This window comes from Elaeis guineensis, chromosome 1, assembly GCF_000442705.2.
Source record: "Elaeis guineensis isolate ETL-2024a chromosome 1, EG11, whole genome shotgun sequence".
NCBI classification, from domain to species: domain Eukaryota; kingdom Viridiplantae; phylum Streptophyta; class Magnoliopsida; order Arecales; family Arecaceae; genus Elaeis; species Elaeis guineensis.
Window position 1 is genome coordinate 82,242,216 of NC_025993.2, and position 72,089 is coordinate 82,314,304.

The following is a 72,089-nucleotide window of genomic DNA, read 5'->3' on the forward strand; positions in this document are numbered from 1 at the left end:
TCCGAGGATGAAGCCAGACCCTCCACCGCCGTTGCAGCCACCACGGTCCACCCCCCAGAGGTGCCGAGTCCCCCCGTTGATCTAGAGGTCCAAGACCTCTAACTTTGTATTCTTCCTTTATTATCATTTTTCTTCTTTCTTTTGTCTTCAAGAAACGTTCAGTCAATAAAATTGGTCTCCTCCTTTTGGGAGACTTTTCTTCTCTTCTTTTTCTTTCTTTCTTTCTTCTTCTTTGTAATGAGCTGCATTTTAACGCGTTGACCTTCCGATGGCAGCGCCCCGCCGAAGCGCTTCCCTTGCCTCAGGGGATTCTGGTGAAATCTACAATCCAGCAGCTGAAAAAGGAAGTCCTCCATTTAACAAAAAGGTCGAAGAAGATGGAAGGCGAGCTTCGCAGGTTGAGGGAGAGTTATTCCGAAGCCACCGCGGAGGCCACCTACTTTCAGAATCTCCACGTGAAGGAGATCATGGAGTACAGCCGGAGGAAGACGAACTTTGAGAAGGAGCTTGAGGAACACAAGAAGCGTGCCAGCGATCAAATTTGGGCTCAAGCCGCTAAAATCAGTTCCCTAAGGGTGGAGCTGTCGGCTGCCCGGGAGAGGATTGGCCAGCTGGAGGGAAGTTCATCCCGACCTTTGACTCGGGCCGACAGCGATCGGGAGTGGTCGAAGAAGGTCTCCGACCTCCAGTAGCAGCTCCAGGATGCCGAGGCGAGCTACGATGCGTACCGAGCTGGCTGGCGCAAGCAGGTGGATGAATACAAGGGGAGACTCAGGGTGGCGACCGACGAAGTTGCCCGTCTTCAAGGGCAGCTGGCTGGCAGGGCTCAGCTCGCTTCCTCTCGGGATTCCAGCGAACTTCAATCCCTGAGAAGAACTGCAGAAAAGCTTTCTATCACCCTTGGGGGGAGGACGGCCGAGCTGCAGCAATTGAAGATCCAGCTGGCATGCGAGCAGCAGGCCGTCAAGGACGCGGAGGCGAAATCCGAGGTCCTGAGAAAGAGGCATCGAGAGGCGGAGAATGAAAGCCAGTGACTCCGTCGGGTGTCCAAGGACATGCTGCTGAAAAAGAGAGAGCTAGAAGAAGAAGTTGAAAATTTGAGGCAATCCTTGATGAGGAGTGAAGCAGATAATTCGAGGTCGGAAGGAGCAGAGCTTCCCTAGGGCTCTTTTTGGCCTTCTGTCTTTCCATGCATACATTTTCTCTTTTGTTGTTTTGTTTGGTTCTTGTGGTTTTGCTTTTCTTCCTTTAGCCTTCTGGGCTTCGTGGTGTATATTTCGCAAATGAAATAAAAAGGAGATTTTGTGTTATCTCGTCCACGTATTGTATTAAATTATCATCCGTCGAACTTCTTTTGTCTTTTGACTTATCCGACGTCGATGTCGTTTGGAAGTGCCCAGTCGTCGCCCCGCTGATTTGCTTTTCTTATCATCCATGGCCGTAGGCTCGAGCTCGGTGGTCCAAACTCCGCATTACCTCGAAGGGGTCGTTATTTTCTTGACCTGCGTCGAGAGCCTTCTTAGAGGTTGGGGATGTTTGGTAGGAACTCCCATCTTTGTTGAGATGAAGTTTCCTATGTTTTTGGTGTAGTTTATTTTTCATCTATTGCCGATGTAGTTCGTCGCTTTTTCTTTTTAATTTTCCTTCTCTTTTCTGAGCGAGGATCCTCCCCTTGCTTTTTGCGGGGTCGCACAGAGATGTGGAGGTGCCATTGAGGGGACTTTTCCCTTTATCCGATCATGTTGGGTGATCAGATTTTTATCATCGTCAGGATGAGGTCCTCCTTCTGTCCTTGACGTAGTCGATCTCAGCTCAGATTAGGATGAGGTTCTCCTTCTGTTCCCAACAGGGCTGTGGGGGCACATAAAGGTCGTTGCAAGGGCCTCTCCCCCCATCCGATCTAGAAGAATCGGGTCTTCGACTTTGCTCATGTCAGGATGAGGTTTCCTCCTGTTCCTCACATGGCTGTGGGGGCACATTAGGGCGTTGTAGGGCCTCTCCCCCCATCCGATCTAAAAGAATCGGATCTTCGACTTTGCTCACGTTAGGACGAGGTCCTCCTCCTGTCCCTAACATGGCTGTGGGGGCGCATAAGGGCGTTGTAGGGCCTCTCCCTCCATCCGGTCTAAAAGAATCGGACCTTTGACTTTGCTCATGTTAGGGCTAGGTTCTCCTCCTGTCCCTAACATGGCTGTGGAGGCGTGTAAGGGTGTTGTAGGGCCTCTCCCCCCATCCGATCTAAAAGAATCGGGTCTTTGACTTTGCTCATGTTAGGACGAGATTCTCCTCCTATTCCTAACATGACCATGGGGGCACTCAAGGGCCGTTATATGGGCCTCTCCCTCGATCCAATCTTAAAATAATCAGACTTTCACTTTGCTCACGTTAGGATGAGGTTCTCCTCCTGTTCCTAACATGACCATGGGGGCACTCAAGGGCCGTTATATGGGCCTCTCCCCCGATCCGATCTTAAAATAATCGAACTTTCATTTTGCTCATGTTAAGACGGGGTTCTCCTCCTGTTCCTAACATGACTTTGTTTTAATTGTTTGAAGGGGTTATCCCCAATCGTATCAAGTCCATGCCAAAAGGGAAAGACATGCAAAGTTGAAAGGAATTTTGATTCAAAGCAAAGTCGTGAGTAGTACATTTACAAGTTTCTCGAGTTCCATGGTTGTGGAAGGTCTGCTCCTCCTTGAGGCCCTCCGATGATGGAGTCGATGGTCCCGATTGGAGGCCGATCTCCGGGCTACTCCTCCCTCCTTGGTGGTTCAGGTTGCGATAGGACCCTTGGCCGATCTTCTCTATCCTCAGACCGACGTCGAATGAACCTATTGAGTCGACCTCGCCGGATGAGCTCCTCGATCTCGTCTCGGAGTTGGATGCATTCCTCCGTGTCATGGCCGTGGTCGCGATGGTAGAGACAGAACTTGTTGGGGTTGCACTTCCCGGGGTGTGTGCACATCCTCTCTGGCCTAGGGAGCTGCTCTCTGACCTCCATCAGTACCTGGGTCTTCGAGGCATTGAGGGGGGCATAGTTGCAGAATCTTTCCGGTGGGGAACCCCACCGAGCTTTGCGGTCCGGACTTCTCTGCCTACGTACCCGGAGAGGAGTATGGACACGCTTGTGCCCGGAAGGAGTTCGAGAACATGGCCGAGCTTCTCTCGACCCTTTTTTGACTGCGGGCTTACTCGAGTCTCCCACCTGTCGCTCTCTCGCAGTCTCCTTATCTTTCATTTTGAAAGCTTCTTCTGCTCGAGCGTACCCTTCAGCTCGAGCCAACAGATCAGCAAAATCCCTGGGGTACTTCTTCTCCAGGGAGAACAAAAGGTCATTCTTCTGAAGGCCGCCCTTCAGAGCGGCCATTGCTACCGATTGGTCCAAATTCCAGACCTCCAGCGCTGCGACATTGAAACGGTTGATGTAGGCCCAAATGGACTCCCCCTCCCTCTGCTTGATATTGATGAGGGACTCTGAACCCTTCCAAAGGCGCTGGCTGCTGACAAAATGGGCCACAAATTGGTGGCTCATCTGATCGAAGGAAAAGATGGTACCCGACTTCAGCATCGAGTACCAGTTTCTCGTCGCTCCCTTCAAGGTGGATGGGAAGGCTCAGCATAGAATGACGTCGGGTGCGCCATGAAGCAGCATCATCATTCGAAAGGCCTCCAGATGATCAACCGGGTCCGAAGTCCCGTCGTAGCTTTCAAACTGGAGGAGTTTGAAGTTTGGCAGGATCGGTTCCTGCATGATCATTTGAGAAAAGGGAGGGTCAGTGCAAATATCCTCACCATAAGTGGGGGAAGCGTGGCGGAGTTCTTCGATCCGCCGGTTCATCTCCTGGAGCCTCCGGTCTAGAAAATCTTTTCGACTTCGGGTCTCGAGGGTCCTCTGACAGAATGGGGGTAGAGATCTTCCAGGGGTGGAGTCGTGATCCGACTGAGGGCTCTCCACCCTCGAGTTCATCTTCCCAGGAAAGATGGGGTGGCTGGCCCAAGTGGCCCGCCCTACCGTCGAATTCTGATGTTCTGGTGACACTCTTTCCAAGCGCACTGATGCCTGCAGCTGCTGCTGCATGGCCTGCACAGCTTCAGTGAGGCCTCTGACCTGCTGCGCCAGCAGATCAAATTGCTCCGCACCGACCATCATTGCCGGAGGAGGAGGCTGGAAAATTGGAGGTGAGGTTGGAGCCTGAGATCTGACCACGGAGGCCATGGATCGTCGCGTGGATGCCTTGTGGGGAGGCATCGGGCAAAGACCAAGTGGAGGAAGGAGGAGAGGGCACCGAAAAAGATGCCCGGGGGCAGTCCCGTTGAGTGCTCCTTTAAGAACAAGGATACTGCGAAGACACAGCCCTTCCTCTAGCGTCAATCCTGTTGGTGCAAAAATCCGCCTGCGCCGGAGAAGCTGGAGTTGTGGGGGTCGTGGTCGCCGTCGGGACCTGCAAAAGAAGTCTAAACTAGAGGTGGGGTTGCTCCGACAAGACCCTCCGACGCTCAAGTCAGTTCTCTGCCTCAACAAGAATGGAGTGCTCGAACGAAAATTTTAGCAGAATTTTTGGGATAGAAAATAGAGCTTAGAGAATAATGTACCTGGGGTCCCCCTTTTATAGGCAGAGGGAGCAACAGACTGATAGCGATGTTTATAACCGTCTGGCAGTGGGCTGCCCAAGAGTTTGTTGCGAAGAGTAGTGGAGTGGATCCATGGCTATCACCGGGGCGTGCCACGTGGAGTCTGCCATGGGGAGTGGAGCGGCGTCCGTTGTCGCGGCTTGCCAGAGAATGGAAGAATCGCGCGGTATCCGTCGCAGGAAGTGGAGCAGGATCGTGGCCATTATTGTGGCCTGTCAGGGAGTGATGGAGCCGCGTGGAATCCATCGCAGGAAGTGGAGCAGTGCTGTAGTCATTATTGCGGCCTGCCAGGGGGTCCAGGCCTATCGACCGGAGTTCGGCTGGGGTGTCTGGCGGAGAGAGGTGGCTAGCCACCCGTCTGAGAGGAGCTCGGAGTCCAGCTCTCGCAGGAGTTCGGATGGAGTCTTCCTTCAGTCAAAGTCGGGGGTGGAGCCCGGCTCCCGTAGGAGTCTGGGTGAGGCCTTTCCGCAGTCGAGGTCGGGGATGAGATCCGGCTCCCGTAGGAGTCCAGGCTGAGTCTACCTGCAATCAAAGTCAGGGATGAAGTCCGGCTCCCTTAGGAGTCCGGACGAAGTTTACCTGTAAGCGAGGTCGAGGACGGAGCCCAGCTCCCGTAGGAGTCTGGGCGAAGCCTTTCCGCAGTCGAGGTCAGGGATGAGATCCGGCTCCCGTAGGAGTCCGGGCTGAGTCTACCTGCAATCAAAGTCAGGGATGAAGTCCGGCTCCCTTAGGAGTCCGGACGAAGTTTACCTGTAAGCGAAGGCATGGGTGGAGCCCGGCTCCCGTAGGAGTCTGGGTGAAGCCTTTCCGCAGTCGAGGTCGGGGATGAAATCCGGCTCCTGTAGGAGTCCGGGCTGAGTCTACCTGCAATCAAAGTCAGGGATGAAGTCCGGCTCCCTTAGGAGTCCGGATGAAGTTTACCAGCAATCGGGGTCGAGGATGGAGCCCAGCTCCCGTAGGAGTCCGGGCGAAGCCTTTCCGCAGTCGAGGTCAGGGATGAGATCCGACTCTCGTAGGAGTCCGGGCTGAGTCTACCTGCAATCAAAGTCAGGGATGAAGTCCGGCTCCCTTAGGAGTACGGACGAAGTTTACCTGTAAGCGAAGGCGTGGGTGGAGCCCGGCTCCCGTAGGAGCCCGGGTGAAGCCTTTTTGCAGTCGAGGTCGGGGACGAGATTCGGCTCCCGTAGGAGTCCAAGCTGAGTCTACCTGCAATTAAAGTCAGGGGCGAAGTCCGGCTCCCTTAGGAGTCCGGACGAAGTTTACCTGTAAGCGAAGTCGTGGGTGGAGCCCGACTCCCGTAGGAGTCCGGGTGAAGCCTTTTCGCAGTCGAGGTCGGGGACAAGATCCGGCTCCCGTAGGAGTCCGGACAAAGTTTATCAGCAATCGGGGTCAAGGACGGAGCCCGACTCCCGTAGGAGTCCGGGCGAAGCCTTTCCGCAGTCGAAGTCGGGGATGAGATCCGGCTCCCGTAGGAGTCCGGGCTAAAATCTGATAGTTGTAGGAATCTACCGTTGGAGAAGTTCAGCCATTGGCGGAGTCCGGGGTAGTTCGGATTGGAGTTGAACCTGGCTGGAAGAAGTTTGGAAGGGATTCGGGGAGCAGCTGATAGTCATAGAAAGTCGGCTGGCGGCGGAGCTTAGTGAGCGCTTAGGGCGGTTTAATAGATAACCGAGGGAACTCATGTTGAAGGAGCTCGGGTGGTGTAGTGGGAGCTCATCCGTCGGGAAAATTCAGTCAGTGTTGTGGGAATCCGGCTGTTGGAGAAGTTCGGGGAGATACCATCTGCGGTCGAAAGCCGGAGGAGTCTTGGGAGGGTCAATCCTGTTAAGAACTTCGGCTAAGGGTATTTTATACCCAACATCTCTTACTGGAATCGACTTTGTTAGATATAGTTCGATCTATAATAGGGTTTACAAGTTTGCCAGTCTCCTTTTTGGATTATGCTCTTAAGACTATTTGTTATGTTCTGAACTGGATTTTAAACTAATCTATCGCAAAGGCTCCATATGAGATATAGATTTGGCATAAGCCGATACTTTCTTATCTTAGGGTTTGGGAGTATTTAGTTTATATCAAGTATTTACAGACCAATTAGCTTAGATTTCGATCCTATATATTTTATTCTGTGGGATAACTCCAAAGAATCTAAGAGATATAACTTCTACCATGCTCAAGAACAAGAGTTGTTCAGCATTTCTTTCAGAAAAGAAGTACCTTGGTGAAGGTACTGATACCTTTAATATGAAACTTATGAAGTTCGACAAGTAGAAGTATCGACATAATCTAGTGAACGAATTTGATCAGATCAAACTCAAAACCCATTGTAGAGGCACCATTAAGAAGATCCGATAGAGTACCATGTTCGTCGGATAGATACTTCAGTATCTAGTTCTGGGATGTGCTCTTGTTGAACTCGATGAGAATAATAAGGATTTGATCACCTACATGGATGCCATGCAGAGGTTCGACTCTGATTAATGACTTGGAGCTATAGAGTCTGAAATGAAGTCCATAAAGATCAACGATGTAGGGACACTTGTTGATTCACTCGAAGGGGTAAAATCTATAGAGTGTAAGTGGATCTTCAATAGGATTAAAGTACTACAAATAAGAAGGTGGAGATCTACAAAGCTCGTCTGGTTACCTAAGGATATTGTTAACATTATGGTATTGACCATAACGAGATATTTTCTCTTATGGAAATGCTAAATATTTCAGAGTTAAAACATGTATTTTGATAAGTGATTAAAACGCATAGCTTCGTTGAGAATGAAGAAGAACCCTGCAAATACAAATGAGTTAATAGTTCTATGAGTGTATTTCTTATTTTGTATATGAATGAAATTTTTTTAATCGACAATGTCATTCCTTACATTACATTGAATAAAAGTTTTGCTATTATCATTGTTCTCCATAAAGGACTTTGAAAAAATATTTTTCATCCCAGAGATGAAGATCTATAGAGATAGATCTAAGAGGCTGCTTAAGTTTTTTCAGTCCAACATACGTAGGATGTTTATGAGTAGAATTTATTCTATCATTACACCATATATGAGATTGGATATGGTATACTCACTAGGGTAGTGAGTGGATACTTGTAAGATCTGGGTGAGAATCACTGGAAGGTCATCCTTAAGTATTTGAGAAATACTAAGGATCGGTGACTCGGTTATGGAGAATCTGACTTAAAACTTATGGAGTATGACTTCAATTTTTAGTTGGATATAATAATAGCAAGAACGTATCGGAATACATCCTTAACTTAAATAATAGAGCAATCTGCTAGAAAGATTTCAAACAAAAAAATATAGCCAAATTCAAATTACGAGGCAGAATGCATTGCAGCATTCGATGATTGCAAGGAAGTTATGTGATTGTACAGGTTCATTGACAAGCTAGGAGTGGCACCCTCCAATGATGGTCTTGTTGTATTGTACAGTACCGGAGCCATAGCTCATGTCAAGAAGCCGAAGTCTCATTAGCTTACCAAGCATTTTGCATCACTACCACCTTATTTGAAAAATCTGTTAAGGTGACGTCAATCTTTAGAAGATCGATGGAAAAAAAAATTGATCAATCCATTTACTAAAATCTCGATATCTAAGAGTTCTGAGATGATAAATCGAAGATGGATATATGATACTATACTGATTGGCTTTAGTTCAAGTGGAGTTGTTAGGAATTATGTCCTAAAGCCAATCGTTTGACGATTGTGCTAATTATAAATGTATATGAATTGATAAATAATAAAAGTTATTTGATATTTTTTATCACAAAGATACATCTTCAAACGAACTCTTATGTTGTGATGAAGTCTTTAGGACTATTTTGATCGATAAAGGAGGATTTATCGCATAGTCCTTAAACTGATTCGCGACAAAATGATATGCTATTACTAGGATGATAGCGATATCAAGTGTAGGTCATTGTGTGCCATATATGTTGGTTGTCCTTATAACCAAATAGTATGGAGATACTGGTATGGCATGCAGGTGAGATATAGGGGTACATTATCACTGAACATGACTAACTGTGGAGCACTTTGCTGTTAAAGGTAGCTCACAAAGGATATGTATATAAGTGTCCCTCAGATCTGAGATCACCACGGTGACTTACAAGTAACTCACTGTACTTTAATGCCAGACTAACTGAGTTTCTAATTTAGTGACGGAAGATTTTTGAGTACAGTCAAGTACTTGTCAATTCGGTGCGTGAGTCAAGATGGTATTGACCCCTCTGAATTAGTAGGAGATATGTATCAATGTATTTCAATTTAGCAAAACTTAAGCCTGGATAATCCATGTAATGGATTTAAAAAAGATTGAAATACAATATAGATGACTTATCTAGGATTGATAGTTAAATCTTAGGTTGTCCTCAAGCATTAGGGTCAAAGGGATAAATTACATGGTAACCATACGCCAATAGATTCTTGAATGTTGCTTCATCTTCATTCGACCTAACCAAATGTCGGGTCATTATTGCTAGATGGTTACATCGATTGGTTCAAGAAGATATTTCTATACTATCGACTTAGGTTCGAACCTATTAGATCACACTTAAAAAAAATTTCTGACTGATCATGTGACTGATCAATGATTGAGAATCGTTTAAGAGCTTAATCATCAATTTGATTGATGGTTAACCTTATCTAAAAGTTGTAATAAATTAATTCATCAAGTGTTAGTGAATTAATAGAAGATTAATTACCAATTAGATTGTTGATTAGTTCTATTTGATTGAGCAAAAAGAATTAAATAAAATCTAATTGAATTGGATTCAATTAGGTTTGACCCGATTAGATTATGAGATGACCTAATCGCAAAGAAAGAATTGTTCTTGATTTGATTAGAACTTTGATTCAATTAATTTTTAATTTGATTAAGATTTGATTAAAAATTTATGAATCTAATTAGATTAGATTTTATATATTTTATTTGGGCTAAATCAGATGTGATTTGGTTTGGATCCAAATAAGAAAATTAAGAGTCCTTATTAGAATAGGACTCTTCTCCTTTGCTCCAATACAGTTTGCACATCATATATCTCCATGCATAAAATTATTTTATGTGAGATTTTTTCACACCAAAGAGTTCTTTCCCTTCTTTATCTCATGTCCAAATCTGATTTGGTTTTGATAAAAGAAAGGTTCTAAAATTAGATTTCAAAATATTTCTTATCAGGAGAATCTGTTCTCATCCAGATCAATCTCTCCACTCTAATAAATTTTTTTCTCCTTATATGTGTGATATTTTAAAGAGATTTTTTGTGAGAGATCAGTTAGAGAATTGATTTACTGTGAAAAAATATAAGAAGGGATATCCCATATTTTTTTGGTATATTTTGGGATATAGAATTATGAAGGGAGGTAGAATCCTGTAAGAGTCCAGGATCACTAGGACTCTTCACTCCACCTCCTTACATGCCTATAAAAGGAGTTTTTGTGGTTTCTTTTATGTGTATAAGATATCAGAAGAGAGTCTTCATGTGAAGAAAATTTGGGTATGGTTCATGGTGTAAAAAATAGAAAGGAGGGTCCTCTCTCTTATGGTGTGCGCAAAAATCTGAATTCTAGATTTTTGGTTCTAAGGGTTTGGGAAGAGAGAATAAATTAGAAAAAAATATTTTCTTCTTCATCTTTCTTCTATCTCTTCATTTCCTCTAGAAGTTCATCTTCAATCTCTGAAAAGATTTCAAAGATTTGAAGAAAAGATTCAGATCAGTCAAGAAGAAGATCTTTGTGTGAGCTAGCACTCCCGAGAAGGCCAATCAGATCAAGGCTTCAAGTAGATTTTTCGTAGAGGTTGGACGTATGTGTGGCTGCAAGCAACCAGTGAGGATCTCTTTCACCATATCTGTTAGTAGCAGTGATCATCGACCCGCACTCAGATATCGAGTTCTGAACTCAGATTAGAAGTAGATGTGATCTACTGCTCACATGCATATATGTTGATTTTATCTTCAGTATTTTTTAGATTTTATATGCAACATAATATATTATAGATCCTAGAGTAGATTGATTTGATGATTAGATCATAAGCATGTTAGATTAATTTGATTAATCTAGTTATCTTCTACTATAATTTTTTTGAAAAAAATTTGAAATACATGCATGAAATCGCCTACATTCAGCAATACTTACATCAATAAGAAAAGATGGAAGAGGGAGAAAAGGTTTTGGGTGGATAGGGGAGCGATTAGATAGAAGTTCTCCTTCTTTAAGAGGTAAGAGATTTGGATTTAACAGAAGCAAAGATATTTAGCATTGAGAGGATGCCACAGAATGGAGGAGATTTAAATAGACGAAGAGAGACGTCACAGACTGAATGGATTGGTCCCATCCAAGTTTAATCTAACCTCCTTTATATATAAAGAAGTGGAATAGTAGATTATATTTACTATGTTAAGAAGAGTCAGATGAAGAGTGTAGGACATTTTTTTAGTTTTTCTCCCCTCATCAACATGTCGGGAGGTCGCTGCCTGATATCTACTGGCATTCCAATTCTTTAGAGTAGCATATGAGAAAATACAATTCTCATTAGTGGGTACAGAGGCATCATGTGGGGTAGTGGTTTAAGAGGGTTATTGCTATGGATGCAGCAGCCTTCCATCTCCATTTTGTTGACCCCCTAAAAGAAATTGGAAGAGAGTCGATCGAGCAAGGAGATTGAGGGTTGCTATTGAGAATGCAGTAGCCTTTCCACTTCTGAGAATGAGGATTGCCATTGTGGATGCAGCGGGCTTTCATTCTCATTTAGGGATTAGGAATAGAGAGGAAAAATAGCTCTAGTGAAAGAAGAAAAAATAAGGACATTAGGAATTAGATGGAGAGAAAAAATAGTGTCAATAAATTTGGCAGTAAGTTGCCAAATCGAGAGAAATCAAAGGGTTAATGGGTTAGTGGGTTAATGGATCTAGGTAGATGGCTTCCGATTTTGGGTTAGCAGGTTAATAAGTAAAATAAATGGGTTTGGGTTAGTGGATTATTGAGTGTGGGCTGTGGGTTGTGGTTATGGGTTGAAGGGTTAGAGTTCGGATCAGCTCATGAGTGGTAGGGTTGGGTTTAGGTTTGGGTTAGGATCAAGGGTTAGGGTTAGGTTAGTGGTAGGGTTGGATTTGGGTTAGGATTAGGGTTAGGTTAGCTGTTAGCATTAAGGTTAGGTTTGGATTAGTGTTGTAGAGAATGGTATGATGAAGGGATGAGAAAAAAGAAAAAATAATTGAGGAAGAGGTAGGTTGATGGATTGAATTAGGAAGAGGTAGGTCGAGAAGATGAAGAAAAGGGAGGAAAAAAAGAAATATGAGAATAAGTAGATCGAAAAGTGAAAAAAAAAAGAGAAAAAAAAAAACTTACCTTGAAGGGCATTGGGAGACCGCATCACATAAGGCATCGACTGTGAAGGAGATTGGCAAGAGGTGGCAACCAATGTGGTCAAATGCTATAGGAGAATAAGGGATCTGAAGATAGGCATTGAGCTTGGAAGAAAGAGAGGGAGATGGGATCCAAGGAGAGGTGGTGGAATTGGGGTTAGTAGGAGAGGGAGGAGAGAGGGGGAATCAAATTGGGGTGGGGTGGAGAACAGGATAATTAAGGGATTGGCGAGGGGTGGCATGGAGCAAGAGCGAACAAAATGGAAAGATGGATCAATAAAGGAAAAGATCAAAGGGATTGGGAAAAAAGAAGTGGGTGGTAGTAGGAGAGGGGTAAGAGAGAGTGGGTGAGAGAATAAATGATTAGGGCTTTTTGAAATAGCGTAGATCCGTATAGAAAGAATTATAAAGACATAGATATTTATATAGAAAAAATCATTTGCTTTGCATATGGATGTCCTTATATTTTTTTTATGAGATCAACTGCAAAAAAAGATTATGAAGACAACCACATGAAATGAATACTTTAATTATTATATGGATGATCTGAAGGGAAGCGTGGTGGGTGATGTGCATGTATTTTCAAAAATTTTATAGCAGAATATAATAAAGATGAATAATAAGGAGATCCTCTCCTTTTCTTTCTGGATCCATACATATAATCTCTATAATAGAGATCAAGAGAAAAATCATTTCTTCTCAATTTTTCACGTATAAGAGAGAACCTTTCTCTCTTCCTTTCATGCCTTTGAGAAGAATTTTTTTTCTCTAATTTTTTATGATGAAAATCAGATCTTATCTGATTTCTCATATTAAAAATCATGTAAAATCTTGAGATCTAGAAAAATTCAAAAGAGGGATCCAAGAGAAGAACCATTCTTCTCTTTTCTTCTTCTTTTTTCTTCTTGATCTAGAACTCTAAGAAGCCCCAAACATCCAACTAAATTTTTTTAGTATTTTTTCTTTAAATTTTTATATTAAAAATTAAATCTAATCTAATTTTTTTCTTAAAGAAATATAGAAAAAAAATCTGAAAGAAGAATCCCTTTTTCTTCAAGGTTGCGCATAAGAAAGAAGATCCTTTTTCTTCTTTGATCTAGAACTCTAGGAAGCCTCAAACCCCAACAAGATTTTTTTTGATATTTTTTCTTTAAATCTTCATATTAAAAATCAGATCTAATCTAATTTTTATCTTAAAAAAATAAAAAAAAATCTAAAAGAAGAACTCCTTCTTCTTCAAGACTGCACACAAGAAAGAAGACTCATCTTCTTCCTTGATCTTTATCTCTTTGGGAAGAATTTTTCTTCTCCAATTTTTTACTATAAAACTAGCAAAGAACCCTCTCTTTGATACTCAAAAATCAGTAATAAAAGATTTCAAAAAACTTTCGAGAAGGGAGGAGAAGAGGAGAGACAAGATACATAAGATATGGGGCGTCTAACTCTTGGACGCTTCCTTCTTTTACCTTTTTTTTTTTTGGGCGACATGAAAGAAGGGAGGATGGCTCCTTTTCTTCACGGAACATGAGAAGGGGGCGCACATCCTTTGGGGCGTGGAGAATTCTCACAATGAAGGTGTGGCATGGAGGATTTATATCACATGGAGTTTAGGTTTTAAGTTGGTTAAGCCTTATTCTAAATTGGACTCAAGATCTTTTTCAACTTCTAACTAATTCTTGGACTCAATTCTAATTAACTTAAGAATTAGTTATAACAAACTAACTAATTAGATCCTAGCCCAATTAGGCCCCAATCCAATTGAAAATTAGTTAGATTAAAATCCCATTGATTCAGAAATTGATTCTTAATGGATATCAGGAAAGTTTTTTAATAATAAGATTTGATCCAATCAAGCCTATTATCAAATGATATTTGATTAAATCAAAGCCTATTATCTAATAGGATTAGATCCAATCCAAGCTTATATAAAATAATTTTATATTCATGCATCCCTAAGATCAATTGGAATAAGCCCTGTTATTCAATAGGGATACATCTAATTAATCCAAATCCAATCTAATTGAATCCAATTCAATTAGATGTAATCCAATCTCCATTGCTCAATCAAATTGATCCAATTAACAATCATATTGTTAATTAATTATTTATCTAATTTACTAATCATTAGTAAATATTTATTACTATTTTTGCATAGGATTAATCATCAATCAAATTGATAATTAAACTCTTCAACGACTCATAATCGTAGATAAGCCATTTGATCAGATATGTACTTCTATGGTATGATCTCATAGGTTCAAACCTAAGTCAGTAGCACAAGAACAATTCTTATACTAATCGATATAACCATCTAGCAATGGAATCCGACATCCGGATAGGCCGAGTGTATGCCTAGCAATACTCTAGAACCTATGTGGATATAGTTACTATATAATTCATCCCTTTGACACTTGATGCTCAAGGGTGACTTTGGGTTAAACTGTCAACCCAAGAAGAATGGTCCATATTGTATCTCAACTTCAAAAATTCTGTGACTTCTCACTAGGACTATTTTGACCAAAGTTTCGCTGAATTGAAATACAATGATGCATCATCTTTAATTTTATTTGAAGCAGTCAATTCCATCTTGACTTGCACTCAGACTTCACAAGTACTTGACTGTATCCAGAAACCTTCCATCATCGAATTAAAAATTTGGATAGTCCGACACCAAAGCACAGTGAGTTGCTTGCAAGTCACCGAGACAGTCTCAGATCTGAGGGACACATATACCTATATCCCATCAGAGCAACCTTTGACAGCAGAGTGCTCCGAAAGGGGTCACGCTCAGTGAAATATATTCTTACATATCACCCGTATGCCATACCCGTGTCATCACATGTTTTGATTAAGAAGACAATCAACTAATATGGCATACAATGACCTATACTCGATACAATTATCGTCCTTGCAAAAATTGTATCATTTGATCGCGAGTAAGATTTAAGAACCACATGATAAATCCTCTTTTATCATTTTGAAAGTAGTTTGAAGAACTTTATCATAACATATGAGTTCTAGTTTAGAAGATATATTCCTTATGATGAATCTACCAGATAATATTTATCATTTTATAATTCATATACTTATATGGGGCACAATCATCTATAACCTCGATGATTGATTTTAGGACATATTTTTCAATATGATTTCATATTTTTCTACTATGAGGGCAGCCACATATGGTTGAATTTATTCTTTATGTGAGCGTCCTTATAATTTTTTTATATATTAGTTACAGGATTAATTCTATTTTCACAGATTTTAAATTTTAAAAACTATTTTTTTACCTAATTTTTTAAAAAATTATTTGACAAAAAAAAATTTTCTTCTTTTTTCTATCAATATTTTTTGTAACTTTATATTACAAATTATTTAATATGTGATTTAATATTTTTTTCTTTTTTGAAGAAAATACGTTAGCTACATTGGTGACTCTTGTATGAAGCTTCGGATAAAGATATAAATTAATATTATCATTTATAGATTAATCAAAATTTTTTATTATATATATTTATATTATGATTGTGAATATCAATATCTTTCAAATTGTTTGATAATATTCTATGTACTTATTTCACCAGTAGAGATTTTGGTATTGCACTATTTTTATTTTGCTTCGGCAGCAGAGATTTTGGTATTGCATAGATCCTCTCCTATCATTCTCTTCTTTATGCGAGAAATGATGGTGTGCAAGACAACTTTGATACTGTACATCTTTCCAATTAACCCAATATATATATATATATATATATATATATATATATATATATATATATATATATATATATATATATAATATTAAAAATATTTTAGCTGTTCAAGACAAATCCGCCGTGAAGTGCGGGTCCATCACTAGAATCCCAAAGGAAGCTCACCAACCTTTTCTCATTTTCAGATGAAACAAGATTCTCAAACTTCTTTTTGGTCAACTTACTTGCCATTCACGTGGGAGTTGGAAACCAGCTATTTGCTGTCAGTTTTGGATCCCTCTTAGCCTTCCATTCCACAAATACGGCCTCTAAAGTAAAAGTACAAAATATTTGTAGAACTGTGCCAAACTCTTGAATTATTAAAACAAGCATGCAATGAAATTTGATAAACAATTCTCGACTAGTTTTTATACAAATATTGTGTGGAGGTATTTATTATAACTCTATGATAGAGCATCAAATTCTACATCTGTATGTTCTAATTTTCTAAACAACTTGATTTGTTTAGATATAAAGTTATTTCATGGGAAATCATTCTTGTTAACACCCCTAAAAGCATCCCTAACTCAGCGTCAAAACTCATTCGTGTTGACACCCAACAAAGCTATATATTTCTCGGTTCTTGGAGTCCAAGCTTGTTCCATAAGATGCAGATGGGTAATCACGTATTTTCTTAGCCCATGCAATACAAATGGGTTATTTAATACATCAAGGAACGTTTTGAGAAGTAAAACCAACGATAACATCTAATCGTTACAGGTGAATTACGAGATTTACGTTTGGTAGCCGATGTGAATAAATATGTCGGTGGAGGCAACTACTTTTTACTAATTATGGACCTAAGCTGCATCGCCATGAAAAAAATGAGCTTTAAATGCAACTCGTACAGCACCATCTCGATGCTATATCACATTATAATACTAATTATAAAATAAGATGGCTTTAATTATCTATATATATATATTTTAAATTATAATATTTTTGAACATTCGGTGGATAAAATAATTTTAGCTGTCCGATCCGATCAAAATTAAAAATAAAAAAAAAATATCAAAATAAATTCACACCGGATATAAATAATGGTATGTTTTATTTTAAATCTAATTTAATATTATTTTAATTTTTTTTATAAAATTATATTTTTTATAATATTTATATGATAAATTTTTTATTTGATTTGATATGATTTTTTTTGTTTGATTCAAATTGATTTATATTTTTATTTGGTCCGGTCCAATTCAATTTGAAACGAATATGACATAGGCATGGATGTTAGCGGATCTGACCTATATGGGCTGCTATCCCTACTGTTGGCCATATGTATTTTTTTTTTAATTTTTTTTTTAATTAAACGCCACCCACACCATAAGCGTGTGCCACCCGGCCCACCCAGGGTACGAAGACTGTTAACGCAAAGCGCGTCCGGATTGACTCCCGGCAGTCACGTGACGTTGGCTGGCTGGCATGTGCGCGTGGCGGCCTCAATTCCACGACGCGATTCGCCGATTCGTCCAGTTTTCCAAGTTCCCTTATTTGGTATCCCCCTCTCTTCCTCCCGACGAGAAGAAGAAGAAGCTGAGGCTCCCGTTCTTCTCGGCCCCCAATACAAACCTACAGCGATCGATATTCTGGTAATGCAGATCTCTGATTTAAAAGATGGTTTTCCTATCCATTACCTTGTCTCAGAACATTGAATCGCCGTCTTGGTTTCGCGTCTCTTTTTGCATTCTTTTCTTTTTGTTGGTCATTGTTGATGTTGCATCGATATTTGTCCTTGTTCAAGGCGAAGGCTTTGGATCATTTAGATCTTCGATGATTTGTTTCTCCTTGTTGTTGTTGTTTTTGTTGCTGATATTGGATAGATTCTTCTTCTTTTGAAACGTGAAGGAAGGCATTGGATCGAGTACCATTTCCCCTTTTTTTTTCTTTTCTTCGATTCGACATGTAACGGATCTAGTTGTGTAATTCTAGGCTTTTGTTCCTAATGGGCTTCAACTCTTCTTCTCCGTCTTGGATCTTGGTTTTACCTAACAAAGTCTTAGATCTTTGATTCGTAATCTTCTATTTCTGTGGCGGATCGTTGGTCGCGATAGTTGATTCTAGATCCCTGTACCTTAGATCTAGGATTTTTTATTTTTTTTAAAAAAAATTACACCATTTGATGGTTGACATTAAATCATGTCTACGGTTATGTGTTATAACAGCTGAGAAAAATGGGGCTTACCTTCACGAAGCTCTTCAGCCGCCTCTTTGCGAAGAAAGAGATGAGGATCTTGATGGTGGGGCTTGATGCTGCCGGTAAGACGACCATTCTCTACAAGCTCAAGCTTGGAGAGATCGTCACCACCATCCCCACTATTGGTGAGAATTCTATCCCTTTTCCTAATTTTTCTACATTTGACATCGCTTAATGGTTATTTTCACGTTGATAACCTTTGTTAGGCTTTGTTATTGTGGAAAATGTTAGAAAGAAATATACTTTTTTTTTTATTAGTTTGAGTTATGCTGGATGGTCCATTCTGATCTTTCCAGTGTTGGTTATCGACTAAATTATAGTTTCCTTTTAAGCGCACACACTGTCTCCTCCTTTATGTTTTATTTTTTGATTGTGGTGACGTTTGTTTTGAGGGAAGTCTGGGATTTCTAGCTTTCTAATGTTTGAGCTTTTGTTAAGCACCATATTGGTCTGTTCTCTGATTTCTTGAAAAAAAATTTAATGATGGTATTGTTTTATTAAGTGAAAACATACATATTGTTATGTTTGGTTTGGGGAACATAAGAAGACCGGACTAAACGTCAATGATTTTTGAGACTGTTATATCTCATATGTGCTATTCGAGAATTGGCCATTGGTAGTTATTTTAACTACAAGATATTTGCCTACAGAAGGGACATTGTGGAGGGTCGAATAATGATGAGCCACTTTCATGATGAACTTCGAGTTCAAACTTTGGAAGCATGTAAAGGCTGACTTCTAATAATTCTATATGCCATGTTCATTTGTGTAATTTAATTTTGAAACTACTGCATGATTTAGATGACCTTGAGAGCTTTTCCTTGTGGTGCTCAGAAATGGGAGAAGCAAGGTTGTCCCATGAGATTGGCATGCATCAAATTTTGAACTTTGCATTGTGTGCAAGTATTTTCAAGGGTTGGTTCAGACAATATGATAATTCAATATTTGTCTTAGAAACTCGTTGGCAATAGTAAATTGTTTTCCTAGGTTTAGGTCATCGAATGTGTAAATTCGTCTATTATAGTACCATTGCTTTTTCAAATGTTGGTGAATTATTAGCCTGGAGATGATCTCTAGTGCAGCCAAGATATTGGCCCTTTATCCTCATTTCTTTCATAATAATGGTGGAAGCACCACCAATTAGAATTACTTACATAAAGCACTTGGGAAAAAACACAATTCAGGTTTGAACCAGAAGCTTTGCACATATGGAGGAGGGTGCAATCACTGGGCTATGGCCCACTTTACTAAAGGTTGGCCCTTTTATCTTGGAGAAAATCTTTGATTGGGTCTTAAAGAAGGGCTCTGAAAAGCTAATATGTAGACCTACTTTTGGCCACTTCTTAAAATCTAATGGATTAAAACGCTATTTTTGTGATTTAAGATTTCTGGAGGATAATCCAACTAGCCAGGACAAGTAGATATTGCTATCACTCTGTCTTAAATAGTAGGAATAGCTTATTAGATTGCAGAGTTGGCCAATTTTTATATCTTTCTGTTTAATAAGAATTATAAAAGGACTCAACTTCGACGATGCCCTTCTTAGTCATAAAGGTCGAGCCATAGAGGATCTTATGCAACCCAAATTGTAGCAAATTTCTACAGCTTGGGTACATAGCACATTTTTGTGGGCTAAAAAGAGCTGTTCGTAATTTTTTTGCCATTACAAAGAAATTGGGTTATGCTGAGATTTGTGTAGCCAATGTAAAAATTTGCCAGGTATCCTGGTTGTAATAAGGTGATGTTTGGTTGACTCTATGAAAGTTAAGAACATCAAAGAGGCCATAATTGTCCATTCTCTTTTTGAACTTCTCTTCCCATCTGCCCCCACCATCCCACCCCTTTTTCTTCTCTCCATTATTTTCCTTGCTGTGGCAGTTTTCAAATAATAGATTGGAGCTTTATTTTATAAACTTGACTTTTGGATTTCAAAGCTCTTTTTCCTACCCTACTATAAGTAGTAGTTTGCACTGATCAGGAACCAGATCTTAAATTGCCATACTTTTTCCCCCTATAGAGGCCTTCTAGAGTTCCCATTCTTCGACTTTGGCATCTTAGGTCTCTAAATGCCATTAAGCTCCTCTGACATTAAAATTTTGAAGGGTTTAAGTATTAAAATAATTGTTGGTGCAGCAGTTTCTTGGTTGCCACATTGATATGGCACCTGCTATGTGCCACCCTCAGCACGGCACTTTTCTAGTATGCCAAGCACTGGCATGACACTGGACAGCTACATTTGATTCTTTTTTTTTTTTTTTTTTTTTTTGCATTTTAATTTGCTAGCTGAGAAAACACATTTTGAGCTTCTCAATGTGACATCCAAAGATTTGATGTCTACTTGGATTATTCTCAAAATTGATTTGGTATAGCTCTCCATGAGGAAAACATGAAAATGATTGGAGAATGTATCATGTTGCTGCAGCTTCAGAAGGTGAAGATTGAGTTTCAGAATGTAGTTGTATACAAATTCTTTGGGGTTGGAGGGGTTTGGTTGGGGGGGAGTGGTGGATAACTCCATATTTGTTGCTGTAAGCTGGGAACACTCCTAGTTATTGTCACTCTTACTGGCTCTTGATATATAATTCAGTCAGTCAACTGCATATGCTTATAGAATACATGTAACAATTACTAGGAATTATTATTTTGGCTTTTAATGCAGGATTTAATGTGGAGACTGTGGAATACAAGAATATAAGCTTCACTGTGTGGGATGTTGGTGGTCAGGACAAGGTACTGCAGTATGTACAGCTGCATTTTTATGATTTTTGTAGCATGGTTAGCATTAAATACTTAAACAGGTGGCCAAATACTATGATTTTTCCTAAGAAATTCTGTTTTCACTGTAATTGTTTTATGTATACTGTTACATGGAGGAGCATCCTGGCTTGAATAATTTCATGAGATTTTCCATGTAACATCCACCAGTAATTCATTTGCATTCCGGGAAGTACGAAGAAGCTAGCATCATTTGATAATATAATTGCTTTATTATAAATGTTAACCAGTCATTTCTTTGGCTATCTTGTTGTTTTGATGATGGCTGGAAGAATATCAGATATTCTATTCCCATCTGACTGATGTTATGGTGATGTGGATATAATGGAAAACAGATCAGACCTTTGTGGAGGCATTACTTCCAGAACACACAGGGCCTTATTTTTGTTGTTGACAGCAATGACAGAGATCGTGTTGTTGAGGCAAGAGATGAGCTTCACAGGATGCTAAATGAGGTAACTTCTTTCCTTGTGAAGACACTTTCTAATACCTTCCATGTCAATGCCCAAAGATCCAACATGTTTATATACAAAGATAAATGTAGATGCACACATACACGATATGTTGTGTGCTTTAAAATTTAGTATCAGCACCAAAAGAAAGTTTAGTATCACAGTTTAATTTTGTTTGTATATTTGATTTAAGGAATATATATAATGTGACCATGAATGATATTTCAGCTTATAAAATATTTCTAACAAAATGTTTCTAACAGAAGCTGATCACTGTTTGTAGTAATTGCTTCAAGCAATAAAGTTAAAAGCTCATGCTTCATTGAATTTTTTCTGGCTGACTAGAGGTTCTTGTGACTGCACTAGATTAAATTGGTCATATATGGATGCCACAGTATTTTTGTCATTAGCTAAAATAAAATGGAAGATGATACAACTTGATGTGATTGTGATATAACTTGATGCAATAAATGTATCTTCAAATTTATCCTATTATTGAGATCTGACAGATGTATGTGTTATGTGTTTAGTTAATTAAATGAAGCTTTTGAGTAAATTGTTTCATGAGTAATCAGTGGTTGTTAGACTTTCTTTTTTTTTTTTTCTTTTTTTTTGTAACTTAACTTAAATGGTTAAAGACATTATTCTTGTCACCAATTTTTAGCAAGATAATGTAGGAAACTTTTGTTTTAGTGGGACTGATATACTTAAATGCAACTTCCAAGCACATTTTTCTTTCAAGGCCTTGAATTATGAGCATTTTACTTTTATTAATATGTATTGACCACTTATGCATGATGGTTATTTGGTAATGGCATGGCAAACTGAATCATAAACTGATCCATAGTATGCGTGGAAAATGCCCAAATATAATTATTTATAAAGGCTTGAAAGTTGGTGTGCCTAGATTAAGTTGCATGCATAGAATTGGAAGTTTAAATTTTACTAGGTGTCTGGGGAATGTTTTGCAAGGCTTAGCTATAGAACAGATAAGTTCTGTAAAAAGACCCACAAATCAGAGTATTCATATTTTTAACTTAAAGAAGTGTGTCAGGCGATCTGTGCCCCCTTTTTTGCCTTTAATTTACAAATAAGATGTTATAGGTGCACTTCTTGTCCAAGACTGACCAGATTTTCTTTGTGACTGACTTTGGTTATTGTGGTATGCAGGATGAATTACGAGATGCTGTCTTGCTTGTGTTTGCAAACAAGCAAGATCTACCAAATGCAATGAATGCTGCTGAAATAACTGATAAGCTTGGTCTGCATTCCCTGCGTCAACGACACTGGTAAAGAACTTTTCTGTATTTTGGAACATTTTTGTAAATATTGATTTTTTTCCTTTTTGGGAGTAGTATTCCAAATTAAAAAGACTGTGCTTGATCATTTTGTTGCGGTGCTAGCAGAGTATGTTGATGATATTGAACGGTACAGTTCATTCAGTATAAATGGATGTCTAGCTGTATGCACTTAGCTTATTGTGTCTGCATCTTTTGATTTTTGAATAAGATCAAGGAAGAAAGGGAAAAAAAAGCCCTTGTGTAATATGATTTAAATTTTTTAATTCAATGTACAATCACAGGGTTGAAATCTCTTCCTCTCCCTTTCTCCAACTGCCATCGTCTTATTTATCATCTTTTTTTTTTTTTTTCCTACATTAGTATCCATTTTGAGTCACCTGTCATTCACACTCTTGACTCCCTTTATTTATTAGATGAGCTCCATTCTGACCCTCATGGTAATCTATAGATTTATTTTACTTCTCTTTCGAAGATGAATTTTGGCATCTCTCTCTCTCCCTCTCTCTCTTTCTCAGGAGCATGCACTTGTTTGTGCATGCATGCATGTGTGTGCACACCTGTATCTATGCTGGCATGTGCGTTATTTGTGTGCATTTTGCAAGTTATTATATTAGGGATGAGCTAGATAACGAGATTGATGAGAACCATTCATCTCAGGTACATTCAGAGTACCTGTGCTACATCAGGTGAAGGTTTGTATGAGGGGCTTGACTGGCTGTCCAACAACATCGCCAACAAGGTACCATCTCCATTTCTTATTTTTCAATTTCCCTTTACTGTTTTGGATTAAGCTTTAGAATTTAAATTCTATTCTAGCATTTGTACCTGCATCTGTTTATTTATGCATCCATAAAGTTTTGGGAGCTTTTAATCTGTTTTTATTTAATTGATATTTGTTATTCATCATTTTATACTTTTAGTACTTCCAAATAGAATCATGCACTGCAATATGCTTTTGCATTAACGCAATACCTTTCTCATCATTTACAGGCTTGAAAATTTCAAGGTGGTTGCAGAACATTCTTCCATAGACAACATGATGGATTCTTTTGGGATATTTAGATCTTCAGAACTTCTAGATTGTTATTCACCTGGTTTTCTTTTTTCCCTCAGTTTTCACATTTGAAAGCTTTAGATTTAGCCATTGGAGTGATGGAAATTTGTATTGACTGCTGAATCACTTATGTTATGGTTTCTGCCCCAATTATTGATAGAATGCTTCACTGTCTAAATTGTGCTTTCTAGATGATTCTATATTATCTGTCTTGTCAACGATTTAGGCCTCTGCCATTTATTTTCCAAATTTTCATATTCTGATTTTGGTTTTGCTTGTAATTGGATTTTGATGAGCATGATGAACTTTATCCTTGTTCAGTTATGCATCCCCTGATTGTTTGCTTGTCGATCTGCAGTTTTATTGTTCCAACTTATTAACGATTGGTCGATGTTCAGCTGAGCTGATTTACAAACTAGTTTGTAGATCTAACCATCTTGGACGTAAAATATGCGCAACAGGTGCTCATACGGTAAATAAGCTCAAAAGGAAAATAACGGCCCAAAGCGTTTTCTTGTCAATGACGAAGCGAACAAAGCTACAGTGCTTAGATAAACCTAATATAATATTATATATATAATACTGATATAGTGTATTAATATTATATGATAGATCAAATTTTTTTGTGGAATTAAGTGTATTTTTATCTTCAAATTTTAATCCATGATCATTGTATAGGGATGGTCTTAGATTTTTGATCTCAAAAAATGATATCCCATCGTTGAGTTGGACGGTGATCTGAAGAGTGAAGGTTGGTTTGAGATCAATGTTATATAGAATCATTATAGAGCAACTAAATGTAGTGATCTTATCATCTTTGTTCGTATCATTTTTAATCTTGGGTTGATCGTCTTATATCAGATGTCCCCTAGAAGAGTTCAGATTTGGATGTGCTTTTAGGGGCTATTTAGTTACTTGCCATTGGCAGGCTATGGTTGCAGTTGACTATAATGGAATTGTTCAATTATAAGTGCTCAGAATATGTATTTGGATCCTTACAATTGCAACTACAAGATACAATTCAATGGCTAAAAACCTTCTAGAATTGACCGTAGTTCCAACTACAAAATATCTTGAAATTAAGAAAGCCTTTTAGGGATTCCTGCATTACCCTGATTGCTCCATTCTCCTGCTCCTCCACGGTGATGTGGTAACTAAAATAATTATATTTTTGTTATAATATTATTTCTAAATTTTACGTTATAATGTATAATGTTATAATATTGTTACAAAAGTGATATAATGTTGTATTATTATAGTACTAATATCATATTATTTCATAATAGTTATATTATATTGTGCTATTATTATATTATAATAGTAATATAATTATAATATGCAGTATTATATTAAAATATTATTATATTGATAATATTGTAATATGTTACTTTTATACTAGAGTACAATTACTATATTATGTTAAAAATATATTATGTTAAAAATTTATATTAATATTCAATTATTATTTTATATATTATAATAATATTATTATAATATTATATTATCTTATTATTATAATATAAAGTATTATATTATTAGATAATTGATGCTACTATGATATTATAGTCTATATAATATTCTAATTATAATAGTTATGATAAGGTATAATGAATAATGTATAATAATCACAAGTAATTGTAATGCTATTATAAATAATATGTTCGATTATTATGATATCAATTATTTTATATTCATCTAATTACTACACTATTTATTCTCATATCATTTATTGATCTAAGAATTGATTTTGATGAATACAAAATATTGAAGTATTTATTTTGGTACTAATTTATTGTTGAATTTTATATTAAGAATATTTCAGAAAGCTAAAATCACTCTTAGGAAGTATTTCATGAATACTAAGTTATTGAGTTAAAGAAAGTAGATAGAAGAAGTTACATCAAGAAAAATCAAGTAAAAGAGGTTAAGAGCTGACTCCAAGTGTCAAAAAATTGACTCTGGCATGCCAATGTCAAGTAATACAATTTACAAGTCAATCCTCATTTTTATTGAGTTGACTCTCTCAGGCTGATAGAGAGTTGGATTTTTTAGTATTGATTTCGAGTCAATCGTACTTGGCTTCAAGTCAATTCTCTTAAAAAGATAGCTATATTTTTCAGATCAAATCTCGAGTTGACTCCTAGTTCTGTCGAGCTGACTCATAGTTACATCGAGTCGACCTCTACTTGATCTCAAGTTGACTCGACTGCGGTTGATAGCTCCAATAACTAGCTCTGTAAAAATTTTAGAAATGCACAAAGTGAGTCTAATGACTAGTTTTTTGTCTCATTGGTTAAAAATGATTTTTTGGACATTTTAAAAGATTTTAAAGGCTACTAAATAAAGAGAAAAGTCAATAAAAAGAGAAAACAAAGAGAAAATACAAATGCAATAAGTGAGCCTTCAAGAAAAGTTACAAGCCTCTAATAACCAAATTTTTAAAGCATTCAAATGGTTTTCAATGAAAGAAGAGGATATTGATTGTCAAATATCCTCGACACAATCTTCAAGAGTTTCATCAACTTTTCCTTTTACTTTTTGAGAAGCTTTTTATTGTGATATATATTGTATTTAATTTTTTTATTGTAAACAAATTTTAATTGGGATTGAAACTTGGAGATATGCCTATCTAAGCTTTGAATTGGAGTAAGATTATTGTATGAGCCTAGGATTGGCTTGAGGGTGTGGTTTTAATTGATTTCTATTGAAAAATCAATAGGATTTTGATTGTGAGCTTGGAAAGATAATTAAGCTATAATCTTGGAAGGATTATAGTAGAATTCTCAAGGATGACTTAGGAAGTGGATGTAGATGCTGAATTTGACATCGAACTATTATAAAATTCTTCTGTTTGCTCGTACGTTGTTGTCTCATTTTCATACTATTGCCTTTAGCATAGCTCTCACTCACATTGCCTTATTTAGTTTAAATATTATGTACACAAGTTTTAAATTTTTGAAAAACTTAATTTATCCTTCCTTTTGAATTATCTATTTGGATAATAAGTGGTATTAGAGTTTGGTACTCAGTCTCTTTTGATCTAATGATCAAGAGAAAGATCATATAATAGTCTAAATTATTGTGTTACTTGTTGAAGGGTAATCAACTAATAGACCTCATTTGTTTAATAGCACAAATTGTATATATTGGGAAAGTACGTATGTGCATTTCATTCTAACATTTAATTATGATCTTTGGAGTGTCATAATCGATAGTCCACATACACCCATAATTATGGTGGATGACATTGTCACTTCCAAATTCGAAAAAAATTGGGATGATCTAGATAAGAAAATGACTAAGCTAAATACAAAAGTTATAAATGTTCTTTATTATTCTCTTAATGCTAATAAATTTAATAAGATTTCTATTTATATTTCTACTAAAAAAAGATGGGATAGATTTAGAGATAACCTATGAGGGTACCAGTCAAGTTAAAAAATCTAAGATAAATATACTTGTTCATGAATATGAACTATTTAAAATAGAATAAAATGAATCAATTACAAAAATATTTATCAGATTTACTGACATTATTAATGGTCTTAAAAGCTTATGAAACTTTTATACTAACAGTGAATTTGTTCGAAAAATCCTTGGATCACTTCTTTGAGCTTGCAAGGCCAAAGTAACAACCTTTCAAGAAGCCAAAGATCTAAATATTCTATCATTAAAAGAACTTGGTTCACTTATGACTCATAAGTTAACTATGAAGCAAAATAATGAAGAGAATGCTTAGAAAAAGAAGATCGTTGCCCTCAAATCCATAGACAAAGATGGAGAAGATAGTGATGAGTCGAAAGAAAGAGAAGAGGATGAGGATATGATACTCATCACCCAAAAATTCAGAAGGATGATGAGGAAAAAGAAACAAAACTTTAGAAGAAATTTTTTTTCAAAGGATGAATCGAGCAAGGAAGAGAAAGAAAGAGAGCAGCCCATGTGCTATAAGTATAAGAAGCCGAGATATTTCAAAATTGACGATCCTCTCCTCAAGAAGTTTTCAAAAAAGATCAAGTAGAAGGCTTTGGTGGCCACTTAGAGCGATAGTAAAGATTTAAGCTCTAATGAGAAAGCATAAGAACTGGCAAACCAATGTCTTATGGTACAAAATGAGGAGGTAACATCTAAAATTAATCTTGACTTTACATTTGATGAGTTGTGTTGCCGCTGAGGAGTCGATCTGACCCAAGCTAATGAGTTGGAGTCGATATGCAAAGAGAGAAATGTGATCGCAGGTTGGCTAGTCAAGATCTTTGGATCAGATTTCGGCTTCGGATCCGCAGTTAATCCCTCACAATGAATCTTGCGAAACCACTAAAGATAGAAAAGTCCTCACACTGGGGAGGGAGGTTCTCAATGATGGACCTTTCGATGCCTAAGTCTCCCATAGAAGCAAATAAAAAAAGATCTGAGTTCTTAAATGGGATTTGATGGTGAAGTCGAGTATGAAGCGGACTGGACTGAGATAGTGAGATGGAAAGTGGGAGTTCAGTGGATGTTCTGTGAGAGGTGATGTTCTCTATGGAGATCAGAGTTATCAGAGCTTTGTGGAGGAGATAAATCCAGTTCGCTTGAGTCAGTCTTTGGGAGAGGGCACGTAAAGTAAGTCTTCACTTACCTGGAGGGTCTTGGAAGATTGAGATTTTACACGTAAAGATGGGTACCTCTCCCGTGTGAACATGTGCCATTTTTCCCTCTAGAGTTGTGGAGACGTGATCTAATTATTAGAGGATAATGGCTTCATCCTTCTAGGATTTGTTGAGATTGCAAATCTCATTGAGTGGAGGAGCAGAGCTGGGAAGCAGTTGGCTGTTTGTTGCCTAGCAAGCGGAAGACTCCAGAACTCCTTCAATACGGTCATAAAAGTCCAGGTGGCAATGGCTTAGTGATCGCTTTAGCACTCCTCAATGAGGATATATGTCGGGTTGCAAGCACCACAATGGATCAATCATCTTTGGATGTATAAGTTGCCCCCTACTTCTGAGGTTGAGACATCTTTTAGCTCAGATGAAGGAAGTAGAAGGTATTGCTGCATCTACTGTGGCACTAGCGTTGAAGTTTTGAGTGGGCTTTTTCAATTTTTTTAGGTTGCTATAGGCAGGGTTCTTCAAAGTGAGCCATGTTGGGATTTATCTCGAGTTGCATGCCAGATGAATTAAGGAGTCCCGATGTTACATGCCATCATGGCTGTCCTCCGAGAGGTGCGATTCGAGATGGTGATTGGACGTGCGCATTCATGAAGGACATCCACCCACCTCCTTTTCTTGAGGGGGCATCAAGGTGTATAGATTTTTTGGTGCAGTGATTGGATATTTCAGTGGTGCTGATCCAGATGATATTTCAATGTCTAACAGGATGTTAACACATGGACATCGGATGGGCTGTGCACTTGAATCGCCATCATCATTGGGCTATACTATAAAGGGCACGAGAAGATGGGCTTTGCCCATCTAGTTCCCTATTTGCAGAGTTGGAGGGAAAGGGGTGCTGCGGTTGTTGTTTGCCTTTTGCTTAGGGTTGTCGGTGGGTTGGTTCTTTCTTTTCTCAATTTTTCTTTTTGCTTCTCATTTACTTCCATGGCTTCACCCATAGGAAAACCAATGGAATAGGGATTCATTGATTTGGAATCACCTGCACAAGCTTCTAAGGGTTTTGCCATGGAGGTGCTCAGGGCCCCTCAAACTCCGAACATGGTCAAGTCCATTCTAGAGGGAAGATCTCAAGCGAATCTGAAGGGAGTACAAAATCTCGAAAGATATTGTCGTTGAAGTGCCCAAATTTTTGGTAGGGTTACTTCTTCTAAGGAAGACATGGTAGCCTTGTATGAGGAGGCCCTGAGGGTTGGCCTTAGGCTTCCAATTCTTGAGATTTTATCGAGCTACTGAGGTGATATCGGCTCTGCTCTGCCCAACTCATCCTCAATGCCGGATGGACAATAATTGAGTCCTTCTACTTTCTCCTACATTGGGAGATATCTCTTCTGTTGGATTTGTATCTTAGAAGTCAATTGTTGGTTGACACATTATGTAATTTCAGGGTCTAAACTTATACTTGTAATTCTTTTATTATCAATAAAGAGATTTTTAATTACAATCATGTTTATGTATCCATGATTTATCTTAGAAATTAACAAAGATGATTTTTATATATTCTTAAAGTGTTAAGAATTTGAAACATACATTAATTAATGGTTAATTTCTAAATATTTCTGACCAAAAGATTATCATGGAGGACAGTGATCAATCTATTTGAGATCCGTGCACAGTTCACTTTCCTTGTGAGCAGATGAGTCTTGGGTCTGCGGTGTAGAGACACTGGGGTGAAGGTGCAGGTAGTTGTTAAAGAATAACTTGTATTGAGCGTGACCAACACGAGAAGTACATAGATGTCTACTCACTTATCAATAATTTTCTCGATGCTGCAGTGGTGTGAGTGGTCCTTTGACCTGCGGTGTCATTGGCTATTCGAAGTGAGGCTACTAGGTTTGACTACACATTCTCTTGGTCCCTAGCCATTCGGGTTTTTGCTGTGTATGTTGGCTTCAGTAGGTTCAGGTTCGCTGTTTGGAGTAAGATGCACCTAGATAGAATCTATCAACCTTGGTAGAAAAGGAGAAGTCCTATGCGATTTGCAAGACTGAGTTCAGAAAATCTTTGGTCAAAGAAAGTGTGAATACTAGAAATAAATTTTCACAGGATTCACAAATGAACTCGAGTCAAGCCAATCTAGCATATGACTGATGATGGAGTTTGACGAGTTCTCCATGACCTCCGTCAAGTCGGAACTCATGATAGAAGAATCGAATCATACGATAACTGCACCTAAAAGTTCATACTTTCATTCTACTAGATTGCCACTATATACTGCTAGGTTTCACTAATGAATTGTGAGACTCATCGGACGTCGTCTTGATGATCGATGGCTCTCGAAGGGTAGAATTGAAAATATTCGAATCCATCGAAAAGAGTTTTGATGATATTATGATGGAGATCATAATATATCTCACTACCAGATAGAATGAAATCTATGGGGTCACACATTAAGAGATTTAATCTCGAATTTACCAATTGGGCTTATGAAGTTTTAATTGGATTAGCATTTATTGAAATCCTATTAGATTTATGAGAACCATGCTAGCACACGGTTAAACTTATTTTTTCTCAGAACTTTGATTTGATCAAGTTAATAGTTTTGAACCTAACCTAAATTTATTTGAGTTTTATTGGGCTCTTAATTGTGAGCCCAAGAAGATTTGATTAAGTCAATTAGTTGGCATAATTATCTTAATATTATCTCTGTTTTATCTCCTAATTATCTTTAAATATGCATGTGGAATAGATGGAAAGAGGGAGGTGTAATCTTTTCTTTTTGGCAAGACCAGAGGGTGCCAACCTCCTGAATTTGGCAAGTGGGGCTCGTCCCCTTCTCATGTGTGGCACAGAGGAGAGAGAGGTGGGGCCACACCCATTCTTATTTGGATAGAAATCCTATTGTGGGGCGCCAAGAGTTGACGGACTGATCATATATCATTTATATATGATTTTAATTAGAATAAATTAGAATAAAAGGGTAAAATATTCTTATGAGATAAGGATCTATTTTTTTAAGATAAATAGATTTCTATTTTGTGTTAGGGTAGTGCTTATATAAAGGGTATGTCTTTAGGATTTCTAGCTAATAGAGTTTTTGGTGAAACAAACTCTTCTCTCTCCTTTCTCCATGCCTTCTCTCCTCCCTCTCTTTTCTTCCACGTCCAAGAGTTGGGCGTCCCCTCTTCCACATGCTAAGAGGTAGTGCTTTGTGACTTCAAGAGTGAAGATCGAGGAGAAGAAGAAGACTGCTGATCAAAGAGTTGATCCCGCAGTCAGATCAAGATATTGATCAAAGTATTCCAGACTAAGATTCTTCTTGAGAAGAAGAGTCTTCTACGAAGAGAGATCAGTTCGAGATTGATTTCGGTGGATACCCGTAAAGATCGGACACATGTACGGCTCGAGCATCTACGAATCCGTAATCATCAGAAACGATGAATATCTACCCATGCAAGATAATAAAATCTGATCTCATATTTATTTCTAAACTCCATATTGTATATATGTGTTTTCTTTTGGGTTTGGGTAAGATTAGATTTGATCTTTTGCATGTGGGGTTAAAGGGTTTAATCCATTTTGTTTTTCACTGCGTATTTCAAAATTTTAAAATCTACACATGCTGTCTATCCAATTTCTAACAATGATATCAGAGCCACATATTTTTAAAAATACATATGATCTGATTTTTAGATTAGATCTAAATATTTTAATGATTTACAATTAATTTTGTACTGATATAAGGTTGTCCTTGTATAGGATTTACCTCATATATTGTAAAGATTGTCCTTGTGCAAAATTAATCGATTTTGAAAATTATTTTTAAAATAATTAAATCCAATCTTTTAGATCTAAAAATTAACATATATCATATATTTAATTTTAAATTTAGATATGAAATTAGAATGATTAAAATTTCACATCAAACTGATATAAGGTTATCCTGATATAGGGTTTACCCCCTATATTGTAAAGGTTGTCCTAGTTTGATGTGATAGATTTTTGAAAAGATATTTTTAAAATATTTTAATTATTATTTCAGATCTGATTTTATATGTATTTGATATATGTAAATTTAGTTATAAATATAAAATTTAATGTATATGTGATGCACATTTAATTTAGATATGAAACTACATATATTTGATATATGAAATTAGGTTTAGATCAGAAATAGTTTCAAGATCATAAGCCACTAATTGCATGCAATGAAATATAGTCTAAAAATTATTTTTAAATCTGAAATTATGTTGTTGCATGTAGGTATGGGTTGAACAAATTAGATCAGTGATCAAACTACAATTAGGATCTAATTGATTAGATCAAGCTAGAACTTATTTTTGATTTTGAGCAGTTGATTGAATTTAATCGATGGAGGATTAGGATTAGAGCAAAAGGGCTCAAAGTCGAGTTTAGTTGTAGTTGATCATATTGTTTCATATTTTCATATGAGTTGATTGACTCAAGATCGAATTTAGCTCAATGGTTCGGACCTATTTCAATAGGTTAACCTGATCGATTCTAATTGACCAATTTGATATCTAAGGCAAATATTTAGATGGTGGTTATTTAATTGATTCTACTGTCTGACCTGATCAATTTTGATTGGTATCTAAGAAAAGTAACGGTAGGACCTCCACGCATCTTAACTTACCTAGCCATATTTGAAAATTCAGTTTTGTATTAGGTTACTTGTGGACTCGAGTTCACCTATGCCGACTTGGTTGGTTAGATATATTGATGTGCTGACCTAATTTAATCAGTTAGATGTCAGATCTGCTGATTTAGAAGAGATCTAAACCTAAATCTCTTTATTAAATATTAAGTCTAGAGGTCTTCTATCATTGTAGAGATGCGGGTGCCTTTCTGGCGTTGATCGTTTTCAGTTGGTTACAGTGGTTTGATTGCATTGAAAAAGTACAATAACTCTATTGACACTTGATGTCTCGGGGTAGAGATGGAGTTGGGTCCAATAATTCTTAGGTGAGGGTCCTAATGACTGCTTTGTGCCCGTTGGTGAATGATGGATTTAACTTAACTAAGAAATATGCTAATAACTGTTAGGTGAGGCCACAAGGCTTAGAGACCAAGCCCATTGCATCTTGCTTTGTGAAGCAATGGATAAAATATTGTCCACTCATTAGTTTATACTCACCAATAACTATTAAGTGAGGTGTGTATAAATTAATGGGATTGCAGTACCCACTTAAAATCGATCGCGTATAGATTTTTATTTCTCCACCTGAAAAGTATGAGAGATTCGAGAAAATAGTGAGAATCTTTATTTATTTTTAAAGTTTCTAGAATAAATAATTTTATAAGTATAAAATCTAACTAGAAACTATTCTTTCTATAGATAACCATATCGAGTTCAAACCCCTTAGTTTGAATCCTCGATACAAATAGATTGACCGGCACTAATTATAAAGACTAGCTCCGAAATCTGAGAATTATTCTCAATTCTGAAAAACTCAAATATGTCCTAGACCAAGAAGCTCCTGTGTTACCTGCTTGCCCATCCACTGATCAACGAGTTGTACTTGAGAAATGGATGGACGAAGATAATAGGCAAAGTGCTACATCTTAATATCCATGTTCAATGATCTTCAGCAATAGCATGAAGACATGAGGACTGTCAGAGAGATGCTGGTTCACCTGCAAGAGTTGTATGGTGAACAGAGTCGCACAACTCGCTTTGAGGTTTCTCAGAGATTTTTCAGAGTGAAGATGCATGATGAGCAGTCTGTCAATGATCATTGCCTGACAATGATCAAGGACATAGAGGAGCTTCAGAAGCTTAGAATGAATGTGGATAAGAAATTACAGGTGGATCTGATCCTCAAGTCTGTTCCTGATTCATATGAATAGTTCATCATGAACTACCATATGAATAAGATCGATGCTACTTATCTGAGTTATTGAATATGCTGAAAAATACAGAGGACACCTTGAAGAGTTCAAGGGGCCTAGTTCTGCTGTAGAGTGGACTTCTTCTAAAAAGAAGTCTTCTTTTAAGAAGAAGAAAATGCTCGTGAAGAAGCAGAAGAACGAAGTCAAGCCCAAGAAATAGGTTCCTAAGAAGGCCGGCGATAAAAGAAAATATTTCTATTGCAATGTCAAAGGCCACTGGAGGAGGATGTAGGAACCAGATCTAGGGTTTCAGGGTTAGATCTTGAAACTTTTTCAAGATCATACAGCGGAAGACTAAAATAAATCAAAATTTATTTTCTAAAATCAGAGAATTCCTAGATCTAAGATCCTATTACATGATTATTACATAGCATTAAATCAAAAATTAAAATATATAAATATAGCATGAACTACATGTTGATCATATCAACATATTTCTATACCACATCTAATGTATGTATTAAACAATAGATCAGATCTATTACCTTGCAAGTTAGATGCTTTAACCTCGCTGATCTGGGCTTAAAGATGATGTTGTAAGCCGCACATGCATCCGGCCTCTAGGAGTCATCCACACGAGCCCACGAATCTCGATCAGAAGTCCTGCTTCAGGAAATCAGCACAGTATGCTAGTACTGCGCTGATCATTCTTTGATGGTTGATCAGGTGCCTCCTTCTTCTTGATTTGGACTCTTTCAAAGATGAAAAATAAAAGGAGTTTCAGATCTGAGACGCTCTCAGAAAACTCAAGATGGAGGGAGGAAAGATATGAAAACAAAAAACTTTAGAAGAAGACCCTCTTCTTCTTCACATTTTTCTCTCTAGACATCCTAACTTGCATCTTTTATATCTCCACGACCCAAAGATCTTTCTCTCTGATTTTTGGATGGCACAAAGGTCTCTCAAATCTCTATCTTCATCAAAAATTTTATGAAGAAACTTATTTTATATAGAGAGATATGATAGAGTCCTTGTCTAGGTCAAATACCTAGTCAAGGTGTATCCAAACATGGCAAGTTAAGGGGCGCCCAACTCTTGAGCACCTCCTCCATATTTTCATGCATGGATTACCAGCAAAGGGTGCACAATGTATACCCTAAAAACTACAAAAATTTCAAAAAAAATTTGGATAAATTCGGTGCAAAATTGAAAGAGTTTTGGATTTCTAAAACTCTATCTCATAGAATTCGAAATCCAAACTTATTCCTTTTTGATTTGATCCAAACCACCTTCCATGTAAGAAAGAAGAGAGGAAACCTTTTGTAAACATGGGAGAGACCTGGGAGAGGGCTTTTGTCGCACAAAATAAGTGGAGATTGGCGTTGAATAAGAGAGAGGGCGTGGGGAAGGCTTATGTGGCGCAAGGTGGAATCCTAGTCTTACTAGGATTCTATCTTATGACTTATTTTAATTTGGTTTCTCAAACCAAATCAAACCAAAATTAGATCAACTCAATTAAAATATGTCTTAATCTAATTAAGAACCTAATTTAATAGATTGAATTAGATTTAAATCTGATTTAATTTTCTAATCAAATTAGAAATTAGATTGATCCAAGTCCTAGTTGAACTAGGACTAGTTTTTTTCTTGCACTTGGCTTATCCAATAAACCAATTGGACTTGATCCAATCAAGCCCAAATCAAATCTAATTAAATCATATTTAATTAGACTTAATCTCAGCCCATTGGCTTAATCAAATTAAGCCAATTAGCAATCGAATTGCTAATCGATCCTCCTGCAACACTTGCACTAGGTTAAATGTCAATCGTATTGATCAGTTAATCCTAGAACGATTCTTAATCGTTGATCAACCATCCGATCGGATCATGAACTCTAATGTGTATGATCTCATAGATCTGAACCTAAGCCGGTAGTACAGGAATAAATTTCTGTACCAATCGAAGTGACCATCTAGCAATGGTACCCGACGACCGGATAGGTCGAATGTGTAGAACAACATCCTTAGAACCCATACGGATATAGTTTTCATATAATTCATCTCCTTGACCAAAATGATCATAGGACACCCCAGAGTTCAACTGTCAACTCTGATTAGGTTGTCCACATTGTATTTCAAAATATCAAATCCATCTGATGGATTATCCTAGCCAAAGTTTTGCTAAATTGAAATACAGCGACTCATTCTTCTCTAACTCTTGGAGTGGTCAATCCCATCTCGATCACACTCTGACTTCGCAAGTACTTGACTGTGCCCAGAAGCCTTCCGTCTCTGAATTAAAAATTTAGTTAGTTCAGTACCAAAGCACAGTGAGTTGCTTGCAAGTCACTAAGGCGATCTCAAGTCTAAGGGACACTTATACCTATATCCCATCAGAGACATTCTCGACAGCAGAATACTCTGGAGTTGGTCACGTTCAATGATGATGTACCCTTACATCTCACCTGTATGCCATACCAGTGTCTTCACACTCCTTGGTTAAGAGGACAACCAACCCATATGGCCTACAGCGACCTATGCTCGATAGAAGCTGTCGTCCTTATTAACAGCTTATCATTTAGTCATGAACAGTTTTAAGGACTAATCGATAAATCTTCTCTTTATCGAACTTAAATAGTCCTAAGGACTTCATCATAACAATGGAGTTCATTAGAAGATGAAAGCTTATGATGAAGATGCCAAATATATTTTATTTATTAACAAATCAATTACAATACTTGGTTGCTCAATCGTCAACAGCTTGACGATTAGCTTTTTGGGACACATTTTCCAACAGAGGAACTGTCCGACCTAATTGACGACTGTCAAGAGCAGAAAGAAGGATGGGCCTTCTAAAGGTACATCTGAAATACTCGTTATTGAAACTAATCTTATGGTTTCTTCTTTTTTTAGTTGGGTTCTTGATTTTGGTTCAAGTACTCATTTATGTACTTCAATGTAGGGTCTTGAAGAAGTTAAGGGGTTGAGGGAAGGTGAGATCACTTTTTGGGTTGGCAATGAAGTAAAGGCTGATATTGTGGCCGTCGGAACCTACCCTCTGCGACTACCATTAGGACTTAGTTTGCTTTTGAAAGATTGTTATTATGTACCTGTAGTCAGTAGAATTTGATTTCTATCTCAGTGCTAGCATAGGATAACTATAATTTTTATTTCAATAAAGATATGTGTTTAATTTATTTCAAAAATAAAATTATTGCACGTGCTTTCTTGATTGACGGTCTTTACCATTTGCATATGGATGCAAGTGTAAATATTAACGAATAAATAGTGAATACCATAGGGTCTAAGAGACCTAGAGATAGGATTAGCCAAAAGTATCTATGGCACCTTAGGTTAGGTCATATTGGAGAGGACAGACTCAACAAATTGGAGAAAGATGGTCTTCTCGGACCATTGACTTTCAAGTCTTATCCAGTTTATGAATCATGTCTTCAAGAAAAAATGGCCAAGCTATCCTTTGTAGGATAAAGAAAAAGGGCCACTGAGATATTAGTCCTGGTACACAATGACGTGTGTGGTCCATTTGATGTACAAGCTAGGGATGGCTATATCTACTTCATAACCTTTACTGATGATTATTTACGGTATGAATTTGTATATCTGATGCATCGAAAGTCTGAAGCTTTTGAAAAGTTTATAGAGTTCAGATATGAAGTAGAAGAATAGATCGAAAAATCTATAAAGGTTCTTCGATCAGATCGAGGAGGAAAATACCTTAGTGAGGAGTTTCGGATCTATCTCAAAGATAATGGCATAGTCTCACAGTGGACACCTCCAGGGACACCTCAGCTCAATGGGATATCCGAAAGGAGGAATCAGACTCTATTAGATATGGTCCAATCTATGATGAGCTTCACAGATCTTTCTGACTTTCTTTGGGGACATGCATTACTTTTTATGATTCATCTCTTGAATTGAATTTCCTCTAAATCTATTCCTACCACACCATATGAGTTGTAGCATGGTAAGAAGCTAACTCTTGAGTACCTCAAGATTTGAAGATGTCCGACCCATGTCAAGCGACAGCAGGTAGATAAGTTAGAGGCTAGGTCCTTTAGAGCTCGTTTTATAGGATATTCTAAGAAAATCATGGGATACTACTTCTATCTTCCTCAAGATCACAATGTGATTGTGAGCTGTCATGCCGTTTTCTTGAAAAAAGAGTTTATCCAAGATGGAGGCAGTGAGAGAAAGATTGAGCTTGAAGAGAAAGTCTCTGAAGAGTATTGAGTCCAAGAACTTGAACCTAATAATGAGCTAGTAGATGTGATACCTCCTTCACATCGTAGATTAAGTAGGATCTTCCATCTTCCTAAAAGATACTTAGGTATTCTTACAGAGAATTTAGAGGAAGCATTCTTTGTGGGAGAGGGACAATAAAAATGATCTCAAAACCTATGATGAGGCAATATTAGATGTAGACTCTAAGAAATGGATGGAAGCGATGAAGTCAGAAATTAACTCCATGCATTCCAACCAGATTTGGTCCTGAGTAGATCCATTTGAAGGTATTGTACCTATTGGGTGTAAATAAATTTACAAAATGAAAATTGAGTTGGATGGTAAGGTAGAGACCTATAAGGCAAGGCTAATCGCAAAAGGTTATAGTCAATGCGAAGGCATTGATTATCATAAAACTTTTTCATCTGTAGTCATGCTGAAATCCATCCATACTCTGCTTGCCATAGCAGCATTTTATGATTATAAAATTTGATAAATGGATATGAAAACTGTCTTTCTAAATGGATATCTTGAAAAAGATATCTATATAAAGTAGCCCCTAGGTTTCACATCCAATAATAGTGATCATAAGGTCTGCAAGTTGTAAAGATTCGTATATGGACTCAAGCAAGCATCTCGGAGTTGGAACACTCGCTTCAATGATGTGATCAAAATATTTGATTTCATAAAAAATGAAGAGGAGCCATGTGTGTATAAAAAGATCAGTGTGAGTGCTGTCACATTCTTCATATTGTATGTGGATGACATCCTTCTGATTGAGAATGATATTCCCATGCCGATGTCAGTCAAAATATGGTTGTCGAAAGACTTTCCCATGAAAGATCTAGGAGAAGCTTCCTACATTTTTGGTATAAAGGTCTATAGGGATAGATGTAAGAGAATGATAGGACTCTCACAGCACATGTACATAGAGGAGGTGCTAAAGAGGTTCAACATGAAAAACTCCAAGAGGGGTCTTTTACCCTTTAGACATGGCATTCATCTTTCCAAGAAGATGTGTTCTGACACACCTGAGGAGATTCAATGCATGAGCAAGATCCCTTATGCTTAAATAATAGGAAGCCTCATATATGTCATGTTATGTATACGCCCTGATATAGCATTTGTCGTGAGTGCACAAGTAGATATCAGCAAATCCAGGTGAAGAACACTGGATTGCTGTTAAAAACATCCTTAAGTACTTGAGAAGGACTAAGGATTTGATGTTGGTCTTTGGTAGAGGATCGGAGCTATAAGTTAAGGGATACATCAATTCAGATTTTATGGCTAATATCGATGATAAGAAAGTCTACATCGGGGTATATCTTCTTATGTAATGGTGGTGCGATTAGCTGAAAGAGTTTCAAGCAATCGATCATTGCAGATTCGATCATAGAAGCCGAGTAAATTGTCACCTTTGAAGCTGCTAAGGAAGCCTTTTGGTTTAAGAAGTTCGTTGCAAAGCTGGATGTGATGTCATCGGATGTGATGTCATTGCACTACACTGCGACAACAATGACATTATAGCCCTCACTAAGGAGCTCAGGTCTCATCAAAAGTCTAAGTACATAGAGTGATGGTTTCACATCATATGCAAATATCTCGAGAAGAAATTCATCGAGGTGCAGAGAGTCGACTCCACACTGAACGTAGTGGACCTGCTGATCAAGCCTCTCAACCACTAAAAGACCGAAGCTCACCTTGAGAAGATGGGTCTTTGGTATATAGTCAATTGACTTTAGGCCAAGTGGGTATTTGTTGGATTTGTGCTCTAGAAGTCAATTATTGGCTGACACATTATATAATTTCAGAGCCTAAACTTGTACTTATAATTCTTTTATTATCAATAAAAGATTTTTTCATTCTAATCATGTTTATGTGTCCATGATTTATCCTTGAAATTAATAAAGATGATTTTTGTATATTCTTAAAGTGTTAAGAATTTGAGACATACATTAATTAGTGGTTAATTTTTAAATACTTCCGATCAAAGAATTATCATGGAGGACAGTGATCAATCCATTTGAGATCGGTGCACAGTTCACCTCTCTTGTGGGCAGATGAATCTCGGATCTGTGGTGTAAAGACACTGGATGAATGTGCGGGTGGTTGTTAGAGAATAACTTGTACTAAGCGTGACCAACACGAGAAGCACATGGATATCTACTCACTCGTCAGTGATCTTCTTGATGCTGCAATGGTGTAAGTGGTCCTTTAACCTACGGTGTCATTGACTATTCGCAGCGAGGCTACTGGGTTTGACTGTATATTTTTTTGATCCCCAACCATTCAAATCCTTGCTGTGTATGTTGGCTTCAGTAGGTTTAAGTTTGCTGTTTAGAATAGGAGCACCTAGATGAAATCTATCGACCTTGATAGAAAAGGAGAAGTCCTATACGATTTACAAGACTGAGTTCAGAAAGTCTTTAGCCAAATCAAGTGTGAATACTGAAAAAAAAATTTTACGAGATTTACAAATGAACTCGAGTCGAGCCAATCTAGCATATGATTGATGATAGGGTCTGACAAATTCTCCATGACCTCCATCAAGTCGGGACTCACGATAGAAGGATTGAATCATATGATAACTGCACCTAGGGATTTGTACTTTCATTCTACTGGATTGTCACTATATGCTGCTAGATGTCATTGGTGGATTGTGAGATTCATCAAGCGTCATCTTGATGATCGATGGCCCTCGAAGGATAGAATTGAAATGTCCTAATCCATCGAAAAGAGTTTCGATGATATTGTGATAGAGATCATAATATATCTTACTACCAGATAGAATGAAACCTATGGGATCACATATTAAGGGATTTAATCTCGAATTTTTTAATTAGACTTATGAAGTTCCAATTGGATTAGCGTTTATTGAAATCCTATTAGGTTTATGAGAACCATGCTAGCACACGGTTAAACCTAATTCTTCTTGAGACTTCGATTTGATCAAGTCTATAACCTTGAACCTAACGTAAATCTATTTAAATTTTATTGGGCTCTTAATTGTGAGTCCAAGAGGATTTGATTAAGTCAATTAGTTGGCATAATTATCCTAACATTATCTCTTGTTTATCTCCTAATTATCTCTAAGTGTGCATGTGGAATAGATGGAAAGAGGGAGGCACAATCTTTTCTTTTTGGCAAGACCAGGGGGCGCCAACTCCCTAGATTTGGTGAGTGGGGCTCGCCCCCTTCTCATGTGTGGCATGGAGGAGAGAGAGGTGGGACCACACCCATTCTTATTTGGATAGAAACCCTATTGTGGGGTGCCAACTCTTGGCGCCCCAACTACCTAACATGTATTTCTAGAGCGCCTCTTGTACATACTTAAAAGGGCTGATCATATACCATTAAATTAGATCAAAAAGATAGAGGATTCTTATGAGATAAGGTTCTATCTTTTTAAAATAAATGGGTTCCTATTTTGTGTCAGGATAGTACCTATATAAAGGGTATTTCTTTAGGGTTCCTAGCTAATAGAGTTTTTGGTGAAACAAACTCTTCTCTCTCCCTTCTTCACACCTCCTCTCCTCCCTCTTTTCTCTTCGACACCCAAGAGTTGGGCGTTCTCTCTTCCATATGACAAGAGGTAGTGCTTTGTGACTTCAAGAGTAAAGATCAAGGAGAAGAAGAAGAAGGCTGCTGATTAAGGAGTTGATCCCACAGTCAGATCAAGGTGTTGATCAAAATGTTTAAGGCTAAGATTCTTTTTGAGAAGAAGAGTCTTCTACAAGGAGAGATCAGTTCAAGATTGATCGCGATGGATACTTGTAGAGGTCGGATATATGCGTGGCTCAAGCATCTACGAACTCATGATCATCAGAAGTGGTGAATATCTATCGGTACAAGGTAATGAAATCTGATCTCATATTTGTTTCTAAACTTTAAATTGTATATATGTATTTTCTCCTGGGTTTGGATAGGATTAGATTTGATCTCTTGCATATGGGGTTAAAGGGTTTAACCCATTTTATTTTCTACTACGTATTTCAAAAGTTTTAAAATCTACACATGCTGCCTACTCGATTTCTAACATCTTCATGATAAAATAATTCCAAGCATTTTTTCAAGTGAAGATGCACCCTCGGAGTAGGGGTTGGTTGTACACTTCTCCATGAAAGGATGTTACCAATTTTCCCTCCGATCTCTTTTTCATTCATGAGTGGAAGAGTCAATTTTTCTTTACATCCTCCTCACCTTTGTAGGGCTCACCAATGAAGTCTATATTTTTGAAGCTTCTTGAGTTGACTAAAGTAGAGGTGATAGTGAAGGAGTTGAAGCAGCTTAGGATGCCCCCATATTTTAAGCTTCTCAACTGGGATCTTTTTAAAAGATTATACTTCGATAGTCTGACCTTGGAGGTAAGCATTGGTACTTAGGTGTTTGATCCTTAGATTATGAACTTAAAATATGTGGACTCTTGAGTTGGTGCAAGTTTAACATTCTCTTGGAAGGAGTTATCTGGTCCTCCAAAGAACAAGGAGAAGAAGAGGAAGAGGATAACCTTACTCCCTTCTCTTGAAGCTGTTATGACTGAAGTTACTATTGCTGAGGTTGGAGCTATCGAGGTTGAGTTAGTAGATCAGCTGAAGAAGAAGTAATCAAAGAGGAAGCATGTTGCCTCTTCACTTAATGTTGCTGTGGTCGATATAGTCCCTGTCGGGGATGATCTTCCCAATGTGACAGATGGAAGTGCTCTGGCTCTCTTAAGCATTCCATTTTCTTTTATTTCCAGCTCCATGCAGACGGTTGAGGCTTATGTGAAATTGCTAGGGGAGCTAGTTTTTTCGATCGAAGTGGAGAGACTACAAGTATGATCCTTCAGGTAATACCTTTGAAACACTATCAAGGTAAAGCTTCAACTTTGATTCTCTTTTTGGTGCACCTTCCTATTGACTTGGTGTTGATTGTCAGGGAGCCTTTATGACATGTGGCTTGCTTTAGCAGGTCTGATATCTAGGTGAAGAAGCTCGCTAGCTTCGCAGCCATCTTTAAGTAGTCAAGGAGAAGCGAGATAAGGCTGAGAAGGGATTGTAGTCTGCCTTGGTGCAATTGGAGGAATAGCTTACTGCAAAGAACTCTCAAGTCGACATAGTAAAAGCAGGCTTAGGGGAGGCTAGGACTTTCCTAGAGGAAGCTGAGAAAAACCTTAGAATAAAGGTAGCCTGGTTCCTAAAGAGTGAGGTTGAGGCTGCATGTGCACGGGACTAGGCAGTGGGGCCGAGAAAGCTGTGAACCAGCTAAATAGGAGGCGACCCAAATGAGAGTGGCTCAATCTTGGCTGGCAGATAATGCCACGAGCATTGAATGCTATTTGATGGAAGCTATTGCCAAGAGTAGAGGACTTCAAGTGAAGTGAAGCCTTCTACAAGGAGCTCCTGATCTCATGCCAAGAAGCCTTTTTTATTGGCTTCGACCGGTGCAAGAAGAAGATTAAGGTGCAATTTCTAGAGATTGACCTGAATCTCATATCGGCACTGGCTTCTTCTTCCTTAAGCAGCAGTTCGGCTGATGCGGGAGAAGATGGGGATGTGGGGGTGACATTGAGTTGCACCCTTAATGATTTTTTTTTTTTTTGTAAAATTTAACTAATAAAACTTTGTGACTTTAGGAGAAGCTACTAGAAATAAATGAATTTTTCTTTTGTGTGCTCAACTTTTTCTCTTCTCTTCTTGTGCATGTGTCCTTATTTTGGTTCTTTTGACTTGGATAGAGATGAAGTTCACTATGAAAAAGTTGTTGGCTGGCTTACTGAAAGTGAAGAGAAGGAAGACTAGCCATGCTAAGGTGAGCCAAGAAGCGGGAGGATAGGATTCAATTGTTTCCGGCTTCCCAGTTAGCATTCCCCCAATTAAGCCTTCTCTAGGCACCATCGGGGATGTGCTGCAAGTTGAGGTGAAGGTTGTTGTTCAGTCTATCAAGACTGATGAGTCAAGCTTGATGAAGATCGAAGGAAGCTTGCTTAATGCAGAGCCTCTTTTGGGTGCATCAATTGGTCGAGCTGTCAATATCAAAGTCTGGGCCGAGGCTTTAGGACCATGTGTCGAGTCAAGATTGGATCTATCTAGCCTTAAAGAGCTGTCCTTAGGCCTGATAGAGGTCGTAGGCCAAGGTGTTATAGCAAAATCCTTTACAATCACCATGGTCAAAGTCTTAGATGCAACAATCAAGGCATTCTGAGCTGATAGTGAAGGGTCTGGAGGTCAATCTGCCCAGGCGACTTTGGCAATTGCAATTAGATCGATGGATATGAAGGATGGGGCTAAGGAAGGGGTAGTCATTGCACCGTCCAAGATTATGGAAGTGACTGTAGGCCCCTCCCAGCATGCAGTCGAGGCTTACCTTTCTATCCTCTGACTGATCTTTTTCTTCCTGCTTCTCTTGAGTAGGTCCTTCATCCTCCTACTTCTGACTGGACAGGTAGGAAAGATGAGTCAGTGATCTTCAAGTACTATCGATCTTGAGAGATAATTAAAAGGCTGATACCTCAATGGGATAAAAAGTATCTTGCCAGCATGATTGACAAGGAGGCTCTCTTGAGTGCGTATCACAGCACCATGATGGTAAGTCTACCACCTTTCGATGCTTGTTCTACAAGAACAGCTAAAGAATAGAAAGAAAGAGAGAAAGAGAAAGGAAGGGAAGGAGAAGCGAAGGCGATTGTGGAGAGGAGAAGGGAAGGCTAGTGTAGAGCATGGATCTCTTTTTGCCACTTCCTCTAACCTTTTTTTTAGTTCGGGCCTCTAGTAGAAGAGTCCCCCAATTAAGAATATACGATGAGTCTTCTAATCTTCATGATGGGTTATAGAGGAACAAGGTGATGAAGAGAAGAAGGGTCTTAGGGCTAGGCTCTCAATTTTGGCATAATATTCTTAAGGCTCTCTAATTTCTCCCCTTTTCTCATGAGAGAATAGTTTGTTAATTGATGGAAAGGAGAAGGATCAAGTGCTACGATCAAAGGTTCTAGGATATTCTTAGGATCTAAGGACTATGAAAGGGGTGCTAGATGGAGTGTTTTGATGGGTGGAAACAAATTCACATGGATTGCTTAGAGAGTCCTAAGATGGTTGTCTAGGATTCTGAGAATTTAGAGAGAAGAGTATACTTTCTTATGAATTGAAAAGCTAGGATTAACAATGATAAAAGAGAAACTATAGGTAAATCTAGGATTTAGGAAATGATATTAATGCAAATAATCCTAGATAATTTAATAGAAGAGGTGATAGACTTGGGGAGGCCCGATGCAAAACATCTAATTAGGTAAATACATATAATAAATCTTAACTTGGACAAAGTTAGTCATTTATAGGGAAAATCTCTAGTTTATCTTAGTAAGAGAGAAAATGGTACGAGAGAGAGATAGACTTTAGAATAGGATATGTATCCTCAGACGCTTTGCATGATCACAGAAGAAGAGGATCAATGTAATTATGTATGTATTTGGGTGAAATCCAATAATTTTCTAAAGCTTTATAAAGAGAGTTAAATGTAGCAAAGTTTGCTATTGAAAAGTATGTAGTTGTAGAGTGTATTAGACCTAATATATACGCGGAGGATTAGAAGAATTCTAGAAGGTCTAGATATTGTTAAGAGAGAGTGCCAAGTGGCATGATCCTAAATAATGTGGTCTTAAAATGGGAACACGTGATAATTAAGGTGTTAAATTAGGGTGACAATATCATAAGATATTTTTCTCCAAATGGAGATCTTGGCCCAATTAGGTGTGAGAATAAGATGAAGGGTAAATGATGAGGTTAGAGATTTCGATGGAGGTGAATTTTAGGGAATGATGGTTGATGATAAAAGAAAACTCAACTACATTAAATAGAACAAATGATAGTCCAAATTTTAGCAAGTTTGAAGGTAAATGATCAAAATGTATTTTGCATAAATTAAAGATGGTATCCATGGTCTGGAGGGAAAGGTGTCTAGATGCAATTTGGATAGGGAGTGATAAGGTTTAATAGATTAATTATGAATTAATCAAAAAAATTCATCCAAAAATACAACAAATTTTTTTTTTTAAAAAAAAGATAGTTAGGACTAACAAGGCCAAACTGCACCAAGAAAAGATGGAGATTAGGCTGGGGTATGGTCAAGAAAGGTTTAGAAATGCTTTGCCCTCAAATCCAAGCTCTAAAACTTTATTTGATAGGGAGAATAGAAAAATTCATCCTAAAAATAGTAAAACATTAAAAATATGGATTCGGACTGAATTAGGACAAATTAAGCTCGTAGAGAGTGTGGCGAGGGTCTAAGAATAGATGAAAATTGATTTAGCCATTAACAATAACATAAATTTATTAATTGTGATAGTTGGGGTTGTCTACACCATTTTTAATCTATAAGGAAACTCAAAAATTTTCTTAATGAAACTCGATGCATTTCCCTCTAGGTACCATCCCCTCTTGAAACATTCACTCATATTAGAAAGATTTTCTTTTCTAATCTGTGTCCTCTCCAGCTTGACCATTAACCAAACCTTTCGAGTTTAATCCTTTAAAACCCTAGCTATGGGAGAGCCAAGAAACAAGGTAAGAAAGATGGCAGTAGAGCAACCCTAGAGATGGCTCTCCAACTGCCATAGTCAAAGAATCCCATTGTCGACATGCCCTAGAATTTCAATACGAGAAAATGAGAAGACCTGGCAATGTGGGGAGATCGATTCCCTATTGAAGGATTCAGTATTTCTATTGGTTACAATTTCAATAGTCACTCTATTGGTTACAATTTCAATAGTCACTCTTTGCTGATCAACCTCACTCCTAGATATATCTTGCAACAAATCTAAGATAGCCATATCATTTGATAGTAGCAACCCAAAAATGTTCAAAAACATGGATATTATCAGCTGGAGCATGTTAGGTGTCGTCAAAAACAAGTGATGGATTGTAGCTCTCGAGTCTTTAGATGGCACCTGATTTTTCAAAACCAAACAAGTGATAAAGCAGCTCTAGAGTCCTCAGAAACAACTGATCTTTGGATGGCACCTGATTTTTCAAACCAATGTAAAACTTCAAGGCTAGATATTAGATGCAGGAGGAAAGAAAGGTCTATAAATCTCTTTCAGCGAGATCCTAGTTAAACAAACTAGGATACAACAAGACTGATCGAGATAGAAATAATCTGAATTTTTGAGCAAGCTCCCCCTCAAAGCACGATAGTGAACTTGGAGAACTTAGTGGAATTGTCAATAATTCACTCCCTTCCAGATAGACCTTAGGTTGCATTTGGTGCATCACAATTTGGATTGCCTTCAAGATAGATTGCCACTATTAAATTATCAGTAATATTGATTATTGTGTTAGCTACACACTGTTAATGTTGCAGTAAAATTACTAAATTTTTTTTTAAAAAAAATTACTGAGAATCTTGATGGACATATTTGGTATGACATGTTGATTACTGATAACGTGAAATTAAATTCCCGAAATACTTCTAACTCAAATCTATTAAAAATTTATATACTATGATTTATGCTCAATATTATCCTAGTGTTGTGGCTGCCGGACAGTATATAAAGAGCAATGGGCCTATCCGCTGGCTGTCGGCCCCCACCTCCACCACCGACCGCCACCGCTACTGTAGGCCACCGTCGCCACTACCACAAACCGCCGCTCTAAACCGCCACCGACCGCTGCAGACTGCCACCCTCCGTCGCCTCTGCCGCCTGTGAGTGACCATAAGTTTTTATGCTTTTTAAATTAAAATATATTCATCAGCTTGGTTTGGCCTTAGGGAAGTAATTACTCAACTTCATTTATCTTGAATCTGGATTGAAGGAGACTCCTTAACTGTTATACGGTGGCTCTCTGGCAATCCTAATTCAGTTATTTCCTCAAGGCAACCAAGTAGCGGATTTTCTTGCTAACTTAACTCTTGTAGGTGACATTCATTCGCAGAGGATGAGTACTTGCCAATTCAATTATCCTATCTTTTACAGGCTGATGCAGCAGCAGTCGCATTTATTTGGGACACTTAATAATCTTGGCTGTTTTTTTAGTTACTTGTTTTGGATTTTGCAATGTTTGTTTGCCGTCTACAGTTTATTGCAATGCTCCATTTTTCCTCACACTCAACAGCTCCTTCACATCACCTTCTATACATGCATGCTTGATGGTTCTCAAGCTACATCTTTTCAGATGTTACTGTCAATTTCAGAGGTTTTAAGCGCATTACTTTTGTTTATTATCTTACACGCACTGCTGGGTCATAGCAACTGCTTTGTTTGTTCCTCGTATAGTACATTCCACTCACTTCATTTCTACTTTGGCTTCACGATCTTAGAAAAAGCTTTGCTGCCTACTACTGCTTTGCTGCAGAGGAGGTTTATGGTTTTAGGCAAATTGAAAGATGGAGTTGGGTTTTGCAGCACATTTGGCACGAAGTCCGGCATGCTCGTAGGATTGTATTTTACAGTTCATTGTACTCACTCTGGGCCTGAGGATTATTGGTTCTATGCTGAATTGCAGTTCTTTATCACTTTGATTTCGAATGGGTCGGTGTCTATCATGAGCTCAGAGTTCCCACTATTATCTTTCATACTCCTCTGGTATTGCTCTCAAAGCCAGTTGGTGCACCTGTTTGGTTTATTTATGGCTTATTTACTACCAGTCCTTGTTGCTACAAAGTCTTCTCTACTAATTTAGGCAGACATTTCCCCCTGTTCCTTCTATGGCGCTTCTTCGTGTTCTACATTGCAGCTGATTTTATGTTCATTTCCAGAATCTTGGCATCAACATTGAGCTTCCTATTTCCTTGTCTACATCAGCTAATTGGGTATTGTTCTTCACTGTAGAAGGTATACAGGTCTATAGTGGTTATTGCATTGTTTCCATCTACAAATCCTGATTCAACTTATTGTGTGTTTTCCTAAGAGTACACAATGCAGAGGTATCAATATCTCTTTCCTCTATTGCGGAGTTCCTTTCAGTGATCTACATTTTCTTCCTCATCCAGCCGTCTTTCGCCAACTTTTGTTTCAATTACAGCAAGACCAATTTATATACATGGTACATATTTATACATCATTCTATACATCTTTCTTTTTGGCCTATTTACTGTTCCGTAATGCAGGCACTTTTTGTAACAGCACCTCTCCGGGTAATGATGTTTCATCTTCTACCAAAAAACAAAAAAATACAGCGAGCAACAAACACTTCCTGCATATGCTAGACTCTGTGGAGCAGTTGCTGATGAATGACAATTTGATATAAAATAATTGTTAATTTCAGCTATAGGAACAGCTGCCTTTGTAGAACTATTCTTGCTGGCAGAGCTACCTTGTTCCACTTTCTATCATGGATTGATAGCAAATATAGCAAATAAAGAGCATACGGCACAACCGAAACGAGACAAATATAGCCAATTAAAAAAAAAAAATCATACACCAATAAAAAGCATTTATAGTTTGTTGGAATAACTACACATCACAAAAGTTAACATGTTCAAATCTAAAACTATTGATAAATCATTTGTAGTTTATTGGAACAACTACACATCACAAAAGTTGACATGTTCATATGAAATTACTATAGATAATCCAACCAAACAACCATAGCATTAAAGATAACTACACCTAGCAAACTAGATGTTCTAACTATGACTCAAATAAAGGACATTCAATACATGATATTTTTTCAATCTTTGAGATAGTCAAAAGAAGTAAGTCAGATTTGTACTATCACGAGCAATTATCAATCCAATTTTAACCATCAACGACTCATGCAACTCCAAATCTTCAATCTCAACTATTGTCTCATAAATTTTTTTCTTCAAATCTTGATTACCTGCAAGGAATTGAAAATAATCTGCCAACTTATCAATACTTTTACTTGAAACTTGACAAATTCTCCAAAAGCAACTTCATCCTCATTAGAAACTTTCCTTTTTCTTGACCTTGATTGATTCTGAGATGAAGAAGCACTCTATTGAGGATGATCAATAGGAGTTTGAAGAATATAATTGTTACTCTCAAATTCGATAAGATCTACAAACTGAACCTCCTCCTCACTCTTCATCACATTTATAAAAATTTTAATATTTGACCTATAAATTGAGCCCACTTTAAATTATCAGTAAACTAAATAGATACCAGCTACCAAATGCAGCCTTGGCCCTTCCACACAGACATATACATCACATATGGACAAAATTAAAAGCAGAGTTCAAAATAATAAAAGAGGAACTCTCGGAACATAGCTAGCACTCCGCTAAGGTCCTCAACCTCTCCACCTCCTTCCCCATAATTCCCGCCTTCGCCAAACTCCCTACCGTCCTCCACACCAACCCCAAGTCCTTCCGCCAATCCCCCACCGCCATCCTCTTATACAAATAGCTCTCGAAGGTCATCCTCTGCACATACTCGTCCCCGCAGAGCTCCACAAGCGCCTCCTTCGCAGCGTTACTCCCGTAGAATACCCTCTGCAGGAGATCCAAGAACCGGAACATCCACAGGTACTCTCTGTCCCATTTCCTCAAGTACTCTCTCTTCAATTCCTCTTCGGTCACCACATCCTTGCTGTTGTCGTTCCAAATCCTGGCGATCGCCTCGCCGCACATCCTCCCCGACTTGGCGGCGAAGTAGATACCCTCGCCGGAGCACTTCGTCACGTACCCAGCGGCGTCGCCGACGAGTGCCACCCGCCCCACCACCCGCCGCGGCCGTGGGTGCTCCGGGATCGGGTGCGCCTCCACCTTGATCACCTCCCCACCGGCGATCTTCGACCAGACCCGGGCCCGGATCCCGGCCTGGTACTTCTTGATCTCTGGCTTGGACATCACCGTGCCGGTGCCCACCGCAACGTGGTCGCACTTGGGGAAGACCCACCCGTAGAAGTCCGGCGACACGTCGCTGCCGACGTATATCTCGGCGAGGTCCTCGTAGTGGGCCATCTTCTCCGGTGGGAGGCGGATCCGCTCCTGGAAGGCGATGGCTGAGGAGTAGGTGCCGGCGGAGACGGATCGGGCAACGCGGCTGTTGGCCCCGTCGGCGCCGACGACAACGTCGACGGCGAGGGTGGAGGGGGTTCCGGCGAGGGTGCCGGGGGCGGGGGATGATGTATAGTGAATTAAATAGGGCTCGCCGGAGGAGAGGGAGGATGGGGGTTCGAGGGAGGTGAAGAGGCCGGGGAGGAGGTGGGCGCCGCGGGATTGGGCGCGGGAGCGGAGGAAGGCGTCGAGCACCTCGCGGCGGAGCATGGGGATGTGCTCACCGGGGCGGAAGGAACGGCTGAAGTCGACGGCGAGGTTGGAGGGGGAGAGGATGCGCATGCCGGTGACGCGGCGGTCGACTAGGTGGGCGGGGATGGAGAACTCGTCGAGCATGCAGAGGGGGATGGCGCCGCCGCAGGGCTTGGACCCGGCCGGGCTGCGCTCGATGAGGTAGGTCTCCACGCCGCCGCCGGCGAGGGCCTCAGCGGCGGAGGCGCCGGCCGGGCCGCCGCCGATGACGGCGGCGCGGAGGGGGCGGCTGGCGGAGCGGGCGGAGACAGGAGCGGGGAGGGAAGAACGGGAGGGGATTCTTCGGGGACGGCGCGGAGATTTGAGTGGGAGGCCGGTGGAGAAGGGAGAAGAGAGGTGGAGGTGGGCCGCCATGGGTGGGAGTACCGAGCTGTAGGGTTTGTAGGATGGTCGGCTATCAGTGCGGTGCGTCTCCTTTTGGTAACAAGTGTGGTGCGTTTTGGTAAAAGAATTTCGAACTGTTCTACGCTATGCCGCCCGTGGATCCCATAGATTATTTTAAAATATTCAGCGCTGTTGTCGTTTTCTTTCGTCGAGACGTGAACGGGGCTAAGGGGTTACCGGCACCCATTCGTCCCGACTTCTCTCACTCCACCGCGGATGACAGAGGCATGCATGTTATCCGTCTAGATTTATTTTTACATTTAAATTAATTTAAATATAAATAAATTTAATTAATATTTATATTTATTAAAATAAAATAAATATAAATATAAATAAATAATTATTCAATTAGTATCTAAATTTTTGGATCTACGGATAATCTTATATAATTTTATATAATATTTATTAAATTTTTAAAAAAATATATAATCATATAAATACATTATTAACTTAATTTATAATCTATTTAATAATATATTTGATTCTATAATCATAAAATTTAATTATATAAATTATATTTATATTTATATCTATATTTTTAATATTTAAATTATATTTATATTTATTTAAAATAATATTGATATAAATTTTTATATTTTAATAATATTTATTTTATATTTGTATTCATCAAATAAAATAAATATGAATATAAATATGTTGATATCTTATCCATATTTGATTCGGTTTCGATCTTAATTAAGATAGAATAAAAGCTAACTCAATCTCAAGGGGTTAGTGGATTGCTTCTCGGGTTCACTGATGCATCTCTGGTTAAAAAGTTCAAACATGTTTGCAAGAAATATCATAGATGGATAGTAAGTTGGGTTAAGCTTTTCCAAACAAATTTATATTTTTGGCCTACAGAATTTTACCTATTTGCACTTACACCCTCTATATTTTGAAAAATTTCAACTAGAGCCATCGAGCTGATGCTCCATCGCACTCTCAGGACTCTCACCCTTTTGTCCCACTGCACTAATGGTAATGAATTTTGTGAATGATGGAAATAAAATTAAAAATGATCAGGTGCATTGCTATTTGCTACTCAACTATTGTGATAGTATATCTTCTAACATATAATTATAGTTTATTATACTTACTCAAACATTGTTCATATTTTAAAATATAGCCATATCAAATATATTATTTCATATTTTAATAATTAGTTATTTTCATAAAAAATCAATCTTCTTATTTTTATCAAGAATTAAAAATAAATAATTTTATTTATTCTTTATAATATTATGATAAAAATTTGTTCAAAATATTTAAAAAATATCAGTAATTTTAAAATATTTCTATATTCATATATTATTCTAAAATTTTTTAAAAAGATAATTATGTGGAGGTTACCTGCTATCCAATGAAATCTTCCTTCCTCGGATTGCAACCAAGCGTTTACTGATGATCTGGTGAGTCCACCTTAGACATCAAGGAGAGATTCGAGAATTTGAGATGAAGTGGTGTTACAACATCGGCTTTTATCTAATCTCTGGATTGGATATTTATCAATCTCGAGATTAGAACCCAATCGACGATAGAAAATAAAGCTTACTGACTTACACGAACATCAACACACCTAAGGTTGGGCCTTCGCTCTGTCTTGAACTCAAGTCACCGACCAAGTCGATAATATGAGAGATTTTTGAAATTTTTCAATAACTTTTGGAACATGGGTGCTATCCATAGCTGGCATTCATGACTAACAACCCCTATCCATAGGTTAGTAGACAGTTTTCTATCCTAACTGCCTATTAGACCGTGGTCTGGTAGGCCTTAACAGCCCGCCAAACTCCTATGAAATAGCCTAAGGTTTTAGGGGAATTGAAAGATGGAGTTGGGTTTTGTGGCACATTTGGCATGAAGTCCAGCACGCTAGTAGGATTGTATTTTACAGTTCCTTGTACTTTGGGCTTGAGGGTTTATTGGTTCTTTGCTGAATTGCAGTTCTTTATTACTTTGATTTCGAATGGGTCGGTGTCTAACATGAGCTTAGAGTTCCCACTATTATCTTTCATACTTTTCTGGTATTGCTCTCAAAGCCAGTTAGTGCACCGGTTTGGTTTAGTTATGGCTTATTTACTACTAGTCCTTGTTGCTACAAACTCTCCTATACTAATTTTGGCAGACATTTCCCCCAGTTCCTTCTATGGCGCTTCGTCATGTTCTACATTGCAGCTGATTTTATGTTCAGTTCCTGAATCTTGGCATCAACATTGAGCTTCCTATTTCCTTGTCTACATCAGCTAATTGGGTATTGCTCTTCACTGTAGAAGGTATACAGGTCTACAGCAGTTATTGCATTATTTCCATCAACAAACCCTGATTCAGCTTATTGTGTGTTCTCCTAAGAGTACCCAATGCAGAGTTATCAATATCGCTTTCCTCTATTGTGGAGTTCCTTTCAATGATCTACATTTTCTTCCTCATCCAGCTGTCTTTCGCCAACTATTGTTTCAATTACAGCAAGATCAATTTACATACCTTGTACATCTTTATACCAAGTATGGTGCGTCTTTGGTAAAAGAAGTTCGCACTGTTCTAGGCTATGCCGCCCGTGGATCCCATGGAGTATTTTAAAAGATTCAGTGCTGTTGTCGTTTTCTTTAGTCGAGACGTGAGGGTGGCTAAGGGGTTACCGGCACCCATTCGTCCCGACTTCTCACACTCCACTGCGGATGACAGAGGCATGCATATCATCCGCCTGAATTTATTTTTATATCCGCATCAATTTAAATATAAATAAAAATTTATAAATCTAACTGATATTTACATTCATATTTTATTTAATAAAATAAAATAGATATAAATATAAATAAATAATTATTTAATTCATATCTAAAAATTCGAATCTATATATAATTTTATATAATATTTATTAATTTTTTAAAAAATATATAATCATATAAATATATTATTATTTTAATTTATAATCTATTTAATAATATCTTTAGTCATAAAATTTAATTATTTAAGTTATATTTATAATTATATCCATGCTTCCTGTTGAGGTAATTCAGTTTGTTTCTCTGATTCACAGTCGGCCGATCGAATATCTATCGGTTATGAACGGTAAATCATCAAAGCTACGTCATAGAACGAGTTCCATCTCAATTACAATATATCATCCGATTTTCAATCGGTCTAATAGGCACAGATCACCGACTTCATGATCAATGATCGATGATCATCGATGACCATCGGTATATCAGAGTTACCGATCAATGGTCATTTGGATTTCTACAATTACCGACATACAGTCAACACATTCAAACTACCAACATAGAGTCGGTGTACCAAAAATTGCTAGCACAGAAAGTGCATAATAGTCACGTATCATGATCATCAGTAGGTATTAATCATCCATCCTACGATCATATAGTGCCGAAATAAGTAGAATCTACGTGTCTAACCGTTACAAACGGTTACTAACAATTCATCTATAAAAAAAGATAAACGAACAGCATTGGAAAGAGGCTTCAAGGCTGGTATTCTATCTCTCTAAAAATTTATCTGCTGTTTATCATTTCCTACTGACTTAAGCATCGGAGAGTTTTCACCGGACACAACTCCGATCAGCATGGATTTCTTTTGCAGATGTTCTTCTCCGACAACGGATGTAATAGGAGATTGACCGTAACACTTTCAGTATCCGAATTACATCTGTATCTATTTAAAATAAATATAAATATAAATTTTTATATTCGAATAATATCTATTTTATATTTATATTCATCAAATAAAATAAATATAGATATAGATATATTGATATATGGTCCATACTCCAGTCTTAATTAAGATAAAATAAAAGCAAACCTAATCTCAAGGGGTTAATGGGTTGCTTCTCGGGTTCACTGATGCGTCTCTGGTTAAAAAGTTTGAACATGTTTGCGAGAAATATCATTGATGGATGGTACGTTGGACTAAGTTTTTTCAACAAAATATATATTTTTGGCCCACAGAATTTTATCTATTTGCAATTACACCTCTACGTTTTGAAAAATTTCAGCTGGAGCCACCGAGCTGATGCTCCACCGCACTCTTGAATTCTCACCCTTTCGTCCCACTGCATTAATGGTAATGAATTTTGTGAATGATGAAAATAAAATTAAAAATGATCAGGTGCATTGCTATTTGTTATTCAACTATTGTGATAGTATATCTTCTAATATATAATTATAGTTTGTTATACTTACTCAAACATTATTCATATTCTAAAATATAATCATGTCAAATATATTATTTCATATTTTAATAATTACTTATTTTCATAAAAAATCAATCTTCTTATTTTTGATCAAGAATTAAAAATAAATAATTTTTTTATTCTTTATAATATTATGAAAAAAATTATTCAAAATATTTAAAAAATATTAGTAATTTTAACATATTTCTATATTCATATATTAAACTAAATTTTTTTAAAAAGATAATGATGTTGGAGGTTACTTACTATCCGACTAAATCTTTCTGCGCTTTGCAACCAAGTGTCTACTAATGATCTGGTGAGACCACCTCAGATGTCAAAGAGAGATCCGAGAATCTAAGATGAAGTGGTGCTACAACATCGGCTTTTATCTAATCTCCGGATTGGATATTTACCGACCTCGAGATCAGAACTCAATCGATGATAGAAAACAAGCTCACTGGCTTACACGAACATCGACACACCTAAGGTAAGGCCTTTGCTTTGTTCTGAACTCAAGTCACCGACCTATTCAACCACGCAAGCAATTTCTAAAAATTTTCCAACGACTTTTGGAATATGGGTACGATCTATAGCTGATATTCACGACTAATAACCCCAATTCATAGGTTAGTGGACAGTTTCCTATCCTAACGGCCTATTAGATCATGGTCTGGTAAGTCTTAACAGCCCACTAGATTTCGATGGAATAGCCTAAGGTTCTATCTCTATGTAAAGAGGTAATAATTAAGGAGACCCTGAGATGAGCTTGATTCCAGAGAGGGAAAACCCTACTATTGTTCTCCTTTTTTTTCATCTTTCGGTTGTTTCCTAAACTCTAGCTGATATAAGCATCGGAGGGTCCCCGGGTACTTTCATGAGTGGGCTTTTTTTGCAAGTTCATCTACCATTGCGAGTGGCCCACATCTTTTGAAAGTGCTTGATCAATCTTTGGACATGCTGCCCATCAAGGTTTAGCGGCAATAAATTGGTGTGGCAGATAGGGGAAGAAATCAACTCTGAAGAAGGAAATGACGAGAACAAGAGCACAAAATGCTTCAGCTAATTCTGGTCGACCTTTCCTTGTAATAGGATGAATGACCAGCCCCTCAAGCTAAATTCGATCCTTTCTGCCCCGTCATAGTGGCGAACTAGCAATAATTCACCACTCTAGTATAATAAGTACAAACTCTCACGATTGTCATCCAAAGCTAGTCTCTAATAGAAAATAGAGAAGTGACAACAACAACCTGAGGAGCAAGGCTTATACCTTGCTGCATCTCAACACAACCGATGATCCCAGCCTACTCGACAGTCTCACCACCGAGATCCTCCAGCACGATGAACTCCCCCTCATTATGAAAGCTCAAGATAGGAGAAATGGTGCCATTCCCCCTCGAGATCGTCTGATGGAGACTCAACCCCAGAATACTCTAAATGCCACAGTGATTCCCATCGACTGGGCAACTATGATTAAAATCTTCAAGAGCTTGATCAATGACTTGCTGAGTTGTAGGAGGATAATAGAGGTCAAGCAGATGGCCTCAAATTCAATATTCATCCTTTATTTTTCAAAAAAGTTATGGAAGAACCGATCCCACCTCAGTTTAAAAATACCGTGGTTGGAGTCATATGATGGTTTCTCGGATCCATTTGACCACCTTGAGAGCTTTATAGTCATATGATGGCTTCTCGGATCTATTTGACCACCTTGAGAGCTATAAAGCTCTCATGATAATTCAAAGGGCAACTGATGCCTTTCTTTATCTTATTTTCTTGGCATCCCTCAAGAAGTTTGCTTCGGTTCGATATTTTGTTCTTCAATTTACTATTCATTCTTGCAAGTAGTTAAAAAAGTAGTTCATAGTGCACTTCAATATTAGTAGAAGATACCACAAAATTCAGATAGCCTCTTCTCGATTCAATAACAAGAAGGAAAATCTCTAAAGGACTGCATGGCATGCTTCAACGCCACCATCTTAAAAATTCACATCCTGAATGATGCTGTGGCTATGTTGATCATGAAATAGAGACTTCAAAGATCCAACTTATATTTTTCTTGGACAAAATGTTTTTGAAGTTCTACTTTGAACTCCTCGCCCAAGCACTAAAATATGCTTGAGCTGAGAAAGATGCGAGTGACCAGCAAGAAGCTAAAGGAAGAAGGTTCATTAAGAAGAAACAAACTTGGAAGGAATTAGGTAGAGCTCGTGTTGAGAAGGAAGCCCTCTGAGGACGACCAAGTCTTAATCCAAGGAGCCTGGCCTACCAATTTGACAACCACAGTCCCCTTTCAACCCTATGTGTACAAATCCTTATGGAGACAAAAGGCAGAAATACCTCCAAAAATCCCATCCTATGAAGGCCCCATCGATAGCATGCAACCGCAAAAAATCATGATCATGGATATCACACAGAGGACTGCATTCAACTGATGGATGAAATAGAAGCTCTAATTTGATGTGGCTATCTGGGGAAGTTTGTTTGTGATCGAGAAGTTTAGGCAGCGATTGACCAACCAGCTCAACTATAGGCTAATGAGGGAATGGGCGACCAACTAATTGCTGGCATAATTCATATAATTTTTGAAGGTATGGACTATGGGGGGGCAGAGTGTTTGAAGCACACCTCGAAGAGATAGTGGGATGATAATGTTATTTTTTTTTTGATGATGATGTGCGAGGAGTTCAAACTCCTCATTATGATACTGTTGTCATTTCTATGACCATAACAAATTATGATGTTAAAAATTTTCTTACAAATAATAAAAATTCTATTGATATGTTCTTCTACGATGCTTTCGCTTAGATAAAATTGTCTGCGGATTAACTAGAAGGATTAACACCCTGCTAATTGGATTTTCTAGCAACTTAGTAAAAGTAGAAGAATAGATTGTTCTCTCGATCACTGCAGGCCAGGAACCTCGACAAGTCACCATACAACTGACCTTTCTCATCATCCGGGTACCTTTGGCCTACATTGTAATACTAGGCCAACTTGGATTGAATATGTTTCTTTTGAGCGAAATTCAATGCAGGGGTAAAATGATAATTTTAAAACTTTTTCAAAATTATGATTTTATAATGAAAAATATTAATTAATCTAATTAATTAACATGTGTTTACCCTACACTAGGATCTAAATATGATATACAGCATGCATGTATTTAAATTTAAAATTCAAATTTGAACAGTAAACACTTTACTGTAATGTGTTCAGAACACAATACCTTTGTGCGGGTAGTAGATCACCGCAATCTGATCACTGTCAGGAGAGTCTGATCGTCGCAACGCAGCCACACAGCATGTCTGGCCTCTGCGGATCGTCCACACAAGGCTTTCGATCTGATCGGCTCCTCACGGGTGCTAGCTCATTGTAGAGCCCTTTCGACGGTCGATGCTGATCGAACTCCTTCGATCGATGTCTGTCGATTCTTTGGATGTTCCAAATCATCAGCAGACGTGCTTGAGAGGATGTTGATGATCTTTTAGAAATTTGGTGAGCTCACGACACTCGTAGCTCACCTTCTCACTTCTCGAACCCCAGGCTGAAATCGTAGGGTACACTAAGAAAAACTCTGCGTCCTTTTTTCTTTCTTTTCTTTCTTTTTCTCTCGGAAGGTTTTGGACCTTCACCTCACGCAGAAAGGTTCCTCACGCCCCAAACTTTCTCTCCAAAAAATTCTACGCACGCCCCACCTTTCTCCTCTTTTTAAAACAACATCGAACGTGTCTTATCCACATGAGAGGATAAAGATAAGTGGTTGCACATTTGAATTCAAATCGAGTTTGAATTCAAATGCAAACCAACTCATCCCTATCCACTTATGGCGTGAGAAGAGAAGGGCATGGACTTTTTGTGCGTGGAAAGGTTTCATGAGAAACCTTTTCTCGTGTAAGTTATGTGGCGCACATGATGGATAAGCATGAAGGCACAAGAGATAAGTTATCCATTCAAATTCAAACACACTTTGAATTTGAATGGTTAACTAATCAGCTTTATCCATCCATATGGCACACAAAAGTGGGTGTGGGGAGGACTTTGCATGAGAAAAAATTCACGAGAAATTCCTTCTCGTGAATTCAAATGGGCGCAGTGGATGTGAGGTGGCGCAGGGAGTTTGGGTCAAGGTGGTTTCATTATTTAAACCAACCTAATTGAACCAAATAAGTTAGGCCCAATTAGACTAATTTAAATTCAACTTAATTAAGCTTAATTAGGTTCAATAAAATCTTAATCAAATTAAAAATTGATTAAGCCCAACCCCTGATCAAATTAGGGACCAAACCATCTCGATGATTAGGTCAACTCTTAACCTAATCGGGTCAAACCCAACTGAATCCAATTCAATTGGACTTGATCCAAAAATAATTACTCAATCAAATTGAGTCAATTAGCGATCAAATCACTAATTAAACCTCTCATAAATATTGAGTCCAAATTCGATGGGCAATCGGGTATCAAAGTCCATCAATATGAAACCTTGATCGAAGAATCCCAAACCAGTGGGACTCTTGACCCCGGTACCCAAAATGTGTGGGACTCGTGATCAGAAAATCCTGATTCTCGATCACAGAATCCCAGACATGTAGGACTCATAGTCCACGAATATTAGGACTCTTCATCAGCCATCAGATCAGATAGGAACCTCTAATGTGTGTGATCCCGCAGGCTCAAACCTAAGCCGATAGCACAGGAACCAATTCCTGTACTAATCGAAGTGACCATCAAGCAATGGTACCCGACGTCCGGATAGGTCGAATAGTCGCAATCGTAACACTCAGAACCTACATGAATATGGTTACTGTATAATTCATCCCTTTTGACCCATGTGTTTAGGATGACTCAGGGTTAAACTGTCAATCCTGATTAGATCATCCGAATCGTGCTCAAGTCAAACAGTCCTGTGACTCCTCACTAGGACTACCCTGGCCAAGGTTTTGCTAAATTGAAATACGACTGTACACAGCTCCTGAACTGGAGTGGTCAATCCCATCTTGACACACGCACCGACAAGTCAAGTACTTGACTACACCCAGCAGCCTTCCGTCACTGAATTAGAAATTCAGGTAGTCCAGTGCCTAAGTGCAATGAGTTGCTTGCAAGTCACCATGGCGGTCTCAGGTCAGAGGGATAGTTATACCCATATCCCATTAGAGCAAATCTTGACAGCAGAAATAGCTCCGGAATCGGTCACGTTCAGTATAGATGTACCCTTATATCTCACCTGTATGCCATACTAGTGTCTCCACACTCCTTGGTTAAGAGGACAACCAACCTATATGGCACACAATGACCTATGCTCGATAAACATTATTGTCCTTGGTAACAATATATCATTTGGTCGCGAACAGGTTTAAGGACTAAACGACAAATCCTCCTTTGTCGAGTCTAAATAGTCTTAAGGACTTCACCACAATACAGGTTAGAAGATGACAATTTGTGATGAAAAAATATCAAAATAATTTTTATTTATTTATGATTTATGTACTAATACAATAAATAGTACAACCATCAACAGGCTGACGATTGGCTTTGGGACACTATTTCCAACAATCTCCCACTTGGCCTAAAGCCAATCGATGCAGTATCTAATACCCATCTTTGACTTGAAGTCGTCAAACTCCTTCACCGCAATGGCTTTAGTGAATGAGTCGGCCAGGTTCTCCTTTCCATCGATCTTCTGAAGGTCGACGTCTCCTCGATCCATGATTTTTCGGATGAGATGGTAGCGGCGTAGAATATGCTTCATCCGCTGGTATACCTTCGGTTCCTTCGCCTGAGCAATGGCTCCAAAGCTGTCACAGTAGAGCAGAACTGGACCAAAAAAGGAGGATACTATTCTGAGCTCGATGATGAATTTTCTCAACCACACCGCTTCTTTGGCAGCATCTGATGCAGCGACATACTCCACCTCGCAAACTGAATCAGCCACAGTGTGCTGCTTGAAACTTTTTCAGCAGACAGCCCCACCATTAAGGATAAAAATAAATCTCAACACACTCTTGCTGTCATCGTGATCAGACTGAAAACTAGAGTCTGTAAACCCTATAAGTCTCAAGTCTGATTCACCATAAACAAGCCACTGGTCCTTAGTATTTCTTAAATACTTCAGGATAGTTTTAACAACCTTCTAGTGATTCTCCCCTGGATCAGATTGGTATCTACTCACTACCCCTAGTGAGTATGCCACATCTGATCGTGTACATATCATGACGTACATGATAGATCCCACTGCTGAAGCATATGGAATTCTACCCATACGCTCTCTCTCTTAAGGTGTTGTCGAACAATCCCTCTTCGAGAAAGAAATTCTATGGCCTATCGGTAGATAGCCTTTCTTGAAATTCTCCATGCTGAACCTTTTCAGCATAGTATCAATGTACGTGGACTGGGATAAGCCAAGCAACCTTTTAGATCTATCCCTATAGATCCTCATCCCTAGGATGTAGGAAGCTTCTCCCAGATCCTTCATGGAGAATTGTGACGACAGCCAAATCTTTATTCCCTGTAATGTAGGGACATCATTTTCGATTAAGAGAATGTCATCCACATACAATACAAGAAATACTACTACTGGACCATTAGCCCACTTATAAATGCAGGGCTCTTCTCCATTCTTAACGAAGCCATACATCTTGATCGTCTTATCAAAATGTATGTTCCAACTTCGGGATGCCTGCTTAAGTCCATAAATGGACCTCTGTAGCCTACACACCTTAGACTCATCTGTGGATATGAATCCTTCAGGTTGTATCATATACACCTCTTCGTCCAGCTCTCCGTTTAGGAAAGCTGTCTTCACATCCATCTGTCAGATTTCATAGTCCAGATGGGCAGCTATCGCAAGCATAATCCAAATGGATTTGGGCATTGCCACAGGAGAAAATATCTCGTCATAGTCTATACCATAACGTTGATGATATCCCTTGGCAACCAGACGGGCTTTATAGATTTTCACCTTTGCGTCTGCGCCCCTCTTCCTCTTGAAGACCCACTTACACCCTATGGATTTTACTCCTTCGGGTGTGTCAACCAATGTCCACACATCGTTGACCTTCATGGACTCCATTTCGAATTTCATGGCCTCTAGCCATTTCTCAGAGTCAGGTCTCTCTGCATTGCATCTATGTAGGTGATCGAATCCTCATCATTTTCATCAAGTTTGATAGGATCTTCGTCCCGGACCAAGAAACCATAGTATCTGTCCGGTTGACGTGGTACTCTACCAGATCACCTTAATGGTGCAGGAACAATGGGCTCCGGATCTGATCTAACCAAATCCGGTTCAGGTTCAGCTATTTGTGTCGGTTTTTCCACTTGTCGAACTTCCTCAAGTTCGACCTTAGAGGCAACTGTCCCTTCACCAAGGAACTTCTTTTCTAAAAAGATTGCCTTAAGGCTGACAAACATTTTTTGCTCATCAGCTAGGTAGAAATAATACCCTTTGGTCTCTTTTGGATACCCTATGAAATTACACTTGTCAGACCTAGGTTCAAGCTTGTCCGTAATTAAACGTTTAACATAAGCCGGACACCCCCAAACCCTAAGGTGTGAGAGTACTGGCTTACGTCCTATCCATAACTTATATGGCGTTTTGGTTACAGACTTACTCGAAACCCTATTTAGAAGATAACAAGCCGATTCGAGCGCATATCCCCAGAGGGAGATCGGCAGACCAGCAAACCCCATTATGGATCGGACCATGTCCAACATGGTTCGATTCCTCCTTTCAGACACACCATTATGCTGTGGTGTTCCAGGTGGAGTCTACTGAGAGAGAATCTCATTCTCCCCAAGATATGTCAGAAACTCATTGGAAAGGTATTCACCTCCTCGATCAGATCGAAGAGTTTTAATATACTTTTCAATTTGTTTTTCTATCTCATTTCGGAATAGTTTGAACATTTCAAACGACTCTGACTTATGCTTTATTAAATAGACATACCCATATACCTGGATAGGTCGTCTGTGAAGGTTATGAAGTAGAAATATCCACCTCTTGCACTTGAGCTCATGGGTCCACATACATCAGAATGTACCAGACCCAAGAGTTCACTGGCTCTCTCACCTTTTCCAGTAAAAGGTGCTTGGTCATCTTCCCAAGAAGACATGACTCACAGGTTGGAAGTGATTCACAATCACCAACTTCAAGAATTCCTTCTTGAGCCAACCTGTTTATCCTGTTCTTATTGATATGACCTAGCTTACAGTGCCAAAGGTAGACATCTGACACATTATCTATTCTAGGGTGTTTATCGAAGGTTTGAACCACATTAACAGGCTGTGACAGTAAGTAAATTCCATTATCTAGTTGTCCAACAAATATTGTAACACCATTCAAAATGATATTGCAAATATTTTTTTTTTATTAAAAATTGATAACCGTACATGGCCAAAAGGCCTACAGAAATAATATTTAATAAAAAGCTTGGACAATAGTGACATTCACTCAGAATTACATTACGAGAATTGATTACAAGGTTCATGATTCCTAAAGCTAGAACTGGAACTTTGCTTCCATCTCCAACGTTCAGGAACTTCTCGCCATCATCAAATCTCCCACTGACCTGCAGACCCTGCATCGAATTGCAAATATGATAAGGGCTTCCGGTATCCAATACCCAGGCAGTAGTATCACAAATTGAAAAATTGCAAGGTGTTATCATATAATTACCTTGCTTCTTCTTCGGCCTATCTGGGTCCAGGGAGGCAATGTATAGAGGACAGTTCCTCTTCCAGTACCCCTGCTTCTTGCAAAAGAAGCACTCCGCTTGGCTCTAATCAGGCTTGCGCTTCTTGGTCTGACCCTGTGCAGACGTCCCAGCATGTGGCTGCACCTTCTTATTTTTCTTCTTCTTGTTCTTCTTCTCTTTATTAAAGGATTGACGACTAGAAGAAGACCCTCCCACAACATTCACTGACTCCTTATGGAGCTGGTGGTCCTTTTCAAAGTTCTGCAGCAACCCCAACAAGCCGTGGTAGTTCACTGCAGGTTTTATCATTCAAAAATGAGTAAAGAAAGGGATGAAGGACTTGGGCAATGAATTAAGGATCGCATCCTTACCGAGCTGCTCATGCAGGAAAAAGTCCAGTTTACTTAGGCGCTCAATCATTTCGATCATGTACAGTACATGATCAGTGACTGAGGCCCCATTCTTCATTCGAGCATTTAAAATGGCATAACTAGTTTTATACCTTTCAACGTCATCAGACGTGCCAAAGGAGTCGTTCAACATTTGAAGCATCTCCTGCGGCTGGGCATTCTCAAACCTGCGGCTGAACTCATCATTCATTGCCACCAGCATGATGCACCGAACGGTGGTGTAGTCATTGAGCCACTTTTGGTAAGTGTCTCGGACCGTGCCTCTAGCATTCGAGGCTGGCTCCTCTGGTGTCGGATCCGTTACTACATAAAGGATCCGCTTATGCTCAAAGACGATTTTTAATTTTCGATACCAGCTATCAAAATTAGGTCCCATGAGCTTGTCATTATCTAATAATGACCGAAGCGACAGGGTAGTGGCCATAGCTGCATAAAAGAAAACTAGACCTCTATTAGTACATAAATTATTAATACTAAAGACTTGGACTTTAGTCTAAAGTTTCTCCCAATATTTTTATGAACTGATAGCCTTAACCTCCAATTCGAAGAATTACTTTAATTCCTTAGTGGGTACTAGAATCCACACAGACTACACACGAGCCCAACTTTGGTTGGTCAACCCATGTGCATCTATGGGTAGGTTCATAACCAGTTGTTTCTCTAAACAACTTCTTGTAATTAATTTTGCCCCAGAACCTAATCAGTAGGCTTTGGCCTCCACTGAAAAGATCTGGTTAGGTCCAACCATTAACATGACTTGATTTGGTGAATCGGACCAATAAATGATCAGGCCCGACTTTGGCCGGCCAACCTGACCACCATCAGAAAGACTCAAATCAAATTATCATACTATGAATGATAATTCCATTAGTCAATAAGCACCAGGCCTTTGGGCCTCCAATGATTATTAAACTAATGGACTCATTATCACTCACTTAATGTGAGGCTATGACTTAGTCATCACTATAACTTAATCATTTTAGGGACCTAATAATTTTGAAGATTTTATTAAAGGATAGAAGAGAAGAAATTAACCAGCCAATTTCAATCCTCTCACTGACTTCACCGAGTCAGATTAAAAAAGGATTTAATTAAAGTCGGTATTAGGAGCACCTAAATCAGTCACACTGATTTACCTAATGACATGGGTGAGCCCTAATCACCAAGTGATCTAATCAAAATCTAACTCACCAGGTTGGTTAGGTAAGTGAGATCAGTGGTGGGGATATGCCATTAACTCGACAGAGATCGAATCAATGCGAGTAGCTCCCACTTAAGAACCACTGGTCAAACTGCCGAACTTACCTTAGACACCAATCGGTTCATTAGTTTTAATTTGATCAACTTAGTAAATAGGGTTCCACCGCATAGCCATGAATTAAGTCCATCTTGGTCTACTTAAAGACATGGACCCATTCAACTACAACTATTGGAGTTGAGTCTAGAGTATCCTTGACCTAATCTAATTCAACTTTTGAATAGATTTGACCAATTACTCTAATTTAGTCTATTTTTTTAAGCTAACCTTAGGTCTAACCCAATTATGGACCTAATCCATCTAATCCATTGACCCATAAGTTTATGCAATTGTCTTAGGTCTTAATTCATAATTCTAGACCAACTTGACAACACTTAATTCTTTTAATTAAGTATTTAGGCTGATGGGTCAGGATTTGGCTTTTCAAAAATAATTTTTCAAATTTGAAAGATTTTATTTTCTGTTCACCAAACATGTTGACTCATTTCACAAATAGATCAGCACATTTCATAAATAGCAATCCTATTGCTAATTACATAACAGAAAACAACTCAATCAAAATAAATCATGAATATTTTTTTAGATCTAATCTAACACATTCATGATAAATTTTATAATTGAACCTTAGCAATTAAGTCCTTTCGCTGCTTCATCTGCATGGGATATAATTGCAGCGGCACCCCTACCGCCATAGGAGACCCCATCGAATGGGAGGAGAGGGCCTTTAAACCCTAATTTTCTCCTATGACCGGATGGCCATGGCAACCAACACAATTCGATTACTTGCTACTTGGATCATGTATATCTAAATATACCAATTTCAAAATTTAAATTTTAAATTTCAAATTTTAAATTTTTGAATTTCAAATTTCAAACAAATTTCAAATTTTAAATTTCAAATTTTTGAATTTTAAATTTTGAATTTTAAATTTTAAATTTTAAATTTAAAATTTTAATCAAATTTTAAATTTCAAATTTTAAATTTTGAATTTCAAATTTTTGAATTTTGAATTTCAAATTTCAAATTTTGAATTTTAAATTTTTGAATTTTGAATTTCGAACAACTTTCAAAATTTAAATTTTAAATTTTGAATTTCAAATTTTAAATTTAAACTTTTAGATTATAACTTAATCTACGTATGCAAATTCATATATCATATCTTAGAACTCGCTCTGATACCATTTTGAGCGAAATTCAGTGCAGGGGTAAAATAGTAATTTTAAAATTTTTTTAAAATTATGATTTTATAGTGAAAAATATTAATTAATCTAATTAATTAATATATATTTATCTTACACTAGGATCTAAATATGATATACAGCATGCATGCATTTAAATTTGAAATTCGAATTTGAACAGTAAATACTTTACTGTAATGTGTTCAGAACACAATACCTTTGTGCGGGTAGTAGATCGCCGTAATCTGATCACCGTCGGGAGAGTCTGATCATCACGATGTAGCCACACAGTACGTCTGGCCTCTGTGGATCGTCCACATGAGGCACCCGGTCTGATCGGCTCCTCACGGGTGCTAGCTCGTTGTAGAGTCCTTTGGACGATTGATGCTGATCGAACTCCTTCGATCGATGTCTGTCGATTCTTTAGATACTCTGAATCATCAACAGATGTGCTTGAGAGGATGTTGAAGATCTCTCTGAAATTTGGTGAGCTCACGACACTCGTAGCTCATTTTTTAACTTCCCGAACCCCAAGCTGAAACCCTAGGGTACACTAAGAAAAACTCTATGCCTTTTTTTCTTTCTTTTCTTTCTTTTTCTCTTGAAAGGTTTTGGACCTTCACCTTATGCACAAAGGTTCCTCATGCCCCAAACTTTCTCTCCAAAAAATTCTACGCACGCCCCACCTTTCTCCTCTTTTTAAAACAACATCGAACATGTCTTATCCGCATGAGAGGATAAAGATAAGTGGTTGCACATTTGAATTCAAATCAAGTTTGAATTCAAATGCAAACCAACTCATCCCTATCCACTTATGGCATGATAAGAGAAGGGCATGGACTCTTTGTGCGTGGTATGGTTTCACGAGAAACCTTTTCTCGTGTAAGTTATGTGGCGCACATGATGGATAAGCATGAAGGCACAAGAGATAAGTTATCCATTCAAATTCAAACACACTTTGAATTTGAATGGTTAACTAATCAGCTTTATCCATCCATATGGCACACAAAAGTGGGCATGGGGAGGGCTTTGCGTGAGAAAAAATTCATGAGAAATTCTTTCTCGTGAATTCAAATGGGCGTAGTGGATGTGAGGTGGCATAGGAAGTTTGGGTCAAGGTGGTTTCATTATTTAAACCAACCTAATTGAACCAAATAAGTTAGGCCCAATTAGACTAATTTAAACCTAACTTAATTAGACTTAATTAGGCTCAATAAAATCCTAATCAAATTAGAAATTGATTAAGCCCAACCCCTGATCAAATCAGAGACCAAACTATCTCGACGATTAGGTCAACTCTTAACCTAATCGGGTCAAACCCAACTGAATCCAATTCAATTGGACTTGATCCAAAAATAATTACTCAATCAAATTGAGTTAATTAATGATCAAATCACTAATTAAATCTCTCATAAATATTGAGTCCAAATTCGATGGGCAATCGGGTATCAAAGTCCATCAATATGAAACCTTGATCGAAGAATCCCAAACCAGTGGGACTCTTGACCCCGGTACCCAAAATGTGTGGGACTCATGATCAGAAAATCCTAATTCTCGATCACAGAATTCCAGACACGTAGGATTCATAGTCCACGAACATTAGGACTCTTCATCAGCCATTAGATCAGATAGGAACCTCTAATATGTGTGACCCCGCAGGTTCGAACTTAAGTCGGTAGCACAAGAATCAATTTCTATACTAATCGAAGTGACCATCTAGCAATGGTACCCGACATCCGGATAGATCGAATAGTCACAATCGCAACACTCAGAACCTACGTGAATATGGTTACTGTATAATTCATCTCTTTTGACCCCTGTATTTAGGACGACTCAGGGTTAAATTGTCAATCCTGATTAGATCATCCGAATCGTGCTCAATTCAAACAGTCTTGTGACTCATCACTAGGACTACCCTGGCCAAGATTTTGCTAAATTGAAAGACGACTGTACACAGCTCTTGAACTGGAGTGGTCAATCCCATCTTGACACACGCACCGACAAGTCAAGTACTTGACTACACCCAGCAGCCTTCCGTCACTGAATTAGAAATTCAAGTAGTCCAGTGCCTAAGTGCAATGAGTTGCTTGCAAGTCACCGTGATGGTCTCAGGTCAGAGGGATAGTTATACCCATATCCCATCGGAGCAAATCTTGACAGCAGAAATAGCTCCGAAATCGATCACGTTCAGTGCAGATGTACCCTTACATCTCACCTGTATGCCATACCAGTATCTCCACACTCCTTGGTTAAGAGGACAACCAACCTATATGGCACACAACGACCTATGCTCGATAAACATTATTGTCCTTGATAACAACGTTTCATTTGATCACGAACAGGTTTAAGGACTAAACAATAAATCCTCCTTTATCGAGTCTAAATAGTCCTAAGGACTTCACCACAACACAGGAGTTCATTAGAAGATGACAATTTGTGATGAAAAAATGGCAAAATAATTTTTATTTATTTATGATTTATGTACTAATACAACAAAGGGCACAACCGTCAACAGGCTGACGATTAGCTTTGGGACACTATTCCCAATAGTTTCAAGCAGTTATATTGACTTATGACCTTCTCATCCATTTTTTGATAAAGAATGGAGTTAGAGAAATGCAAGGAGATCAACAGCTTACTTGACAATATTTTGTTGTAACAATCAAAGGGAAAAAGCCATTAGATATACAACAGATTGAGGGATTGGATCTGTGGGATGAGAAAAGCCAAAGCAAATTCATCAAATAACTGACTTTAATCCTATCGAGAGAGGAAGATCCTACAAGGACTGCACATATAGGATCATTGCTGACCACTGAATTTCGAGATCGACTTCTAAATTTTTTATATAGAAATATAGATAATTTTGCTTGGTCAGCCTCGGACATGCTAGAAATCACCTTTAAGGTAATTATCTATAAATTAAATAGTTATCCAAAACACAAATCAATTCAGCAGAAGAAGAGGAAGTTTGCTCCGAGAGATAATAAGTTATTAACAAAGAGGTGGATAAGCCACTGGTCGTGGATTTTATCCAAAAAGTATACTATCCAAAGTGGCTGGTCAATATTATTATGGTTAAAAAAGTCAATAGAAAGTGAAGAATTTGTATCAACCATATTGACCTAAATAAAGTTTGCCCTAAGAATAGTTTCTCTTTGCCAAGGATCAATCAACTAGTAGATGTGACATTAGGCCATAAATTATTTAGCTTCATGGATACTTTTTTCAGATATAATCAGATTCAGATGGCCATTGAGGATGAGAAGAAAATAACCTTTGTGACTGAAAAGGATCTATATTACTATATGGTGATGCTGTTTGGGCTTAAGAATGTCGAGACTACTTACCGGTGACTTGTTAACAAAGTTTTCAAAGATCAAACTGGCCAAAAGATGGAAGTTTATGTCGATGATATGCTGGTGAAAAGTATCAAGGTCGATTAATACATAAACGACTCAGAGAAGGCATTCAATACATTTAGGTGGCACCAGATAAAATTGAACTTGAGTAAGTGTGCCTTTAGCATTACTTCTGATAAATTTCTTAGCTTTATGGTCATAGGATGAGGGATTAAGGCTAATTTGGAGAAAGTTTGGACGATCCTCGACATGAAATATCTGACCTTGAGGAAAGAAGTTCAACACTTGATCAAGCAAATCACAGCTCTTAGTCAGTTCATTTTGAGATTGGCGGAAAGGTGCCTTTCTTTCTTCAAAATTCTTCAATATATGAAGGACTTCATTTAGTCAAATGAATGTCGAGAAGCCTTTCGAGGAGTTAAAGAAGTATCTGAGTGCACCTCCATTGCTATCGAAGCCTCATGTGGCAGAGACTTTATATGTGTGTCTTGCTACCTCGATGGAAGCAATTAGCTCGATCTTGGTCCAAGAGGATGAAAAAGGAGTGCAAAAGCCAATCTACTATGTGAGCAGAGTGCTATATGATGCCAACATGTGGTATTCTAGGGCAAAAAAAAATGGTCTATCCACTTATCATCTCGGTACAATGACTAAAGTTGTATTTTCAAACTCACTTGATTGTAGTCTTGACTGACCAACCATTGAGAGCCCTAGAGTAACGACCTGATACCTCAGGAAGAATGGTGAAATGTTTAATCAAACTTAGCGAATTCGATATTTCCTATTACCACTAATCTTTAATGAAAGCTTAGATATTTGCCGACTTCATTGCCGAAGGCATCGTTCTTGAGGATAGAGCAACTATGGATGGGTCCGACAAGCAAACCTCTAAACTTGCCAGGATTCTACATATGGACAGTGCATCTAAGTCCCAAGAAAGTAGAGTGCTGCTTATCTTGACTAATTCAGAAGGGGTGGTGATTGAGTACACTTTCAGGTTTGTCTTCCATGCTTTAAATAATCAAACCAAATATGAAGTCCTATTAGCCAATCTAATGTCCAAAGAGCTCAGGATAAGAAGATTAAAATCCTTCATCGACTCGCAATTGGTGGCTAGATAGGTCTAGGATGAAACACAGCCCAGGATTCTAC

The 72,089-nt window shown here is 38.4% G+C and overlaps 2 protein-coding genes across 2 annotated transcripts; one reads left to right on the forward strand and one right to left on the reverse strand.

The window, feature by feature from the left end:
- Positions 1-17,214: 17,214 nt before the first annotated feature.
- LOC105032268 (ADP-ribosylation factor 2) lies at positions 17,215-23,712 on the forward strand. Its single transcript, XM_010906665.4, has 7 exons — positions 17,215-17,347; positions 17,921-18,077; positions 20,612-20,682; positions 21,063-21,182; positions 22,350-22,468; positions 23,138-23,219; positions 23,471-23,712. Exons 2-7 carry the CDS (start codon positions 17,930-17,932, stop codon positions 23,474-23,476), a joined length of 546 nt encoding a protein of 181 aa, XP_010904967.1. The 5' UTR covers positions 17,215-17,347; positions 17,921-17,929; the 3' UTR covers positions 23,477-23,712.
- Positions 23,713-50,264: 26,552 nt separating this feature from the next.
- Positions 50,265-52,002, reverse strand: LOC105032269 (uncharacterized). The gene has a single exon (XM_010906666.4). The coding sequence runs from the start codon at positions 51,814-51,816 to the stop codon at positions 50,422-50,424; it is 1,395 nt and encodes a 464-aa protein (XP_010904968.1). The 5' UTR covers positions 51,817-52,002; the 3' UTR covers positions 50,265-50,421.
- Between the last annotated feature and the right edge of the window lie 20,087 nt (positions 52,003-72,089).

Coding starts and splice junctions, on each gene's coding strand:
- LOC105032268 (XM_010906665.4), top strand. CDS start 17,930: ATGGGGCTTACCTTCACGAAGCTCTTCAGCCGCCTCTTTGCGAAGAAA. Junction 20,683..21,062: donor ATGTTGGTGGTCAGGACAAG/GTACTGCAGTAT, acceptor AATGGAAAACAG/ATCAGACCTTTGTGGAGGCA. Junction 22,469..23,137: donor TCCCTGCGTCAACGACACTG/GTAAAGAACTTT, acceptor CATTCATCTCAG/GTACATTCAGAGTACCTGTG.
- LOC105032269 (XM_010906666.4), bottom strand. CDS start 51,816: ATGGCGGCCCACCTCCACCTCTCTTCTCCCTTCTCCACCGGCCTCCCA.